This window comes from Uloborus diversus, chromosome 2 (genome assembly GCF_026930045.1).
Source record: "Uloborus diversus isolate 005 chromosome 2, Udiv.v.3.1, whole genome shotgun sequence".
NCBI classification, from domain to species: domain Eukaryota; kingdom Metazoa; phylum Arthropoda; class Arachnida; order Araneae; family Uloboridae; genus Uloborus; species Uloborus diversus.
In genome coordinates, this window is record NC_072732.1 from 196122183 (window position 1) to 196194271 (window position 72089).

Below are 72089 nucleotides of genomic sequence, written 5' to 3' on the forward strand. Positions count from 1 at the left end.
TAAATGTCAAAAAAAAAAGAGCATTTCAAAGAAAATTTAAGCTAAGAAAACAAAATACCGCTTCTTGCATTTCTCTCTCTCTCTCTCTCTCTCTCTTTCTTTCTCATTTCAAATGATAGTTTTTCTTCACTTTTCTTGAAGTAAAAATACCTTTTATTTTTTTCCATTTATTCAGCTGAAGTATTAAAACTTGTATTTCAATTTCATTATGAAATGTCATTTATTTATGAAAGGCACGATTTTCTTTTGAACACTTTCGGAGAAATATTTGTAGCGTGAAATATTTGCTTAATATTTTCTGCGACTTTCTTGTAATTAAGAACTACATTGGAACACAATGGCTGCATTTTTATTGATGTATTTCTTTTAAATTTTATACATTAGTATATATTTGAACGGTAAAAATCCGCATAAATATTTTTCTTGTTGTTTTTATCATGGTTTCAGAAAAAGAAAAAATAAAATATAGGTATGGAATAAAATATGAATAACAGAACTAGTTTCAAAATTTTTATTTCAGCATTAGTTGTTGAAGAGTTTTTCAGTCATGTTTTAAAAGTAAGTCCTACTTCATAAACTCCTGCTTATAAAAAAAAAAACACTTACTGATATGCTGGTTGCGCAAGTTTCTAAAAGATTTCCCAAGTGACTAAAATGGATTACGTTGTGCAACGAAAATTGGAATCGTAAGAGAAAATTAAGGTAGGCTACATATAAACTTTTAAAAGGAACGTAATGTAATTAGAATTAACAATTAAGCAAAGCTGTTATTGGATGTCTTGTCACTGAAAGCTGGTGAAACTTCCTTAAATTTACCAGATAATTTCGTTATGTTACCCTATTTTGAATTGGGTTTTGTACCTCTAAGGATATAAAATCCATGCAAAGATATTAAAATCTCATTTTTAATAAACACAGCTCCATGAAACAAAGCACAAAGAATGTAACATGCAAAAACTAATGCTAATTCGACATAGTTTGCTGCTAACCTTTCAGCATTACGCATAAAAATGTGACGGACAAATTTCAATTCATATTGCAACTCATTCCATTCAATGTGGTGTTTCTGCCAAAATGCTTCTTGAAAATAATATAAAACCATATTTTAAATGTTCTGTTCTTTTCTGGTCAATTCTTCATTGCTTTCGCTTACTTTTTTCAGCTTTATTATCAACTGTATGCCATCACAGCAAAAGTCTTAAGATTTATGCATCGATTTGTTGGTTTGTAAACTGTTGGTAAAACAGTTCCAGAAGTGAATGAGAAAATAATCCTACAAAATGCATGAGATTATGTCCAAAACCATCATGAAATTTGCGGAATTCCAACCTTGTGATCAGTTTCATTCAATGAAAAAATGAATTTACTTGATACATTTTATCATGCAAAACTTGAGAGGTCGAACAAATCTGCGAGTTTTAGGAAAATTATCTAAAATCACTGAAATTTATGAAGGCAGCCAGCCATTAATAATCTTGCTGAATGGAATTTATATGTTATGAAAGAGTTTAATGAAAAAAATAATAACGATTGAAAATCAATTTCAATTCTTGTTGCTGACTGTCGGAAAACATTGCTGCGGTTATACCGATAGCAAAATATAGTTTCGTAGGTACTAGCTCAATCACATCCATGGTGGTTTTAATATAATTGTTGTATTAAAACTTTCAACGTACAATAGGCTAAAGATTTAAATTAAAGAAAGTTGTATTGCTTTCCTAGCCTTCTTCTTTCATTTCGCATTTATTGCGTATACGTCTATTTTTTCCGAACCTTGAGGTTGTTGAGCTACCTCTAAAAGTTAAAATTATGAGCTCAAAATTCACAATAATTATTTTTAAAACAAATGTAACCAAATAGGAAGGTAAGATCAGTAAAAATCAGAAATTTTTAAAAAAGGGTGCACCATCCTAGTATGTATGTATGTTTATATGTTCCCTATACAAATCCAGTTTCCGTCGGATCTCGATGAAATTTTCAGGGTCTCCCGAGAAGGAACGTAGAGAGGTTTTCGAACGCTAAAAAATTACCGAACCGTTCGAATTGTAATTGATTTGAATTGTAATTGTCCCTGATTTTTCCGCATCAGATAAATTTTTTTCCAATGTTCCAAGGTAATTAGAACGTGAATTATAATTGTTTTTTAAAAATTTCATGCTTAAATATAGGTATGCCTTCAATTAGAAATCCATTGTTGATCACAGTCATTATTGAACAATGCTTTCAGCAAAATTTGCAGCGTGAAGAAAATCATTGAGGAGAAAGATCTGTTGCCCTTTTGTTTCTCGAATGTAAACAAATTAAATTCTGACTTTTTTTTTTTTTTTTTTTTTGAAGCTTTTCTGTAATTGAAGGATTTAAAATTTTTACTTTTCAGGGGCTTTTTTCGTGATATGTAGGAGAATTTCACAGATTTTTTTTTTGATTTATTTACTGTTATTTTTGTTGTTGTTGTTGTTCAAGCCTGATTGTTGAACACGCGTCACTCGACATAACTTTTCATTTTCGAGGTAGATCGTGCAAAGTCGGGCGATGCAGCAAGCAAATGCAAAATGTTCATGTACTTGTTACGTATAATTCAGTATACTGATTAGGTGCAATCGAGAGAGTGGCAGACTCTTTACGGCAAATAAAGCAAATGAAACATAAAAAACTGAATAGTTCTAGTGATAAAAGTGCCAGGTAATTTCAAAAAAATAAATAAATAAAATGAAATAAAGAGGAAGAATAAAATTTCGAAAATATGCCACTATTTTTTAAGTTTCGTTAGCCATTTTGCAGAGCCCTGCGGGTTAAATGTGTATCAAAGAAAATTGTAAAAGATTTTTTTCAAATATTCTTGACAAATATTCAAAAGGAACGTTAAACGGATTTTGTATCTGTAAAGCAGAATTAATCTATCCCTTTTTAAGTAACTTTTGAAAGAATTGAAAATAACCAATTTAAGAACATGTTGCTCATTAAATCCTGAATAAAACAAATATTTCATTTTCTAAAAAATAAATATTACGCGTTGAAACACGAGCTCAAATTCTTTTTAAAAGGGAAAAAAGCTGCATTGTTTTATAAACAGCTTAGTGTAAAAACGTAATTAGTTTGTAAGCTCCTTAAATAGAAAACTAAACCCAAAACCTCCACAGCATTGATTGTCAAAAACGTCTCACTCATAAATAACGGGCAAAAAACCCAACAAATTTGTCTTTCTCATTAATTACACTGCTTATTAAAATAAAACTATATCTGCGTTGTATCTAAAGTCATTATTTACTGGAGGCATTTGGTAGTTAGACGGAGCTGCCCATAAAAAGTTTGGAGCAAACAGTAAAGATTTTCGACATGGAAGTACTAAACAACTGCTTTTATTAATATTTTTTAAAATTAATTCAATTATCACGAAGGATTTTTACTGAAATCGGTAATTAAGTTAAAGATTTTGTTTCGAAATTATTATCTTTAACGTTTTTTTATGTTTCTTTACGCGCGTATGTTTTCATCTGTTTACATGATGATGCGCTTTTCATCTGTTTTTCTCATTGCACCTCCTTTCTTGATTTTTAATAGGTTATCCTTTTTTTTCCGTTGTTCCATTAAAATTTGGTGTCCCCCAGTTTCGCCTACACGAAATTTCCTTTTTTCTTGTTTCAGTTACACTCCTACCTTTTGACAAATTTGGGCGGGGGGGGGGAAGAAATTTAAGTTGTTGGTGAAACTGGAAGTTAACTTAAATTTTGAATCAATGAGAACGCTATTATTACTTACTGTTTAAATAAAGTAAATAGTTTTCAATATTTTAAAAATATAATTTTTTTTTCTTGTCATACGTTATAAAGCTCGACTCAAAAAGTATTTATCTTTACCAAAGAGAAAGGACTTTACCAGGCATGCTTAAGTATGTCATAAATGCTGAAATTCTAAATACTGAAACCTCTTAAAACAATTTTTTTTTTTTTTTTTGTAATTAAAAATAAAAAATAATATTTGCAGTTCATCTTTCAAAACTAATGGGAATATTTACAAACTCAGTACTTAAAAGAATTTACTGTTTCTATTTCAATTTATTTCGAGCAGTCACTGCGAAACGTTTAGTTACGTATAATTAATTCAATGTACATAGAATCGGAAAGGAATTTCAATGTTTTAAATGGTAATAATAATTCTATAGCATTTGCTCAAACAGTACAGTTTCTCGTTATCCTCCATTGTCTTAAATTTGAACTTGTCTCAAAACGATGAAGCTATGAACAAAACAAACCATAAAATGAACCCTGTTATTTTATGTTTTTTGGAAGATTTACCACTCCTAAGTGCCAAATAACTTAAAAATGAATCAATGCTTTGTGAAAAGTAATTATATAACAATTAGGAATTTTCAATTATGTTTTCACTAATTATAAATGCTCCCTTTTCCGAGTGAAAATAATAGGCATTTTTGCTATTGCCGTCTTAATGAATCTGAAATATTTGCGATTTTAAGTTTAAGAAGTTTTTCAGTTTAAAACTGTTGAAATTACTATCCATTGCAACATTAAAGAATTGATTATTTCGGAATTCCCGAGAATATATTTAAGGAAACCAAGGGAACCTTTAATCAACTTTTAATTGATAAAAATTGTACTATTTTTACAATTTTTTTTATCGTTTCTTAGCATCATCTGCTCCTTGATCTTGGCAACACTGGCAAAAAGAATTTTAATTTATATATATATATATATATATATATATATATATATATATATGAGAAGGGAGAGGCAGTGGTATGTTTTTTATTGCTGATATCTGATTGTGATCAATATACGTGTTTTAAAAAAAATGAAAAATGGATGAAAATTGAGATTTTGTTTTACCTAATAAAAATGTCGTTTTCAACATTTTTCCATGCGTAACTTGTAAATATTACCACATACAGTTTTGGTATGAAAATAGAAAGTATGATAATTATTTTTTTCTTAATTCTATTTTTCCTGGGACACAAAAAAATGTTTAGCGCAACTATTTGCGATTTTAATGAAAAATGTTACACTCAAAAGAAAAAAATGGTTTTGAAGGGCTGATTTTTAAAGGCATCAACAACCGGATAGAGTCCATTTTAATAAAAATAAACTGTTTTTTCCCCAAAACAAAGAACTATTCTTTAAAACAAAATCATTATATATTTTAATTTGAAATTTTAAGAAACAGAATAGGTCACATTTTCCTTCGTTTTCATAAACATTAACAATATGACACTGATAAACAAACTTTCAGACGGAATTCAAGAAATTATTTTGATCAAAGACGTACAGATATAAAAACTTCGATAGAATTCTGAATTAAATTACATTCAGCGTAAGGCACAGTAGATAAAAAACAAATCTGATACATTCGTTATTAAATTTACACATTAAATGGCTACCTTTTTATTTAAATCCAGAATCGAAAATCCTTTTTTCACCAGGATTCAGGACAAAGCAAATTGAAATAAATTGCTGTTTGGAGGGAAAAGAATGTTTCAAAGAAGTATATTTGCTTTCTGATTACGAAAAATAATTGAATTTAGCATTGCGTCTATTTCAAACTTGCCGAAGCATTTTAATTCCCTTAATTCTTTGAAGAATTTTTGCGCGTGGTTCTTTTTGTGTTTTAGAGTCTTGTGATACATAACAATTGTTTTCTTTTGTTTCTTAATTTTTATTTAGTTTGAAGCACTTATTATTCTGCATTAGAAAAGGAATGTTTTCCTTTAATTTTAGGGACATATTTTTTTCTTTTTTGCTCGTAGCAATGTAATTCACGGCAATGACACTGCATCAAACCTTTTTTCAGCATAGATGTGTCTAGCGTTAAATAAGGAAAATAATGATTCAGTTTCAACTTAAAAGTTGTTGATTGTTCGCATTAAACTGGATTATGCTATGTTGTAATTATTGGGTGTTGCTTTTTAAAGAGGGCAACATATCTATTTATTTAATGCAATAACTTGACATGCTGCCCTCGTTATTTAATAGTTATTTAATCAGTACTAGTTGTTTAATATGCAAATGAAATAAATTATTTTAAAAAATAATACTTAAGTTATCACATTTTCACATACACTCTCACTCTAATTTTTAAAACTCAGTCAAGACAAAGTATTGTAGCATAATTAAAGTAATTTAACTGAAGCAATTAAGATGTAAATGTTTCAGTTTATTTGAAACATATAGAACACCCATAATTTTTGTGTTTTTTGGTTTCTGACAATATTTCGCAGAAATAGCTGTCACATAAACGATGCATACAACTTTTATAACTAAAAAAAATTTTTTTTATTCAATCCGGCTAGGGAAATTGCATCTGAGGTATCTTGCGCAATGAAAATAGAGGAAAAACACGACTCATTTCAATATTACTTGAAAAGTTCAGAACTTACTTGAAAAGTTCAGAATTTCTTTTGCTTCGGGCTAACTTGGCGCAGTGTTGATGAACCCACTGATGGCATTTTATACACTAAATCATGCTTTGCACTTCATCTCCATGGCAAATATTGTCACTCCAGTTGTTTTGTGCGATTTTTTGCTCCTTCTTTTGCGACCTTTTTTGCTCTGCGTCCTTTTTCTGTGGCGATGACGTTAAAACGTTTGCCGAAATAGGTTTCCTTCTTCTGCCTTCCATTTTTTATGCAAAGGTAATATGTGTGCCACCTTAACAAAATCATCAGTTGAACCGACGATCCTAACTTGACGAGAAATAACCAGTGATTCATCGGAAATTTGTGTTAGTTTTATCCGTACATTGTTCTTGTGCATGTTGAACAGCTAGCACCGAACATGTAACATGTTTACTTTGGTAGTGTCATCTGTACCTCAAACATCTGACTCGGTTGCTGCAAAGTCGCTGTTTCGCTGTTCTAGAGAATCCATTCACAAAATATTGGTCACGCTTGCAGTTTGTTCATAAGAGTCACCTAAGAGTCCTCTTATTTCATATTGGGTAATGGACCTCATTGGCTGTTCTCGCATCCACGTATCAAAGGTTCGATCGAAATATGTGGAGAGAGGCTTGAAAAAGGCCACGTCTAAGGGCTGTAAACGATGCTTGGTGTGTGCTGGAAGTTGAAGTATTATTACACCGTTACGTAAGCCAAGTTTATAGCATAGCCCCATATCATCATTCCTACAAACAGTTAACAGTCTTTCCAGTATTTTTCCGCCTAAGATCCACATTTCCCCTTTTAGACATCTAAAACCAAGAATGATAGAAGTTAACGTAGCTTGTAATTAATAAAGAAATTAGCTTAAAAAAGGTTGACGAGCACAAATTTTAGTCAAATTATAAAAAAGGGGGGAATTTCATCTACCAAAACTGAAGTTGAAGCTTCTGGCTAAAAAGAAAAGAAGAAAAAAAACTATTTTATGAGGTTGAAGCTTCTAAGCAACTTGCTTAATAAAAACCAGTGTGAATGCTTTAATAAGTCTTATAATTTATATATTTTAAGTAATCCTAAATGCGCATTTAAATACCCTCATTAAATTATTTTCTATAAAAAAATTAAAAATCCAGTTTAAGAACATGAAATTGTTTGAATTTCATGTTCTCAAACTGGATTACCCGTCCAGTAATTAATAAAATAAATAGTCAAAAAGTAACGTGAACAAGCAAAAATTTTAGTCAAATTGAAAAACTATATTTAACAAATCTGAAATGGAATCTTATTGGATAAACACCTAGTTTTATGGATGGCAACTTCTAGAAAGTGTGCTTAAAAAAAAGTCAAAATGAATTTCCTTAATTAGTGTTAAAATATGCTCAAAATAATCCTACCTATGTTATTAAGTAACACTAATCACATATTTTATATCGTGACAAGTAAAAAGGCTTACTTAATTACATATTCTTAAACTGGACCATCGGTCCAATGTAGGAAAAAAAATTTCTGTCCAATAAAGGAAAAAACTCCATTTTTTATTCTTTTATTTATTTCTTGTCAACAAGTTTCCCAATCGTGCATGTAAATACATTGCTGTAATCCCCATTAAATACTGTTTATAATACTATAAAAGCAATTTTCTCAGTTCACAAATTTTAGTATTATTCTACTAGACACAAGTTTTTAAAATAAGATCGAACAAGTTTTCAACACAAATCACATCGTAACTCAAACTATGCAGATCAAAATGTGACGAAACTTCATCCTCAAAGTTTTCAGACACACATCTTGGTATTTCCACCGGCAGAGTGTAGCAAAGAACTCTACGCTAGATTTTAAGCCCCCGGTCCAATATACGCGGTCTTACATTACCATATGATAACCACCTTATTCATTATTACTTCGAAGAAAACAATACTCCAATGGTCCAAACTAACTTATTAATCAATGTTCACAGTAATAGGTACTAAGGGATTCCTGAGCAAAGCAAAACGGCGGTTTTGTACGCTGAAAAGTCATTTTCAAATTCGTAGTTTCCCGTAACATTTTGCTCTTTATCTCTGGACTTGAACTGAGTTCAGTCTAGGACTTCTGTTAAAATAGAAACTCTTATATCTTCTGTTTAAATTAATTGTGAAGTGTTAAACAAACTTAATCTGATGCAGAAATAAAAAAAACTTTGTTTTACATATAATGTATAGGTTTGCAAAGTTTTCATCCCTTGAGTAGACACTTATGTGAAATTCTAGTTTTAAAAAAATATTTACTTAACAACTAATTCAAAGTTAAAAAAAAAAAAACCGCTTAGAAATGCAAAGTACCGAGGCTCTATGTGATTTGGTCCTAAAATTCAAGATTGTAGGTTCTGTGGGGCCTTCTGGGCGCAGGCACACCACTCATATCCTATTATAATTTCTTTACTTTTTTAAATATATATAGATTATTTAAAATGTATTAATACTATTGTTAGTATTATAATTGTTATTACATCCGCTGCTCTGAAATGAACCGATATAGAGACTTTGCAATGGAATGACCACAAAGAGGTGTTCATTATTATTATTATTTTTGAGCAATCACGATTTCTAATTGTTTTCATTTGACCGTCCTTGATGACCGGTTCCTTTTTCAACTCCACAATCCTCTGCCGGCACGGCTCCTCCCGGTAACCACTGCTCCTGGTCGGTGGCGTCCATGTCCTACACACACGCACGCTCATACACTCTTACACACATACAATACACACAGGTCAACGCACACACACAAGCTTACACATACACAACTATACACACGTAACCACCCAAGAGCAGGGACAGGAACCGTTTCTAGAAACAAGCGAATGGGGTAGTAATAAATGAGTAGGGTCCTGTCGCAACTCGTGATTGCGAAAAATATAATTTTAATTCAAAATTTCAGAATTCAAATTAATTTTGAAAATTTGTTTTTAACTACGCATTTTATGATCAAATATTTCACAAATATGACCTAAAACAGAACTATCAGAATGTACGAAATTAGTCCAAATGTAACAACCAGTTTCAATCAGATTATTTATTATTTATAGTCAAATGCGAACATATTTCTGATTAGCAAAAAGAAATCTCCCCCCCCCCTTCACATATGTGCAGTATTGCGTTGCAATTAGTAATATGAATACTTCCGTTTATTTACTAACTAGTGGCACCCGCACGGCTTTGCCAGTAGTATAAAATTAAAAGGTCTTTTGGTTCGCCTGTATATTTACAAATAATGTATGATGAATTTCTCGCCAATTCGCTTGCCTATGTTACCGGTTCCACGTTATGATAACTTGGTAATTTACTCGGTCCATCTTATGATAATTTTGCTCAAGAAAATGTTCTTAAAATTGGAATAGAAAAAGAACAAAATCGAATTTTCAAAAAATCGCTTCGGGGTGCACACTCTCATGCTACAAACTAGTTTTGTGCCAAATTTCATGAAAATCGGCTGAACGGTCTGGGCGCTTTGCGCGTCACAGAGATCTGGACAGAAATCCGGACAGAATTCCAGACAGAGAGACTTTCAGGTTTATTATTAGTAAAGATTGTTTCCATCTAACGAAAAGTCTTATTTCTTGCGGATCGCTTCAATTTAACAATGTTACATAAATTAACCAAGATTAAGAAAATATAATGTAGTGATAATATGTTATATAAAAAAAAATTTTTTTTAACTTATTATGATCACAGTTTATTTCTCATTTGTTTCTTTCTATTATGTTTCGGAAAAAAGGAACAGTTAATGTTGTACTAAACTATGGGACAAAATGAAAAGACTATACATGCTTCATTTTATATAATTTCACCGAAAGCATCTTTAGGATAAACGCATTTTACGAGTAAAACATATCATTTCTCCCATTTATGTTTCTCGGAGAGCGGTATTTTGTTCAAAACTTACTTATCAGGTCTTATTTTTTTAATGTTTTCGTGCTTAAGTCATTTTTTATTTTTTTGCTTTTGGTGCAAAAATTGTATATAATATTCAAGCGAATGCAGTAATACTAGGTAGAATTTAATTAAAGACTAAATGAGTTTAGAATTTGGCTCAACGAAAAAACTTCACGGAACGTCGCTTGGCGGACATTTTATCGTTCTGTGTAGAGGAAATTTACGCATTCTAATTTCAGATAAGAAAGAAAGAAAGATTACTTTTTGAAGCTATACGAAGGTTGTACTAAATCATGAGCTTCCCTTTTTCCTAACTGAGCTAGTTTTTTTTACTCGGAAAATAATTTAACTGCGATTCAAGCATTCTTCATCCATATAACTTTTTTTTTTCGTAGACGTGTTCTCATTTAGTTTATCTTCTGCTTTGATGTCTTTATGGTTAAAACTCTTGAATAGTTGCAAGCTTTTGTCACAAATTTTTTAATTTACAAAACTCTATTCTGAAGGTTTTTTTTTTCAACCACCGAGACGAAATTTGAGTTCTCTGCTTCACTTTTTCTAAGTAATTAGTAGAAACTATTCTACTTTATTGTTTACAAATGTAAACCAATAAAGGCGAAGATAGTGAAATATTTATTTTTTTACGGCTACAACTTATTATCAAAATGAACGTTTCATATTGCAATATACACACCAAAAATGCTTCATATTTGTCTTTTGAGCCTGTAAGAGGGGAACTCCATTATCTTTATCTTTACTAATAATAAAGCTGAAAGTCTGTATGTCTGTATGTCTGGATACGAGCAGATAGTGCCGAGACCGTTCGACCGATTTTCACAAAATTCAGCACAGAACTAGTTTGTAGCAGGGGAGTGTGCACCTCGAAGCGATTTTTCGAAAATTCGATTTTGTTCTTTTTCTACTCTAATTTAAAAAACATTTTACTGAGCAAACTACCACAACATGGGCGAGTAAATTACCAAATTATCATAACGTGGAACTGTAACATTGGCGAGCAAATGAACATAGCAAATTGGCTAGAAATTCATCATCCATTATTTGTAAATATACAGGCGAACAAAATGACCCTTTTATTTTCTACTACGGGCAAAGCCGTGCGGGTACCGCTAGTTAATACACACATAAAGTTTAAGGTCAGATAAATCGATGACAGCAACATCCGCATTTGCAACTGAACACTCGTGTTTGGCTTATTATTGTCCAACAATACCTATGCACGACTCGTATATATCGACACCCGTGTTTGACCACCGTATTTGAGTATCTACCTTTGAATTTGACTTGTATTTGTGCACCAACGCTGGCCTTTGTATCATACGTGTGAAACAATAAAAGCATCCATTTGCAATGTCTGTTTACTTACAGCTCTACGATTATTTCTGAACTAGTGGTACCCGCACGGGTTTGCCCGTTGTAGAAAATTAAAAGGCCATTTGGTTCGCCTGTTTGCAAATAATGGATGATAAATTTCTCGCTAATATGCTTTGCTATTTTGCTTGTCCATGTTGTGGTAATTTGCTCGACCATGCTATGATGATTCGCTCTGTGCAGAGAGATAAAGGTGGAAAAAATAAATAAACCAATGGTGGAAAAAATAAAATCATAGAATAAGATCAAGATCGATTTTTTTTTTTAAAAATAGCTTCGAGAAGCCCACCCTCATGCAACAAACTAGTTTTATGACAAATTTCATGAAAATCGACCGAACGGTCTAGGCGCTACGCGCGGCACAGAGATCCGGACAGAGATCCAGACAGAGAGACTTTCAGCTTTATCATTAGTAGAGATTTCATGAAATCAGAAGAACGGTGTAGCCGCTATGCGCGTCACAGAGATCCAGAGAGAGACTTTCAGTTTCATTATTAACTAGTAGTACCCGCACGGCTTTGCCCGTAGTAGAAAATTAAAAGGTCATTTGGCTCGCCTGCATATTTACAAATAATGGATTATGAACTTCTCGCTGATTTGCTCGCCCCTGTTATGGTTCCACGTCAGGAAAATTTGGTAATTTACTCGTCCATGTTGTGAGAAATTTGCTCAGTAAAATGTTCTTAAAATTGGAGTAGAAAAAGAACAAAATCGAAATTTCAAAAAACCGCTTCGAGGTGCACACACCCATGCTACAAACCACTTGTGTGCCAAATTTCATAAAAATAAGCTGAACGGTCTAGGTGCTATGCGCGTCAAAGAGATCCTGACAGAGAGATCCAGACTTTATTACTAGTATAGATAGAGAAGAGATAAAGAATATAAACCGTATCACACGATCAAGATGCGACAATTTACTACCAGACACTGCGAATGCTAATGTACATTTTGCTCCTTGCATCTAAACCAGCATTTCAGTACAGCTAAAATAAACTTAAAATTCATATTTTGCAGAGATATCTATTCAAAATGATACCCTTAAAATTGCGTTTTATATAGAAAACGTAACTTTTGAACGCAAATGTTTTACAATTTCGAAATCTTTTCTTTTTTTTTCATCCTTACATGAAAGTGTTACCTACTAGAAGTAACCATAAACAATGGCCCAGCAAAGTTCCAATTATGTTACTCAAAAATAAAATAAATTAAAAAATGCCTTTTTCACGGAAAAAAATAAATAAATAAACTTTTAATGTTTAAAAATCGAGGCCAATTTAATATCTAAGTAGTAAATTTGTTAATTAAGCAAACAATCAGCTTTTTTGATGATCAGTGGGAGTATAATATTAAGCTCTCTCAATTAAAGTACGGATTAATTAGTAGTTTCCAATAAATGTTAAAAAATAGTGTTTACTAAATTTAAGGATATATTAGCAATTTATAATATGGTAGAATGCATATTATTGATGTATTCCCCCTCCACCATTTATTTTCACCTTAGAAATAATGACACTGATAAGGTCTGTCACGGAGGTGAGATTCACGTAGGTGATGAATTTTCCATTCATATAGGCCTAATACATAAATTTTTCAGGGATTTTTTTTCTTCGTTGTTACAATCTGCACATGTTAAGCATATGAAAACATGTTCACTTCTTTTGTTTGCATTAATTTACATTCCTGAAACCCAAGTTCTTGGAGGTGAGAAGTCGTAGTAACCACACTCAGTTTTTAAAGCAAAACCTATCTTTTTCTTTTTCGACAAAAATCTCACAACTTTAACTATGGCTAAAAGTAAACAAGGAGGCTCTTTTTTATTATGGGAAATAAAATTTGATATTATTACTGCCACTTGTTAATGAGGAATGGCATTTTGCGTTTAGGTAACGGAGGTGAGAATGTATTGTGTGAATGACTCTTTGTCCTACTAAAACACAATATTAAAAAAAAATATATACTTAAACAGTTAGTATTTGAGACACTTGTGGAAAGAATAATCAATAAATAAGTATATACTTTTAATTAAACAAGTTATCAAGCATTCTAAACAGTCACACCAGGTGTGTGACATGTTCTCACGTAGGTGAGAATTCACATGTTGTAAACTAAAACTATTCTAAAATAAAAATTATTTAAAAAAAAATTGTTGGCAGGTTGAAATAAATATATTTTTGATGAAATTAAAAATCATTGTTAAATGAATTGTTCTTCAATGGTTTTACTGTAAAAAAGCCGTGTGACAGAAAAGTTAAACTTTTTGAAGAATGTCCCACATACACTTTTAAGCATCTGCCCCCAACCCCAAGATTACATGAATCGATGGAGAAATAATACTCACTGAAAATTCAATGCTTATAAAAACTAATAGAAATTTTTAAAATGAAGGAAAATATGAGACTTTTTTTTTACTAAGCAAAAATATTTCCTTGCAACGTCGATGTTTCTTAATTAACACTTAACGAGTAATTTGAAACACATGGGTTGTGAAAAAATACGTCTCCCTCGTTAAGACAGTAAAAGCAATGTAATTGACAAGAAAATTTTTTTCGCTTTCCTTTTGAAAATAATAATCATAACTAAGGTGAAAAAAATGTAATTAAAAGAGGATTAAAAGCTGCTACAGACAAAAACTGGAACTTTTTTGCCAAGTGGGAAAAAATACGGATTAAAATAATCTGCTTAAGATATCCAATGAATAAACACTTTGTGCGCAAAAATATTTTTACCAATTCAGAAAGGAGACAAATATTTTTATTTATTTATTTATTTATTTTTTCATTTATTTTTTTTTTCATTTTTTTGTATAATTTTCAATATTTTTCGCTTTCTTCTTTTCTTTATTTGTCCAAATTTATTTCGAAACTTTATCTAGTTATTTTTTATGAAATGGTACTGGTTCAAAATACCTAAAAACATAACCTTAATATAATTATGAAAGCTTTCAAATTATATTGTTACATGATGTAACTTATAGGGTAAGATCACCAGTAACGGACAAATGTCCAGTAACAGACAGCCATAAGTTTGGATTTAATTAGAAAGAATTTTAGGCGGGTGAAACTGATATTGATATAGCCCATGAATACGCTGCAACCCTCTAGTGTTACCAGAGTGAATTTTGTGAGCCAGTTGGTATTTACAAGGCATTGGTGAAGATCATTGACAGCCACCACGAGGTCAGCTGGTGTTTCATATTCATTGGAATATATTAAGGTTTAAGTTCTAAAAATAAAGAACTTTTGCACAATTTGAAAAGAAAAAGGGGAATTTTGTCTATTACTCATTCTTTCCTCATCTTGTCTGTTTCTGGGTATCATCTGATTTTTCGGTGTCTGTTACTAAAGGTCGGACCTCTTTTCAAAATTGAGCAAATAAAAATAGGATTAACTAAATCGGAGGATCCAGAAGCTGTCAAAAGTTAGATGAGGTGTAGTTGCAAGAGAGAAAAATAGTTTAAGAAGTCACAATATATGAAAAAGCTCAGAAAATTGAGTTAACTTGAGAGCGACGTCTAAAGCATGTCTGTGACTGGTGCCACTACATTTTGCGTTGATTTTTTTTTTTTCAAAGTTTTTCAAAGAATGTAATAAAGAGGGACAGGCAATATAATCGAATTTACTTAGGATATGTTGGGGTATAGGGGAGCACAATTTCAATGTTTTAACTTGATGTTCTTCCCTTTCTTTTGAATGAATTGCGAAAGAAAAGAGATGAAATTTTTGACTTCTAGAGTACAGAATTTTAGGCTTAAATAGAAATATATAAAGAATAGTTTGAAAGGGGAAATTTATAAAAAAAAAATGTTTTAAGGGAAGTTGTTACTTTAAAACCATAAAAATTACTTTTTTCCAGTTTTTATGTACTCGAAATATTCAAATCAAGAGCTTTCAAGTGACCATGAATTCATGTTTATGTGGAAAGTTAAAATAACTTTTAAAATGTTAATGGGGCAGGAATTCATCAAAATGTACGCACAATTTAGTTTTCGAATGCGGTTCACAACGCGTCAAGTTTAAAAACTCATGTTCCTTTTTCTAGAAAGCTACTTTACATATTACTTTGAAATGTTCACAAGATTTAATTTATGCATTCATAATCATACCGAAGTGAAATTTTTGCTTTAGGACTCACACTTTTTCCTAAACAAATGTTTCTACAATCAAAAACGATCCTTTTCGTAGCCGACTTTCCGTAAGAGTCAAAGAAAAAAAAAGCATAAAAGAAGGCTTAATGCGTCTTTAAAATATAGCTAAAAACAATAAAAGGTCAGAAATGAAAAAAAAATATTTAAAAAATATTAAAAATTTAAAATTGGAAAATATGGTATTAAGAAAGGAAAATGTGTGTCGGTCTGTCTGCCCCCCCCCCCCCCGCGAATTTCCTTAAAATTTGACGCACAAGTTTCATGACAATCTGTATTTAATAATACACTAGAAAATCGCGTATCAAGGTATGACGAGTGAAAATTGCTTCTCCGATTAAACGAAGCAATAGCCTGTTTGATAATAATATTTCAATAGTTGAACTGTTAGCCCTAACTTCAGCGGATTAACCTTGAACTCCAATATATAGCGTTAATTTTTGATCACTTTTTTCGTTTCTTTATTTTCCTAAAATGACCCAGTCTTACCACTAAAACAGTTCAGTTATCGGATCCAGTTCAGCATTGTCTAAATAAAGCATTTCCTTGCATGTCGAACGTTGCCAAAAAGTATTATCATATTATTAACAATTTACTGAATTTTTGGTGCTTCCAAAATTAAATAATGCCGTCCCGCATGCGAGTTTCATTGTTGATGACGTCAGAGTGCTACTCGATCAGTGAATCCGCTATGATGTATATCAGGACTGTCCTTGCTTCGAAAATCTTGCTCCAAGAGAGCATGTTTGAATTTTGCTGAAAAGGAAATTTTAATTAACTTGGAATGAGAATGAGGTTTTTGTTCTGTTGCTACATTAATAGTAGAACCTGCACAGGTAGCTTTATAAAATCCATGTCCCGTTGAACATCTGCTTGTTGACTTCACCACTTGCTGAGATCGCCATTCAGTATGCAGAAAATTCTCAGCATTGTCTTTTTAATTCCTTTTACAAAAACGGAAGTATTGTATTCGCGAGAAAATTTTCACTCAAAAATCGACCTTAATTTCCGTTTTACTCACCCCCGAATGAATGATGATTTTTTTCTTTTTCGACTCGACCTCACGTGAATAAGTGCCCAAGAACGTATAGACACGCGAAATATTCATTTTGACGATTCCAGAGTTAATTACAACGAGTTTTCTCGTGACGTCTGTATGTACGTATGTGCGATGTGCGGATGTATGTCTCGCAACTCAAGAATGGTATGTCCTTAGAATGTTGAAACTTGGTACGTAGACTCCTGTTGGGGTCTAGTTGTGCACCTCCCCTTTTGGTTGCATTCGGGTGTTTCTAAAAGGGTCTTTTGCTCCTTTTTGGGGGAAAGTATTGTTAATTTAGATGTAAACTCATGTGGTGTTATAATTTGGCGGACAATTGGCGATATATCGTCAGTCTTTTGGTCACCACGTTTTGTCACCAACTTGGCGACAAATTTGGCGATTTTTTTTTTAATCTGTTTTAATTTGGAAACTGTTGGTGATATTTAGAGAGTATACTATTGAATCACATTAAAATTGCCAGTAATGGGGAAATGACATTAAATTGGAGTAAAAGGAAGTCATGTGATGCACACATCAGCTCGTTTTGTCATTTATTTTCCATCTAAGCAATTTATTCGTCTATGCAAACTCTATGCGCACGTTGAGGTTTGTTTAGTTATAATAAAACACCTTATTGGGTAGGATTTTTTGTTCATTTACACATTTACAGTAAACTTCCGACTATTCGCGAGCGGATTATCCTCTGGGCGGATTAACTGCGAGTCAATCAACAATCAGAACCATGTATTTTCGCAAGAAAATGCAAATACAAATGGCTGCTTTGTGTCGAAAAATTGTAAATTTAAACTCAGTTTTTTTGTTTGATTTATTTTTTGTACTTTCTTCACCGTACATACACTTGTTCTTTATTGATGCCAAGATCTGTTGTGTAAAAATAAAAAACGTTTTTACTGCACTATATATTTTCACTGTTTGAAGAAAGTATTATGTATCAATGTCGCTTTCCTCAAGTTTTTGAGGAAAGACAATTTTCACCTTATTTGTCTTTCATTTTAACCTTTCTGCGGCTTAACCGCGATTCTTTTTTATCCACGGCACTTGTGCCACCCAATTCTGCGGGTAATTGGGAGTTCAGTGCATTTACTTAGTTTTTAAACACAATGCTTAGTTTTCAGACATTCAAATAATTGACTACCATTTTCAAGTTCTAGACACTAAATTTTGCTCTGAAAAATAACTAAAAACCCTTCATTATCTTTACTAATAATAAAGCTGAAAGTCTGAATCTATGTCTGTTAGGATGTCTGGATCTCTATGACGCGCATGCCTTCTAGAACGTTCGGTCGATTTTCATGAAATTTGTCATAAAGTTAGTTTGTAGCATGGGGGTGTGCATCTCGAAGCGGTTTTTCAAAAATACGATTTTGTTCTTTTTCTATTCCAATTTTAAGAACATTTTCCAGAGCAAAATTATCATAAGATGGACGAGGAAATTACCAAGTTATCATAACGTGGAACCGTAACATAGTCAAGCCAATTGGCGAGAAATTCACCATACCTTATTTGCAAATTTACAGGCGAACCAAAAGACCTTTTAATGTTCTACTACAGGCAAAACCGTGCGGGTACCACTAGTTTACAAATAAACTTGCAACTTTACCCCTAAATGCACTAAACTAACTAGCTAAAACGTTACTTCTTTTGTTGCCAAGTATTTTCACTCAATTAGCAGTTAACTTATTCAGAAAGCGAGTCATATGAACATTTAAATAGCAAGTGCCATAGTTTTTTGTACGCAGTAATATTCACATTTACAGTTGAATAATCTCCCTAAAATTACTTTTCAAACAACTCACTCTGATTACGTTCCCTTACAACTATCACATATCATTAGGAAAACATCAGATTAACTGATTGTAATTTTTCATCTCGTTAAAATTTTTCAGTCTAAAGAGCACAAGTAAAAGGAAAGAAATCCCTTAATTAGAGAAGTATTTCTCTCGCATGCACCTAAAAATTTGTTCCAAAAGATATTTGGTAATTGAACCTTTCACTGGTTAGTTAGCTTAAAGGATTTAATTTCAGAATTAATTGGGATGTGTTTAATTAACCCAAAATTCAGTTTTCATTAGCGAAACTTTTCTTTGCAAAAAAGCATCCGAATATATTTGCACGGATAAAATTTGACTTTGTGAAAGTAAAATTGTTTTAGTTCTTAATTTATTCTGAGCAAATAAATGTATTCTCTTTATTGATTTTAGAAGTATCACAAGTGAAATAAACCTACCGGGTATTTTGAGTAACAAACAATGAGATATCCAAACAAAATTGGATTAGCTCGACAATTTACTTTCGTTTCTAAAAAAGCTGGCACTACTAATGATATATTCAGTAAGTTACCGCCCTGTAGCCGGGGTACATGAAAGCCCAAATACATGAAATACACCGCCAGCTCAGTCAATTCCAGCCGAGGACTGCAGTGTCGTGCTTATTAGCACTCATCAGCCCGGCATAGGAAGTGAATGAGCTGGAGGTGGAAAACCTCTTAAAACGTTTTGTGATTTCGTCTAGCCATAATTAATAAAATAGCTCACTTGCATTTTCAGCAAATATCCTTCATTTGGCCTTTATCCTTCCTTTTATTATCATCTTAAGCTGAGTGTGCCAACCGCGAGCGTTTTGCGTACGCTTGCGTCACCTGTGAGGCTTTGTTCTTGACATTTGCATACGCATCATCCTTTTCCTGAATGGCGATTTCATTCTACTGATCGCAAGAACCCATTTTCTGCAATGTCATGGCTCTCTGCTTAAAATTGGCAATATTGTTTAATCTTTGGGCACCGGTGTAGTAGTGAAAATGTAGATGGAATGATAATGGTGTAAATTAAGGTTACAAATCTCGTACAAAGATGCAGACTAACAATGGCGTAAGTTATTTCAAGTTACTTTCAAACAAATTACAACTCTTTTTTTTTTGATAAACGGAGATATATACTTTTAAAACAGCACGCATCTGTAAATAAAAATCTCGCTCTCAAAGTTGATATTTGCACAGCACCATCTTGATTTTTCTGCAAATGTTTAAAAAAAAAAAAAAAACTTCCTTTCATAGAACATATATTAGAATAAACTTACACCATTTTGATTAGAACCTTTTGAAATTGAACGTTTGTTTAAATGCACACCAATAAATTTAAAATCTAGCAATGGAATTTGTCCTGTCTTCTAATGTTTCAATTGTTTTACAAGAGTAAAACTTTTTTGACCTACTTTGATCAAACATGCTTAACTGTCATTGTTTATTGAAATTGATTCATTAAGAAGAGTTTTTCTCTAAAAGTAACATTAAAATGCTTCATTTTTTATAAAGAAGCAGAAAAGAAGAGCGTAAAACTGCTCCGTTTAACATTTCATACATAATGATGAGAACAAAACTGATAAAAGAGATAGCTTTTAAAAATGACTTTTAGAAATGAAACAGTAATAAATCGATATCAAAACCCGTGTTTTTGTTAAAGTTTTCAGTTACAGGTGATTAACTCTGGAGTATCTTTCAAAATGTGTTTCTAATATAAAAACGGATGAATAAAAGAAATTAAGGATTTTCAGATTCAAGAGGAATACGTAATGTGTGTGACTTGGATGAAAAAAGGGGAATAGAGTTGTGTGGTTTTTCAATTAGCTGCTCATCAACTGTGGATGAAAGAAAGCTGTATCAGAGTGGATTTAAAATAAAGGTAGCTCGTCTTTGCTCAAACCTTCTGATAGAAAAAAAGTTTTGCTGAATGATTAATCTTATGTTTTCTCCTCTTGGTATTTTTATACAAAATGTAGCATTGTTATCTTAAGGGTAAAAATGCATCCGGCAAAAAAAGAGGTTTTTTTTGTATTATTGCTGCACTTTATGGTTTGTTTTAATGTGTTTATTTTTCATTTTAATTTATTTAGTAACTAAACGACAAACACCAGAAGTGGAACTCCGTTCTCGAAAGAGGTGTAACTTCTGTCTTCGGTCTCCCCTTTAAGAATGTTAAAATAAATCTCCCCTCCCCCCCCCCTCCAAAAAAAATAATAATTTCCTAATGTAGCGTCCACAGATATAACTCTCTAAAATGTCGACTCTATAAATCATAACTGAAAATTAATGACATGAATTCCAAACTATAAGCCTTAAACACTAATACCTTAAAAACAAAAAATATCACATTACTATCATAACCAAATATAGTATTTATGATGAAAAAACGTATCAATGGAGGTAGATCAAGAGTGTCCACTTTTAAAAGAAAAATTGTCAAAATTTCCCAGACTCACTTGATTCTTGAAACTTAGAAACCATGACAAGGAAGAAAAAAGGGATAAAACTACTTCTATTGTTCTGAAAGAGACTGGACTTTCTTTTCCTCTGGCACTTTGTAACCTGTCCCATCGAAAGAGCAACATCAGCGGAAATGTAACTCGGTTAACGAAAATCCCAACTGCTGTGAAGAGGTCATACAATAAATATTTTTCTTTTCCTGTCGTTCCTACCTTTCTTTTTGGGTCTCGGTAAAGATATTAATCGTGTTTCTGAATGTCTTATCGTCTATTTCCATGTTTAAAGAAATCCTTTTTTTTTAATGATATGAATTTCTTCGACATATATTTATATAATTTCAAATGTATTTGCGAAATTCTTACTTATTGAACACCAATGCTGTGTCGGTTATAATATTGATCTTTCAAAAGAAGTTACTAATACAACACAGGGGATTCCCGAAACTAAATTTTTGAGAGAGAAAACATTTTTGTTTACATTAAAACATCATTGTGTTGTTCATGTTAATAAAAACATTTTTGTTTGTGTAATATCAGTCAAATTATTTTTTTTTCTTTCTAAACTTTGTAAAGGAAGAATTTGGTATAACCAAAGTTAATGCGGTATTTTTTTAATGTCTTACTTTTGTTGGGATGGAGGCAAATGAGTCAAATCTGTTGTCAAAACACTGCCAGCATTCATAGCAAGATATTGATATCAATAATATACAAAAAAATAAAAAAACAGTATTCTAACTTGATAAGTCATGCTGATTTTTTTCTTTTTTTCTTTGAAGCTATCTTTCCTGTGGGATGTTGTGAGACGGAATGAACTCGAAAAATATAACATGAAAAAGCGGTTCACCTGCTACCTTCGACGCGCATGCGCAGAGATGTTTTTACATAAAAAAGTTCAACAATTCATCTGATGGGAAGTCTCAGTGGCGCTATCAGCAACCGCTTTCGGCTGCTAACCGAAAGGTTCGTGGTAGGAAAGAGTGAGAGACCCACCGGAGAGTAATATGTTTAATTTAATTTAAAAATATATATATATATTGGCAGGGCTGGGCTGTCCCACAAAGGCTATGCTTTTTTTGACTCCTATGAACTTTTAATATTGAAGGTATATTGAAGCAACAAATCGAATTGAGTTTCAGTTAGATTTATCAATTCAACATTATCAATTTCAACATTTTAGCGAATGTTATTCAATAAAAGCATAGTTTTTATTGCCAAGTTTCACGACTGCCTATTTTTTTTTTCAAACTTATTTATTTATTTATTTATTATTATTTTATATGGACAGTCGATCTCGCTTAAAGTAATAACCAACTTTCCACCAAAACATATTCTGAAAAGGGGACATTTGATTAAGCGGAATCAAAATAATGTTTACATCAATGGTTTAGCGAATTGAAATCGTATTACATTCAGCGGGATTTTCTTGTAACCGATTTTCCAATAAGCGGACTTGATTGTATATATTTTTAGTAGCTTTGATAATACTCGATTTAAAATAGTTCTGATATTCGTCACCTGTTATAGAGCAAAACAATGTCATTTATCTAATTACTCTTTTTACATTTAAAAGATGATAAAATATAGGAATAACTTACTTGAACTCGTGCGTTTTACATGTAGAAGATTAAAAAACATAAAGCGCAGACTTCAAAGTCTATAATGTCTGTCTTTCAACTTAAATTCTCTAGAATTGAAAACTTACATGGCGCTTGCTCATTTATCATTCTGAGTTACAGTGGTGTTAAAAAAATTTCATCGCCCGCGCCGCAAAGGAGAGGCATATCATCTCGACTGCATTCAACACACAGTCAAGCATCCCGTATCCCAGATGATTTGGGGATGTATTTCTGATCAAGGAATTGGTGAGCTTGACTTTGTGCAAAGAACAGTAAACGCTCAGGTGTATATTGGCATTTTGGAGGAGAAATCGCTTCCTACTATCCGGGATCACTTTACTTCAGTTCCAAACGTTATTTTCCAGGATGATTCTGCTCCGTGCTATAGGGAAAAACTGGTACCAAACAATTTAAAAACCTTTATCCTGCCATTACACTTAAATTGACATGAGGTTTAGCATTTTTTTTCTCACGTGCAGGTTCAGAAATGAAAAAAAATAGCATAAGGTCAGCAGTTTACCTTGGCCCGGAAACAGCCCCGATCTACGTAAACCATTATCGGATTCCTGATGTTAAATGATTATTTCATAAATTTTGCAGAATTTCATATACATTCATCGTTAATCGGTCGACCAAAGCTTCTCAAATAATCCTCCTGTTGTGAAAATGCGAGGCTGATGCAATTTTTTTTACCAGTACTGTATTACATTGAGCGGGATATTTTTGTAACCGATTTTCCATTAAGCGGGCTTGACTGTATATATTTTTAGTAGCTTCGGTAATACTACATTTGAAATAGTTTTGATATTCGTCACAGAATAAAACATTGTCAGCTATCTAATTTATCTTTTTACACTAAAAGGATATTAAAATATAGAAATAATTTACCTAAACTCATGCGTTTTACATGCAGAAGATAAAAGAACATAAAGCGCAGACTTTAAAGTCTATAATGTCTATCTTTCAACTTAAATTCCTTAGAATTGAAAACTTGCATGGCACTTGCTCATTTATCATTCTGAGTTAAGTTTCGATTTTTATATCCATCTCATCCATCTTTCTCAGCATTGCACTTTTCCTTCTATGTTGAATATTCAACATAGGAGGAATGCTACAATGCTAAGAAATATATTACTGAGAAATACTATACCTTATCTATATGGAATATTAGATATTTTTAATTCTTTCATTTTGACAATATTGAGTACGGATTCCCCCCCCCCCATATGGCTTTCATTTTAATTCACTGAATACTGGAAATGCTCTTAAATGTGAAATAGAAATTATTGCAAAGGACAAAAAAATATATCCTTGCAAAAAAAGATATGTTTACTATAGCAAATTTTAAAAATTTTATCAGATTCTTACGGGCTCATTGAAAATAAAATTCAAGTGATAAAATTTTGATGTTTTTTGCAAATAGTCAGTCGATAATATGTATAAAAGAAACATCATTGCCTATGATATCTGTAAGGGGTCGTCAACAAAGGACATCATGCTCTGAGACGGATGAGGGTTCTTGAAATCGTGACAAGGGCGATAACAAAAAGTGTGACGACACATATTTTGATTGAAATAAAAAACTATTTTTATAAAATATGAAAATTTAACACTGCAAGAAGTGTGACATTACACATTTTGGTTAAACTCTATATATATATATATATATATATATATATATATAGAGAGAGAGAGAGAGAGAGAGAGAGAAGTATGTTTATAATATAGCGTGACGTGTTAAAAGGGGTAAGGTGAAAGGTGACGCTTCCTGACAAGATGAAAAGGGGGGGGGGGAATAACCAAAAGTATGACATCACACATTTTGGTTGAAATAAAAAAAAGGTACAATTTTTGAAAATACATTCTTGTGATACGCGTGGCGTGCTACAAGAGGTAAAGTAAAGTTTGACACTTCATGACAAGAGGGGAGGAAGGAGATCACAAGAAGTTGAGTCTTCACACACTTTGGTTAAATGAATACATTATTTTGATGAAAATAGGTTTATGTAATACAGCATGACAAGTGACAAAAGGTAAAGTGAAATGTGACACTTCAAAACAAGAGAAGGAGGGTGTCAAAAGAGTCGAAAAAAAGTTTTACATCATTATGACTGCCTCTTAAGCAGGTGTTCTCAACCATTTAGGCTCTGCTCCCCCATTTGAACACTGACACGGGTTCACGCCCCCCCCCCCCCGCCCCCCGTCATTACGAGGGCACGTCAAAGTTTTAGACTGAAGCTAGTTGGGATAGCTGAAGCAGGTTATTGAATAAAAATATTGATAATTTCAAAAACAAATGTAATATTGCTACGCATAACTTTGTTTTGAGCATAGTCTTTTTAGAACATATAAAATTAAAGAACTGACTTCAAACAAATTGGTAGCAATCTAGGACCTAGATGAGATTGATTATCAACCTCTAACATGTACTAAAATTTACAAAGCTGAAGAAGAACATGTAAAAATTGTTTTTGTAACCATTGAAAAACATTTCGATTTGCTGGCAAAGACTTTTAAAAAGTATTTTCTTTGCTAACGACAAACTGACCAAGGAAATCACTAATAATCACGAAATTTCTTTCTAACTTGGTATGTTTTTAATGAGTAACTTTTGATTCAGAAGTTGTTTACTTTAATAAGATAATTATTAAATGCGTAAAAATGCATTTTCTTTTCTGTTTGTACGTCCGCTTTTCCTTTCAGTCAGTTAATCATTTCGATTAATAATATTTTCTCTTGGAAATTTTCGTGAATCACTGCTCTAAAGAATTTCTTTGAAGTGAAAAGTAGCAACGGAATTTGAATTTGAGTTTTTGTTCAATCAACTTAAACTGCCATATTGCATTATTTACCTATAAATTACTGAAACTTACATTAAATTCAAAGAAACAACTCTTTTTTTATCAAACGAAAGTTTTTTAAATCTTGGATATGCTGTGCTTATGGGATCTGGCATTCAGAGCAGCAAGTCTTCGGTTTATTTACCTTTACATCCCTTCAGCCGATGAAGATCCACAGTGCTGACTATGGATTGCAATACCGGTATACTGAATACCGGCATTTCGAGTAATTTTGCAATTTCGTAATACCGGTATTTGCTAAAGAAAATACCGGTATTTTCGGTATTAACTAAAAATAATAAATAGTTTTAGTTCAAAAATTTTCAATCTAACTTATTAAATATCTACTTTTACTTTAATTGTACATTTATTTTCCCATGATACAGAACCGAAATCAATCTATTGATGTAAAGATTTAGCTTCAAAAGCATGAAGTAATAGAATATCATTAAACAAAAGTATTTTGTGCACCATGTCTTTATGTTTTTCATTTCCCTGATCGCTCATTTTCTCTTTTTGGGAAAGTCAATTTCGAGTGTAATTTCATTGCACCCCCCCCCCCCCACTTTGTCCGATGAACAATTTATTCAAACAATGAATTGCAGGAATGCTTTATGATTTTTTTTCTTAAATATTTGTCTCAACTGCTCTAAATTTTGATAAAAACTGTTTCTTGTTAGCATTACAAATGGCAATTTGTTGGCACCAGTATTGGTTTGTTGTGCCGTCTCGCTATTTGGATTCATACTTGGCAAAATAATATTTTTAAATTATATATTGCCTTGAAAATTTGCATAGAGGAAAAGCATAAATATGTTCACAAATTCAAAGATATTTTGAGATATTTACATAATTATAATTGCAAAGAATTTTGAAAAGAAAGCTAAAACGAATAAGAGAAACCAACAAGATTCGTGAAGTTTATCGTAAATTTCAAACCAAAGGGTTAATAAAAAGTAAACACAAACCCCTCTTGTTCAAGAGAAAATGATGTTAATATTGGAAAAGTGTCGTCTGTCGAGAAAGAAATTTCAACCAGCTTTAAATTTAAAAAATAATAGAAATACACACACAGATACACAAAAGGGTTTATCCCAAAAATGACATGGAACAGAGCGATTTTTTTTTTTTTTTTTTTTTGAAGGTAAAATACTTTTAGGCAATATTAAATTAGAGGAGGTGTATCACGCATTGTTAACAGTACCACCGATCTGCGTGAATTCAGAAAGAGTAATTTCAACTGGAGGAAAGTTGAGTACTAAAATGAGTTCCAGGCTGAGAGACAATTGAAGACATGCATTATGTTTTTTTACTAATATTGACTTTTTATTCTGACATTTGTTCCTTCATTTTATATTTGTTCACAGTACGTTTTCATAATAATACAATTTTTATACAAAATTTATGAAAAGTGGCAAAGAAACAATAGATTTTCAAGCATGTTTTAAGAAATTTCAAATACCGGTATTAATACCGGTATTCCGGTATAACGTTTTAAAAATACCGAATACCGGTATTGAATTTTTTGTCCAGTATTGAAATCCCTAGTGCTGACGAAGTTAAAGTAGTGGAATGTGGGGCAAAGCGAAATGGTCAAAACTCTTCTTTTAGCGCCACCTACACTGATGTCCAAAAGTTAAGCATAATTGTTATTTATGTGAGTAATGTGAGAAACATACATAGAAATAGGGGGAAACGTGATATGCGAGTGCAACACGGTTACAAAATAAGGAAACTACTAAAAAAACGGTAATATTTCCTTTTATCATCCCAAAAAATAGTTTAAATTAAAATTAGGCGTATGAGGAGTTCATTCTTTGCACAAAATTTTTCTTTAAAAGATGATGCTGAAGGTCAACAGTGTGTATGGCCACCTCTGACTGCCAGGCACGCTGCACAACGATTACTCATACTTTCTCTGAGGTGGTGGATGAGTTGTGAGCTTAAACAGTTCTAAGCTTGCTGGAGAGTTCTTTTTAGCTCCGGAGCGGAGCTTGGCGGGGGCGAACGGGCTGCAAGTTGGGTTCCCAGACACGCTCGATAGGGTTCAGATCATGGGAGTTCGCAGGCCACGTCATTCGCTGGATATTTTCTGATTCGAGGAAGTCATCGACCACAGCTGTTCGGTGACATGGCGCGTTATCGTCCATGAATATGAACTCAGGACCAACAGCCCCTCGAAACAAGCGAACATAAGGCTCAAGAACCTCGTCTCTGTATCTTTGACCAGTGACTGAGACTGTCTCAAAAATATGGAGGTCGATGTGGCCATCCAACATAATGCCCGCCCACACCATTTCTCCTGCTGACGCAAAGTGATGTCTTTCTCTTATGTTTTACGGTTTGAAACAAGTCCCCTTTTCTCTCCAGATTGTTACCTGACGAGAATCACTCTGTAGAGTAAAGCGGGACTCATCACTGAACATCACATTAGCCCACTGTCCCAGACTCCAATGCCGATGTTGCTAGCTTCAGTTTAAACGAGCGCGTTTATGCGCTGATGTGAAAGGAATGCAAACTGCTGGTCTTCTGGTATACACACCGACATGATTGAGTCTCCTGTAAACAGTTTGCCTCGAAATTGTTATTCCTGTGACGGCACTGAGCGCCGAACCCAGTTCTCTGGCACAGCTGTCCCTATGACGTCCCGCAGAAATTGCCAGAAAACGATCTTGGCTTGCGGTTGTGACTCTTGATCGACTTGGTACTGGTCGGCGGGTAACATCTCCCGTATTTAAAAACCTCTGCCAAATCTCGAGATTACACACTGAGGCACATTAAGAATACGAGACACTTCAGTTTGTGATCGTCCAGATTCTAGCATTCCAACGATTCTTCCTTTCGCAAACATGTCCAATTGGCGTCTTTGTGCCATTATTTCACTTGTGTCTGTGACTTCACTTGTGTTGTCACTTGTGTTCACATTGTGCCTGTTTCACCAGATCCAATGTTTCTTGATACAGCAATTGCATGAAACGCGCCTGAACTCTCTAAAGCGTGCGAGCTGTTTTATCCACATTCCGAAACGCGCACCTAATTCGCGCATGACACCATCGACTATACTATTATGCATAAACATATTGTTTCTTCTTCAACCAATGAATCTCCATAAGTAACTTTATATAATCTTACGAAAATTTACAAATTTTTCTCGCATTTTATGAATTATGCTTAACTTTTGGACACCAGTGTATCTTGAAATATTTTAACTATGTTGTCGCACATGTAGTTGCGAGAATTTCTGTCAAGAATAAAATACTGCCGAAGATTAAAGCATATAATGATGCAGGCAATTTTCAAAAATTGATATTCATATTTTGCTGTATGTCAAAAATTTTTTGTTATTCTAAAATGATATAGTTCTTGTTATTAACATTTTAAAAATTATCATTAAAAAAAGCATTGGTCATTGAAATAAATTAACTTCAAGCCTGTTGCACTAATAAAATTAATTTTGTAATCAAAAAAAAAAAATTAATAAATAAATAATAAATAATAATTTATTAAAATACTTTTTTCATTAATGCAGCTAAAAACTTCAATTTTAAATGTCTATTTTTAACACAGACATATCTGTTGATTTTTAGCAAATGGTTTTTGAAATCTACTTCTTAAACAAAATGAATTCATACTCTTTTTTTACTTAATTTTACGAAAAAGGAAGTATTGCACTCGCGAAAAAAAATTCACTCTGAAATCGGCCTTAACTTACATTTTGCTCACCCCCGAAAGAATGCTGAGGTTTTTTTTTTTTTTTTTTCAATCCGAACACACGTGGATAACAACCTAAGAACGTATAGACACCCGAAATATCCATTATGACGATCCCTGAGTGAATTACAACGTGATTTCTCGTGACGTCCGTATGTACGTATGTATGTATATGCGAATGTGCGTATGTATGTAGCATAACTCAAGATTGGTGCGTCCCAGAAAGTTGAAATTTGGTACGTAGACTCCTGGTGGGTTCTAATTGTGCATCTCCCGTTTGATTCAATTAGGACGTTCCAAATGGGACTCTTTTACACCTTTTTGAGGGGAAATCATTGCTAATTTCAATGCAAACTCAAGTGGTGTTATAATTTGGCAAACACTTGGCGGTATATCGACAAGCAATTGGTCGCCGACTTGTCGCCAACTTGGCGATAAATTTGGCATTTTTTTTCAAAAATCTGGTTTTATTTCGGCCATTATTGGCGATATTTAGAGAGTTAACTATTGAATCACATTAAAACTGGCAATAATGGGGGAAAAAACATTAAATTGGTGTAAAAGGAAGTCATATGATGCACACATCAGCTCGTTTTTTTTCATGTATTAGCGTGAGATACGAAAAAGTTTAATATTCAGGAGAAATTTATCTCGAGACAACGTAAGTAAAAAATAATAATAACAAGTTAAGATGCGTGATTCGGAAGAAAATAAATTAAAAAAAAAAAAACGATATCACATGCATAAATAGTAAATAAATTGAACAAAAAAGTACTTATCTTAAACAAAATTAAATGTTCTTGCTAAACTTTTATAAGAGTGCAACAAAGAAAGTTTATCATTTAGCTCACGCAATTAATGAATTAATTGTTTCTTTATTTTCAATAATATGATAATTCAACGCTTTTTAATTCCTGTTTTGTTAATTGAGGGGAAAAAATCCTCTCTAAAAGATTAAGTAAGTATAACATTTCGATAAAACTTGGAGTTTTTTAGAATATTTAAGACTCTTCGTGCTTGCCATGTTATAAATAGGTTTATTTATGGCGCCCGATTTTCTCTTACTGTTTTGTTTTCCGTGCTTAGTAAATTAAAATATTGTAATATTACATTTTTAAAGTAAAAATTTATGCCCTTTTTTAATTGAATGTAGTTTGCTTTTTAGCATTTTTTACTTCCATTTACAAAAAAGGAAGTATTGTATTCGCGAAAAAATTTTCATTTTACTCACCCCCAAATGAATGTTGAGTTTTTTTTAACGGTCCAACCAAACGTACATACGTACCTAAAAACGTAGAGACGTCCGAAATATCCATTTTGACGTTTCCCGAGTTAATTACAAAGAGTTTTCTTGTGACATCTGTATGTATATATGTATGTGCGTATGTACGTATGTGCGTACGTACGTATGTGCGTACGTACGTATGTGCGTACGTACGTATGTGCGTACGTACTTATGTGCGTACGTGCGTATGTGCATACGTACGTATGTGCGTACGTACGTATGAGCGTAAGTACGTATGTGCGTATGTATGTCGCATAACTGAAGAACGGTATGTCCTATAAAGTTGCAATTTGGTACGTAGACTCCTAGTAGAGTCCAGTTGTGCACCTCCTGTTTTGGTTGCATTCAGGTGTTTCTAAAGTGGTCTTTCGCACCTTTTTTGGGGGGGGGAATCATTGTTAATTATGATGCGAGCTCAAGTGATGTTATAAATTGGCGGACATTTGGCGATATATCATCAGTCTTTTGGTTGCCAAGTTTTATCACCAATTTGGCGATACATTTGGTGATTTTTTTTTAAATCTAGTTTCAATTTGACCATTGTTGGTGATATTTAGAGAGTTAACTATTGAATCACATTAAAATTGCAATAATGGGGAATACACACATCAGCTCGTTTTTTTTTTTTTTTTTTTTTTAAATTTTTATTTTATTTATTTATTTTTTAATGCTCAAACTTTTCATCCTCAAATGTATAAAAAGAATAAAATAAATATGAAAGTAGTTTTTATTTTTATTTTTTCACGTTGCTGTCATTTTTGGTGTTGCTATTATCTAGTAAGAAAAAAATCCTGTTATAAGTTTGCATTACTTCTTTGTTAGTTTATGTAACTAATTAGTTTTTGCAACCAGCTGAAGTTTTCGCTAAATATTATTACTGGAATCTGCACCTGCTGCGCGCTTGTGGTATATAGTTCAGTAGAGTAATACTTGCGGCTCTTACTGTCGAAATTAATAGTATCGACGAATTAGCTTCAATATTGCCATTAACAAAACAAATTTGAGTAATCCCAAAAAAACGCATCAAATTATGCTGCAGATCATGTGCATGCACTGTTTGATCCCATAGATGTTGTATAACAGTGTACAAAAATCCGTAGCGGCAGCCATTACTTGCGTGAATGTTGAAAAGTGTGGGAACAAGCGTAGCCTAGGAGGATAAGTAACGAAGATGGTTAAAGCAAAAAAAAAAATTGTGCGCATGCTCACTAAGCCGTGCGCATGCTCTTTTCGGACGCTTGCCCGTCCAAATGTTTAGCTTTGACTAAAACAAATTGGTGTCAAGCAGACGGAGAATGCAAATATACATTTGATTTACTTTTTTTTTTTTTTTTTTTTTTGTAATTTCAGCAAAAATTCCTAAAAGTGGCAACACGTTTAGCAACCTGTTTATGTATCTGCAACTTTCGGTCTATCTTTTTCGTGAATGAAGTATAATTGGTAATTATTAGCAATGCAGAAAAGAACAAATTCTTTAATACATTTTCGGTACGATGACAATTTTTAGGATCTACTTACGGATCTACTACAATTACAGTAAGCTTTTAATCATCAGCTAAATTTGACAGTAATATTACATGTTATGATTTTTAAATGTAATTTATATTTTAAGCTAAGTTATACAACCTATTGAAATTAAGTTTTATTATTAAGTTTTAGTTTTCGCTAAAAGTTTTAACTGTAGGAAATAATAACACTTAATAAATAAAGTATAAAGAAAGTTTTTTAACAGCTACATAAAAGAATATAACTTAATCTTGAATACTTAGCATTTTTTACTACTGTTATAACACTTAAGATGTTCTTGACAATGACATACAAGTGTGAAAATATATTTTAAAAACTTGCGTATTAATAAATGATGCATACTACACATAAATCATTTTTTGGCCAATGGAGGCTTATGAGGAGCGAAAGGATGTAAGTGGACATTTTCAAGTTTTAAGTAAAACACGTTTAAAATTGTGGTCCCAGGTAGGCTTTCATTGAAATGGTTTTCTAAATCAGGCTGTATAGCAGCATCTACCTGGGCTACTAGTACTGTATCTAGCCCAAAGACAAAGGAGAGGTTCACCTACCATTTTTACTAGTTATCTCCATTTTTTTAATTTTGCCAGTTACATCCCTTTGCTTTTCACTACCTTAATTGTACCTTTAGAAACAAGAACCCCCAATATGCGCTATTGGGTAAATTAACAACAAATTTAAGTTTGATAAAACAGAAATGTATTTGAACACACGTTATTAAATTCTTGCCTCAAATTACACACAAAAAACTTGTGTTTACTATCTAGTTTAGAGATAATGCATCATCAGAGCTTACAAATATGTAATATTTTGCTAGAACTGAGTTTTCTTTCTCAGTTAATTAAATGCGAATGTCGGTACTTTTCTTTCATCTCTCCCTCTCTCTTCTGATAGGAAATTTTTTTTTCATGATCTTTTAATTTGCCATAAAAAAAGTATTCGATAGTGTGATGCAAGTTGAATAATACATGAAATATGTTCGCGAAGTATTGCATTTTGGAGAAAAACGTCCCCCGCATACTAAAGAGTTTCTCTTTAACAGTTGCGCAAAAAAGGTAGCCTCTTAAAAAATGCTAGGAAAATTCTTCTGATGTTAAAATAATTTCCTTATGTACCTAAATGTATTTTGGATTCATCACAGCCGCATATAGAATCTATACATATTAAAGCAGTTGGAAATTGAAGCATATTTCTGGAAACATCTTATCATCACGCTTTAGTGCACAGCTGCTTCAACCATTGAAGATATCTTTACCTTTTGTTTGTTAATGCAATTTCTTGAAGTCAATGAGCTGAAAGTTAAGTTTCACAAAAAGTAAGTTAGATATCTTCATGAATTTCCCATCATGCTCAAAACACGCATAGTAAGAGTTTTCTTTTTTCGCGAGGTGAACGAGAAAGTTTACTTAATAACGATTGTGAATTATTTATAGGTATAGAATGAATATAGATGTAGAATTTAAATTGCTTATTGTGCTTTCATTGTGAAAGTGAACGTTGAAAATATCCAGATTCGGGTCTACTATTTTGTAACTCAAATGAAGCTTTGCATTCTGTGATAAATTTAAAGAGTTATCTAAAAAATAATTAAGCCACAAATGAACTGAAGTAATATGAAAACAAAATGCAGATCCGTGCTTTGGGGTTAAATTGAGCAATCACATAGCTTATTGTTCTCATTGACTGTTTTGAATTCCTATAATTTTATTTTCCTCTGCAGTACCACCGTCGACCAGCCCCTCCCGATGCTGCTTCTCTTGCGAGCATCGTCTCCAGGTTGCGTCCATTTCCTACACGCACGCATACATACACACGCGCCTACATAAATACACGCACGCCTACACACTGAACGCCTACACACGCGCACGTACATACTCACACACGTACATACTCACACACGTACATACTCACACACGTACATACTCACACACGTACATACACACACACACACAGACATGAACGCTTACACATACGCGCGCGTACATACACACAAACGCGGACCTACATACGCACACACGCTCGTGATTACGAAAAACATAATTTAAAGTCAAGATGTCAAAAATTCAAATCTCAACTTTGTTTTTGTAAATGCGTGCATTTAAATGAAAAAAATAAATGCCCTTTTAAGATTTCAAGGGGATTTATTGGCCAAAGCAATCATCTTGTCTCTCGAGGCTATTAGTCCATGATCTTCGAGCCTTGTTTGACAAAAAGAAAGAAAATTTCCGTACGACTGTAACTGAGCTCCACTCTAATTATTTGTGCTCCGCAGCTTACCCACCATTGACAAACAGCCTCCTTGTAAGCCCAACACAAGTGTACGTTTGTTTTCCAACTTATTCTAGAAATAGGTTGTTTTCTTTTCTAACTGTTTTCAGAAAAAGTTAATAATTTATTCCGTAGAAAGTGTTTCAGAATTACAAATGTAGTCATAATATGCAAGACAAAACCACAAATATGTTTCTGACAAATAAATTCAGTAACAAATTTAATCATTAAATTTTCAAATTTAGTCTTTAATTGTTGTTTTGGATTATTGAAAAGAAAAATATGAACAAATTGTTTTGAAAACAAATCGCTGTACAGCAAAATGAAAAGGCTAAGTTTGCTTAACTGTGTGCAGTTTTAACCAATACAAGTTGAGATGAAGGCGCTTTACGAGACAACTGGATTATTTGCCATTTAATTTATGTTGTTTTTCTTATTTGAAAAAAAAATTTTAATGCTTTTGTGGTTAATATTTCATTCTCACTTTTTACTTTTGACGTAAAAAGTGTATATTACATGAAAGCGAGTGTTGCTTGACTAGTCGGAATTTAATTAAATGAGTTCAGAATCTAGCCCAACGAAAAAAATCTGGCAAAAAGTTGCTTGGCGGAAATTTTATCGTTTTGTGCGGGGAAATTTACGCGTTCTGATTTCAGGTAAGAAAGAAAGAAACATTGCTTTTCAGAGTGATACGAAAGCTATACTAAATGATGACTTTTCACTTTTTTTTCTAACTAAACTAATTTTTCGCGTGGGAAATCATTTTTACTGTGATTCAAGTAGTTCTTTACCTAGTAAAATAATGTTTTGCAAAAAATGTTTTCGTTTCGCTTATTTTCCATTCCGGTATCTTTATAGAAACTACTGGACAGTTGTTTGGATCTGGCAAAGTTTTTTCGCTTAAAAAACCCTACTTTTTTTTTTTTTTTTGAAATTATTTCTTCTTATTTCAAGTGCAGAATCAAAAATTTTAGCTTTCTCTTGGCGAGCTAGGGTGTACTCGGAAACAAGGATCGGTCGCCTCGGTGCCACCGCATGCGTTCGGAAATGCTTGTGGTGGAACCGATGACGTCACTCAATCGCGTTCGGAAACGCTGCTGTCGCTTTCTAGAGGTCGACCTGGTAGCAACCTGTCGCACCTCTGTCTTAACGCGGTTAGTGAGATCACTAACGCCACAAAGCCTGTGTTGGCCAATCCGATCGTGTGTCATGTGTTGATCGTAACGCACGTGACTTTCCCATTACGAAAGTTGCGCTTTGATTGAAGCGACGTTTACTGCTGCACTAGAACTACCGCGGTGTAACCACGAGCGTTCGGGAACACAGCTGTGCCATCTGGCTCCCCAGAGAAATTCCACATTCGTCATAACCACTCCGGACTAACCACGCGGTGTAACTGGTGGAACATTTTCGAACGCAGCCCTTATAAAAAAAACAATGATAATAAAAATAAGTTTATTTGCACATGTTTGGGTTTCGAGGAGCAGTTTTATTTATCCATAACATTGTGGATTTCAGATCGAACTAGTCCTTGTTTTAGCACTAATAGTCGCATGTCACTCATATTTGTGAACCAGCTCTCACATATTTCTCCGTATTTGTGTATCAAATCATCTATGAGTCTTATTCATACGTCAACATTCGTCTATGACTCGCGTTAACGATTCAGGAAAACCACCCGCTTGCGATATTTATTTAAGAAAGAATCTCTTGGTCCAGAGAAACAAGAGGTGTTGGAAGAAATGATCCTTTTTTTTTTCATTCTTTCTATTCTTTCTTTTTCGTTACATTTTTTTTCAGCAATCACGATTGCTTCTTGTTCTCACTTGACATTTGAATGGCGTTCTTATTTTCCCCCCGCCTCCCTCTGCAGCACCACCGTCGACCGGCCCCTCCCCATGCTGCTCCTCCAGAGAAAACCGTCTCCAGGTTGCGTCCATATCCTACACACACATACATACACGCACGCATACATACACGCACGCATACATACACACACGCATGCCTTCACACATGAATGCCTACACACTGTCGCATACATATACGCACACGCCTACATTCACAAGCACACACACACACGAACGCCTACACACACACCCACATACTCACACACAAACGCGTATATAAACATAAACACGCGCGTGCATACATACACGCACACGCCTACACAACGACACTAATGCCTACACACACACACGCTCGTGATTGCGAAAAATATAATTTGAATTTAAAATGTCAAAAATTTAAAATATTTTCTTTCTTTCATTTTTTTTCTTTTCTTAGCCTTTTTTAAAATCATTTTTTCGTTCAATATTGTTAAAATAAACAAACAAAAATAGTTTTAAAGACAAAGACATACTTCCAATCTTTTCAGGAAATATATTTTTGAGTGAAATGGTATCTCTGAATAGCATGATATTTTTTAATGAAATAGACTGATCGAAAAGGACATGCATAAAACATGTACCGGCATAGGAATAGCCTTTGCGAGAATCTTAACATAACAGCGAATAAAGTGTTTTCATCCAAATTTTAATTTGTACAACTGGTTTTGTTTCCACTAATTTCTTCCAAACCTTGTACAGTTAGATGTACTCCGTCATGATTTATGATGACTTAAAATATGATGAATTTACAAAAATATTGACATTAATGTATAGTCATTCTGTCACAACACATGCATTTTAATTACTTTAATCCAATACTTGAAAAATTATTCAAATTTTGTTCCTTATTGTTATTTTTGAATCTTAAAAGTAAAGATCAGTTTTTAAAAAAATGAACGCAGACAACAATTTAGTTTTGTGCTTAGCCAAAAAGTTTGACGGACAAAAATGTCACAAAGCAAAATAGAGCATAAAAACTGGGAAAAAAAGCAATTAAAATTATTCTTCTGTAATGTTGTCATATTTTAAATGCTTATGATTAAATGCAAGGAAAAAATGCGAGTTTTGATGAAAATAATTTCCCTGTAATTACTTAAACTTTTTTTTAAATCAAAACTATCAGTATGTTACATATTGAATTGCCGATATACAAATTGTTCCCATAAAAACTTGAAACAGTTTTTATTGGAACGAAATCGAATTCATTCTATACGAAGGAAAATCGGTATCACTTGACGTTGTAACTTGACGGATAATATCTACTGGTATTGTTTCAGTGTTCTCGTTTTTACAAAGCGTATTTGAAGTATCACTTTAAAATTTTGCACCAAGAAGTTAATTATCGAAATCATCAATATGAAGCTAATTTCTTCAGGAATGTTTTCCTGAGAAAAAGTAAATCATGCTACACTATAAAGAAGAATTATGCAAGAATTGTTTTGCTTCCTCGAAAATGTTTAACTAAAATGTACAGTAAAAATCTGAAAACACTGACCTCTGTTTTATTTTTGCGAAATCTATAACATTTCACGACAAAATAATAAGATAACCTCATATTGCATCCCGGTTAAAAAAAAAAAACAACGACGCAGCTTAAACATTTTAGAAAAATGTTAATAATTGTTTTAAATCTCAATTAACTGCTCTTTCTTGCCCCAAAACTCGCAAAAAGGTAGCTTAACTAGTACGCGGTGGCGTAAAAATTATACGATTAAAAGTGGGAAATCATTGAAGTTTGATAGTTTAGAGGAAAATTGTTCCAACTTTAAGAGTGCATTAGTAATAAAGACAGCAAAAACTAACCAGTAAACATCACATCATAACGGTTTTGAGCTTATTTTAATATTTAAGATTTATTCGCTTAAAATTAGTAATGCGTAAAACCTTGATTTTCTTCAATGATTTTTATTTTGACTCGTGTCACCTTCCTTGCCGAAGTGCGCTATGTCGGTAAATCAATAGTTTTCCGGGATACAAATTAAAGCAACAATAGTTTTTCGGAAAATTAGATTATATATAAGCATATTTTAGATGGTTGTCAGTTGATTTACTTCTCAGTTTCCTGCATTGTTTGCGGGCTGTGACGATTTCACGAAGTAGCAAGTCCATAATGATTTCGACTGTTTATGCATTAGTCTATCAGTTTTTATCAAGAAGTCAGTTACTGTGTGACCACAAAATTTGCTTTGAGTTTGAAATTTCCAAACATTAGCACATTGTTGAATACAGATCCAACGGTTTAACTTCTTAACTTCAAGTTGCTGCTACGTACTTTACTCATATTTATAGAATATTAATATTGTAATATATTTCAAGTATCATACAACGTGTGCTTGAAACGAACGAGGAGACATTTCCAAAACTTCATTAATTTCTATTTGTGCAACAGTCAATTCAGCGTCACAGTTTATGTTTTTGAAAATTGACATATTTTGTTTTGAAAAATGCTTCATAATTTGGAGAAATTCCAGGCAAAAAAAAAAAAAAAATCAAGCAAGCTCCGATTACGTTCACGTAATCGTTTTATTTTTTAAACTAAGTTGTCAATCAATTTTCCTTTCAAGCAAAAGCAATCAGTTTCCTTTCTATGTCCGCTGTTTTCACTTCTTGAAATTTTCATAAGTACGGCAAATATAAAAATGCATTTTCAGAATTTAATGTTTTAAAGCCTTTTCTCAAAGTTGTTTTGAGATAAGTTTGTTTCTCAACTCATTTTGACTATGAGCAAAAATGACCCGAATAAGAACATGATATACGCTATTAGATATTATTCGAAAGCTTCTGCATACATTTTCTTTCTTTTCAAATATTATGAGGCATTTTTGGCGCGCGGTGTTGCTTCCAATTGTACACTTCAAGAAATTTTTGCCGTTGCAAACATCAATTCACCAAGATCAAATAAAAAGTCATAGACAAAAACGTGCATTGATTTTGGTTTATTGACAACATACATTTCGAGTTCGTGTACTTGGTCACACGGAACCCGTTTATGAACTCACGTCCAATACGACAGATAGCACAATACAGGCACATAGTGTAGGACAAAATTAACAGCACAGAGAAGGAAGTTACAACCAGGGCAACGGGCGGAAATCGAACCCACCACCTCAGGATTACTACAATGACGCGCCAACCAACTGCGCTACCGAGGCCCCGAAAAAAAAAACGTGTAAATTCAACTATTAGCATTTAACTATTTTCAAATACGGTCGCAGTGAATCATTTAAACTGTTGTTACGACGAATAAGGGTGCATTCGGAAACAAGGATCTATCGGCTCAGTGCAACCGCAAGCGTTCGGAAACGCTTGCGGTGGAACCGGTGACGTCACTTAACCGCGTTCGAAAACGCTGCGGTCGTTTTCTGGCGGTCGACTTGGTAGCAACTTGTCGCAACGCTGTCTGGAAGCGGTTAGCGAGATCACAAGCGTCACAAAGTCTGTGTTGGCCAATCCGGTCGTGTTTCATGTTTTGATCGTAACGCCCGTGACTTTCCTATCACGAAAGTTACGCTTTGCTTGAAGTGTCGTTTGCTGCTAAACTAGAACTACCGCGGTTTAACCACGAGCGTTCGGAAACACAGCTGTTCTACCGGAATTCCTAGAGAAATTCCAAATACGTCATAACCACACCGGGCTAACCACGTGGTGTAACCGGTGGATCATTTCCGAACGCAGCCTTAAAGTTACGTAGAAGAAAATGAAAAGCAGAATATACTGTTGAAGAAAAGTCATGAACAATCCCATTTTCATGTTTGAGAAAAATAGGCGTGGCAATGTCTACTTAAACGTTATTTTTGTAGTAAAACTAAAGTTCACTTTTTAATAACTGTTCGTTAACCTAAAAACAAAGGAATAGCATTCTTGTTTTAGTAATATATAACTAAATAGGGGAAGATATGTATAATATATCGATATTTAGGTACTAAAAGATTACTCTCCCTCCCTCCCCTAAACAAAGGCATGGTCAGAAGCAAAATTAGATATTTTCAATAACGTAAATGCTAAGATGAATTTCTTTTTTAAACAAATCTTAATCAAAAAAAAAAACTTTTAATGAAGTACAAAAACTAGCTTTTTGAAGAAAGAGTAAAACAGTGGTAGTGTAACTTGATAAAACTAATTACTTATTTGTAATAAATTTTATGTAAGGACTGTAAGGGCGAAGAAGTTAAAACAGCAGTACTCGAGTCTATGTTTTTTAACTGAGAAAGCTAAGATGGCGAACTGAGGAATTATCAGTAACACCAGCAAACAACTCCATCAGTTCTGCTTATGACATTCCTGTCTCACAAACGAGAAAATATCGAATCGAAAAAAACTCGTTTAGAAAGATAGAACGGAACACATAACCGGAACCGATAACTAAACCTATCAGTAACTAATGCCATCAGAAAAGCAAGTTCAGCGGAAACATTACTTACAAAGTTAGGCCGTGAAGACCAAAAAAATTGGAGATATTCTTTGGTTTCCTTTTATTTTTCTCCCGATCTAGATTGCTTATGACAATAAAAAGCTCTTGACAACTTGTGTCGCGCTTGTCTGACTATATCGGTGGACATTTTTTTTCTGTCTATTTGTTTGTCTTTTATGAGATTTGAAAAGTAAAAGCTGACAACGAAATCACTGAAAGTAATGGATTTATGATTTTGGGGAAGTTTATCCAGTTATATTCCGTCAGATTACTAACTTGATGTCTGGAAACGGTTTAGAGCCAATAAAATTTGCTGTCAGAAACAAATATTGTTAAACTAAATCTGGTTTCAATGTACAAATAAGAAGTAAACGCAAAAGGTTTACAATGGCTAAATGGACTAAAATTAAAAACAATAAATGTTTATGTTATTCGTTATTTAAAAAATATCATTTTGAAATATCTATTAAAATAACGTTCAATTTAAGCAATTCGGACAACCTTGTGTGGTATGATTTATGACTGCAAGCTTAAAGGTAAATTTGGGTCAATAAAGGAGAAAATTGTTAACATATTTTTTCGAATGTCTACTTTGGTATAAAAGAATTAAATTCGCTCTAATCTATTAATAAGGTGCCACTGTTAAGAGTATTCAGTTAATCATTGCATGAAATTGTGTTCCACCAGTGCTCTTAAGTACAAAAAGGTTGGGTACCGCTGGTGTAAATCATGGCATATCAAGTTTGGAAATTGTAGACAAGTACGCACAGGCAAATGTAAAAAATCTACCTTTTTACTAAAATATTTAAAAGAAAAAAATAAACTGTTACAAGTGCAACAAATATTGCACTTACGTGCAACTAACAACGGATTTTGATTTTGAAACGTGCAAAAGCTCTAAAATATCATTTGCTGTTCTTAGTTTTATCTGTTTTTTTTTTTTTTTTTTTGCGTACAATATTATTTTTTTTCTTAACATAATAAGTTTACAACATTATTCTGTGTTAATTAACGCAACTAAGGTTTGTGTTTCAGATACAGGAGAGGAAAAGTACTTTCCAGATTCAGGTATTCAAAACGGTTTGCGAATCTTTGAACTACTCCCCAAAATATTGAAACAAAGAATAACTGATATTTGCTTTCAAATCTCGTCTTACATTACTTTATAATGCATAAAAGTCAGCATCAAAACGTCACAAGTACGATGAATTTTATAAATTCTTCCCAACACGGATGTTTATGGTAAAATAAGAATTCCCTCATTTTTTGAAACAAAACGTGTTGTGATAAACAATGATTTTTCATGAATTATTTATTCAAGAACATACTATAGTGTTCTAAAATTTAGCATAACTCAAAGTTTTTTTTCCTTCTCAAACTATAATATGAGTTTTCCTAGAAAATAACTAGTTCAATGTTATTCCTTTTACCCGGTTTCTATTAACTTAGTATTCCCTTTATTCGACATGATCTTTATGAGAATACGTTATGTTTCTTTGTGCGTAACAATCTGTCTTCAAAATCTAAACTTTAAAGGATATTTTTCTTCACAAAACAGCAGCCACTCAGCCTATAAAATACAAGGTGAAGATACATTACAAATACATTTCTTGAACAACCCAATTAGATCATCCACAACATGCTCATATCGAAAAAAATGTATAGGGGAGGAAGGGGCACACACAGTGAGACAAAGCAATTTTTTTTGAGCAATCACGATTGCTAATTGTTTTCACTCGACCATCCTTGGCGTCTGGTTCCTTTTTCAACGCCACCGCCCTCTACAAGCGTAACTCCTCCGATCCTGAGCAGTGTACCCCAGAATCCGCTTCTCTGGTCGAGGACGTCCACGTCCAACACACACGCACACTCATACACTATACACATTCACACACACACTCACACACATACACACTCACACGCCTTTACACACATACACGCCAACGTGCATTCCACACAGGTCTACGCACGCACTCAAACCTACACATACACAACTATACTATACACACGTAACCGTCCAAGAGGCGGGGCAGGCTTGAGGGGACATAGCCATTTCTAGAAACAATTCCTGTCACAACTCGTGATTGCGAAAAACATAATTTGAATTCAAAATTTCAGAATTCAAATTTAATTTTCTATGTTTTTTTATTTTTAATCATAATCTGTAAAGGATGCTAGGTACCAATAAATCTGCAGCGATTGGCCAGATGGATTCTGGGACATGAAATTGCTGCTTGCGTTTGCAATCAAATGATCGTTATTTTTCAGATTTCACGCAATCAATGTTTTGTTTATTTATTTTTTTTTTAACTATCGCATACATGGATTTATATACATGGACTTTCATTTATGAATAAAAATTAGTCGTTTGATCACTTACATTGTTCTATCAATTTAGCTATTTATACCATTCAAAACATTTAGGATTGACTTTAAACGAACTCCTTAAGATGTTGAATTAGAAAAAAAAAGGTGAAGTGGGGTACAGTCCCATTGTGTCCGATGTTGAATTCTGATTCGAAAGAAATGTTTTTTTTTTTTTAAATTCATTTTATAATCTAAGAGTTTTTAATTTTCTGTTTATATTGTTGTTGTTGCTTATCCTCCAGTAGTTTGACAAAGTCAGAGGAGATCCAGTTGCATCATAGTTGGATGAAATTTAATACACAGTTGAGTAGTAATGGTACAAATAAATGATCACATTTTCAAACCAAACAAACAATAAAAAGAGATTCGTCCATAATATGCTATGGCACCCCAGACCATAACTTCGGGTGTTCGTCCACTGTGGCGTTCGATAATGCACTCCGGAATGTGCCGTTCACTGGCATAGCGCCTGACACGAATTCGGCCATCATGGTGCCACAAATTGAAGCGGAATCCGTCAGAAACGACCACCTGCTGCCAATCAGCACGCCAGCTCCTATGCACATTGGCCCATTGTATAGACGCAGGCGGCGATGGTTTTGCGTGAGAGGAATCCTGTATAAAGGAATCCTTGTGCGCAGCCCACGCTGCAGCAGAGGTCTCCGAATTGATGAAGCACATAATGAAACACCTGTAGCTGTAGACCACTGTGCTATCAATTGTCTAGAAGAAGCTCTGAGGTTCGTCAGCACCATACACATCAGGTGTCTGTAATCGCGAGCTGACGTCACATTTCGGGGACCACTCCCGGATTTCCGAGCTGTCCGACCCTCGTCCGTCCACTGCTTCCAAACACGCATGATTGTGCTGCTGTTACGCTGTACACGAGCGGCTACTGCACGATAAGACAATCATCTTTACGAAGGCCGGCGATTCGGCCCGGTTCAAACTCCGAAATTTGCTCAAATTTCGCTTTCTTTCGTCGGAGAGACATAGTAAAAATTCAGTTAACGTTTACTCTAGCATATAACCAGCGATAATCATACACACCTCGATACAGCCGTCGATTTTATATTCGGTTGAATCCGCGGTTCAGAGGGCGCTGCTCAGCAGATGCATGTGCTACCGGTCTGCAATTCTAATCATTTGCATATCATGCCCTACTTTACATTTCCTGCAATTTTCAGCTCACTCACGTAAGTCCTTCTTGGTGTTGCAATTTTCACAAACAGGAGTCTATGTCCAAGTTTCTTCTCCCGAACGACAGAGGACTGACCATCGAACCAGGTATCGATGGATTCGTTATCTTTCCGTCTTCATCTTTCGCTATTTAACATAATCCTCCGACAATAATTAGCGGAGATATCAATCAAAAACTGTATATAATTATTAGGACACTTAGATTTCGACATAAAATCCCTATTTTTCGAAGGCTTTCCTCCATTCAAATTATTATTCAGTGCTTCATCTCAACTTTCCACAACAATGCTTTTATTAAAATTTGTAGCGATAAAGAAAATCATTGAGATGAAAAATCTGTTGCCATTTTTTGCCTCGAATATGAGCAAATACAATTGTGTTTTTTTTTTTTTTTTTTTCAAGGCTTCTCCTGTAATCGGGAGATTTAAAATGTTAACTTTTTGGTTATTTTTTCGAAATCTTTTGCAGAATTTTACTGACTTTTTTTTTGTTCAAACCTAATTGTTGAATACGCGTCACTTGATGAAACTTTTATTTTCGAGGTGCACCGAGCAAAGCCGGACGACGTAGCTAGTACTCTTAAAAATGTGTATCAGAAATCTGTTTTAGTGATTGTCTCAAACACCATAGGTCATTTGAATCATCAGAGACATAATGCTTAATAAATATTGCATCCTCCTGAGAACTAACAGAAATAAAACAAAATGAAGGGGAAACATATGAGTTTTTTTTCTTTTATTATTAAGCACAAAACTACTATTTCTTTGCAATCCCGATATTTCTTAATTAACACTTAACGAGCAATTTGAAATACATAAGGTGTGAAAAAAGAAACGTCTCCCTCGTTAAGACAATAAAAGCAATGAAACAGACAAGAAAGTTTTTAGCTTCCTTCAAAAAATAAGAATCATTTACTTGGAGGAAAGATGTAATTGAAAGAGTTTTAAAAACTGTTACAGACAAAATCTGGAACGTTTTTGTCAAGAGGAAAAAAGTTGGATTTAAAAAATTCTGGTGAAGATAGCAAATGAATAAAGAGTTTACGTAAAAAATGTAAGTGAAAACTCAAAACGATAAAAAAAAAAAAAAGCCACGGGGCGATTCTCGAAAAAATGTCCCGTGCGTTACGCGAAGTTTTTTCGTTTTTCCAGCTAACCAAAGCCTTCAAAAAATAATGCTGTAGGGGAATAATACATGCTTTAATATACTATCAAGGCGTAATAGTTAATCCCATATTTAATTAATAATTACTTGAATAAAATTAAAAACTTAGCCTTACGCACGGGACATTTTTTCGAGAATCGCCCCACGAGTAAATTTTTTTTTCATCATATTTAATACATCCTTTGTTTTCTTTTTTTTAATTCCTAGAATGTTACTTTGTGTGTGCGTTAAATGTCACACATAAATAAAATAATACGTATGTAAAATGTTAAAAACACACACTGCTGTGAGTGTGTGTGTTAAATGGCAATGGTATTTTCACAATGCTCGAAAAAATGACCTGATTCTAGTTATGAAAGTTTTGAAAAGAATTGATACTAATGTGAATATTCTATACGTGTTTTTCAACAAAAAAAAAAATGTAATGTGATAAGGCATGTGATAAAGAATTAGTGTATGTCTTTCTTTATCTCTATTTCTCTCCCCCTTTTTTGTGTGTGTGTGAGAAATATGAATGTAAAATTTATTTTGGAAAAACGAAACAGTTGATTAATGCAATCATGCAGGACACAACAGTTGAAAAATTAATTTTCATTGATGGATTTGCATTTTAGTTTAAAACGTTATTACCTCGGGCATAAGCTGGAACTTTTAATCAACAAATTTTTGGAATGATAATCTCTAATGATCCAATTTTCCGACCTTCAATTTCAATTTAAAATCCATAGATTCTTAGCACCACTTTCAGAAAGTCCAAGCTTACTTCTAAAAGTAGAATCTACTTATCCCCCTTTTAGGAAGTCCAATCTCGGGCGAAGCACGTTTTGGAAGCAGAAGATAGAGAAACTCACATTTGAAAAGATAAATTTTGAGACAATTATCTCATGTAAACCAAATCAAAAGCGTAACACATATTTCAGAAGCTCAGTCTACAGAAGTCAGCATTTTAGAAACCGAATCTTGAGTGAGTCACTTTCAGAAGAACCCAGACTACAGAAGCTAACATTTTAGAATCCAAATCTAGAGTAGACCTCTTCGAGAAGCCTGATCCCCAACGGTGTTGAAGCAACCCTATCCAGAGAAGCTGACGTTTCATAGAGTCATTGTAGAGATACAGTCGAACTCGCTTATAACGAACGTGATAAAACCACGATATTTGCTCGTTATAACTCAGTGCTCGTAATAAATGGGCTCGAGAAAAAAATCATGAAATTTATCTAACACTCATTTTGTTGGATTTTTTTTTTTTTTTGTAAGGTACCAAAAAAGTTTGAACGTGCTTTGAGCTGTCTTTTTCGTCTCTTTCTTGTGTTATTGTTTGTCAAGAAATACTTATGGCAAGAGGAAAAACATGTCACTTACACTCCAACTACTGTTTTTCCGCGTATCAAAAAAGCCTTTGACATTGTTGAAGGTGGTTCGACTTGAAATTCTTCACATTTGTCGTTATCGTGGCCGCTTTCGATATTTTCTAATCTGCTTAGCTTGAATTTGAGCTACAGAATATATCGGAAGAGGTAACATTGTCGTCAAAAAATGCATAATTTCCAAATGCTTCTTTACTCACCATTAAAAATTTAAAAAAGAGAAAGTCATCATATCTTCCCAGGATTTATCGATCATCACAAACTTTCAGTTGACATCGGAATGTTAGAGGAATTTTTCCTAGAGAACATAAGCTGAGCTGGAAGTCAACAAAAGTTTTATGAATCCCGAAGTATTTATCGCTTTAATCAGGTACTGCTCAATAAAAGAGAGTTTCGCTCCCACGAAGTAAACTCTGTAATAACCAAGTATTTTTGCTTGACTCATTACATCCGGGCTCACGTTAAATCAGGGTTCTTTGTAAGCGAGTTTGACTGTACCTATTTGTATTAACCTAATCTATAACAACCCAATTTTTTTCAGTGGCATTGTAACTTTTCAGACATTTGGTAATATGCAGTTACGTGATTATAAGAATGTTTAAAGAAGAACTACATGAAATTTGTTTTTGTGATCTTTGGCTAGGTAAATTATTTAAACTGTTTTTTCTTTCTTTCTTTCAGGTAACTATAATGTATTTTCAACCATATCTACATACACACGCGCCTGTACACACATTTACACACAAGCGACTACACACACATACCTACATACACACACACACACACATACACTCGTAATTGCAAGAAAAATAATTTTAATTCAAGATTCCAAAATTTCAAAATTTCCTTTTTTTTTTTCTAGTAATTGAATTATTCATCACTAGTAATTCATGATATTTCACACACACAAAAAAAAAAAAAAGATTTATAAAGATAATCCAATTTCATAAGGATTTCCAACTGTTTGTTGTTTTAAGATTTAATATTTAGAATAGGCATCAGCTTTACTTCTTCCTTGAGATTCCTTTGTAATAAATGAAGACAATGGATTTATTTGTGCTGATTGAATTAAGAGACTAATATCACTTGAATTCCTCCAAGTCAAAACTTGCTTAAGCAAATATATATTCAAATGATTTTTTTCAGAGGAAATGTTTCACTGATGAAAACTGAACTTAAAGTTAATTAAGCACATCTGAATAAATTCTTAAATTAAACCGTTTAAGCTAACTTACAGGTGAAAGAACCAATTATCAAATGACTTTTAGAACAAATTTTTGGATGCAGGTCTTAGAAAGACTTCTGTGAATAAGGGACTTCTTTTCTTGTAATTGTGCTTTTCGGAGTGAAAAAAATTAACGAAGTGAAAAATTATAATCAGTTAATCTATTGGTTCATTAATTGTATGCAACATTTGCAAGGAATATAATTATAGTGAACAGTTTGGAAAGGCATTTTTAGGGACATTTTTCAACTGTAAATATGAGTATTATTACATTTTAAAATATCATGGCGTATTTTCTTCAAATGTTGTCAGAGTAGCTTTCTGAATAAATTAACAGTTAATTGAGAAAAAATGCTGTGCATTAATAGGAGTATTTTTTTATATAATTATTTTAGTGAATGCGTGGATAAAGATGTGAGTATCTCTAAATATTGAAAATGATTGCATGTCATTTTTAGACTGGAAATAAGTGTCTAGAACTTGAAAGATGAGATTATTATTTGATGTTCGTAAAATTATGCAATATGTTGCAAAATAAGTAATATAATCACAATAAAAGTACATACTGTAAAGTTTTGTTATGACCATAAAGCTCAGCTCATGTTCATAGAGCTCGCATAGATGAACACGTGATAATAGATTTGAAAAAAAAAATATATATATATATATATAAGCATTTTTCGACTATTTTGAACATAACGAATGTTGATTTCAGTAGACTCTAAAGCCTCCTTAAACTTCTAAATAAACCAATAGCCAGTTGGACATGGATTTTATTTAGCTATCTGTGTCTCATTACTGTGTATATTTTACCGTAAGTGTAGTAAAAAAACAACTAACTCACAAGTATTTTAAGTTGACTAATGTTTCCTTTTCGACATGATCCGAACATGCTGCATTCTAGCAGGAATACTGAAGCGAAGACAGTATCTGGATCCAAACATTTTTCACTTTAGAGCAGGATTTAAAATGGAGGGAGCATGTCCAATCATGGGCTTAGCAAAAGCTGACTCAAAGAACTCAGTTCACGTGACTCAACAACGACGAACGGCTGGCACGTTTTGCGCGAAACAAGTGACAAAACAGCTGATTTTTTTCACTGCTTTGTTTTAAAATATATCACGTGACTTGGGCTCTTGTTTTCATGAATGAAAATCTTCACTCCCTCCATTTTATTTCTTCTCAATGTGTTTAACGATATAGGATAGGGTGGTGTAAAATTGGTCATTTTTGAACTATTCTCGCATTATCACGTTTTATAGCAGGGAAATCTATTTTTTTTCATTCTGATATTGGACTAATCTTAAACATAGTCATGATATTTCAAGAAACATTTTTAAACTTTAAACTTACAAGCAATAACCACAATATTTTTCACTGCTTTTAACCCATGACTAGCTAAAATGGAACATCGTGAGAAAATGATGTCAATTCAGAGCATTCTGTAACCTGTTTATTAAGAAAGTAAATATTTACAATATACAGACACGAAAATGTAACCTTAAGTAATTCTCTTTTCATATTTCAAGATAGTGCTGTTGACGCCAAATGAAAATAGAAACTTCTAATAATTTTAAGCCAACTAGGCCTTTTCTACAATATCAATCCTTTCACTTTTTGGGTAGTCGATAACAATTTTGAGATTTTTGATTTTTTTTAATACTTTTTTTTATTTTTCTTTACTATGAGCATGGCGTCGTCCCTCTTATTTATCAAAACATTAAGGCAAAGTCTGCTGAGCCTAACTATGACGCATTTTACCCCATCCAAAATAAATGAAACAAAAAGAAAAATATTCAATGTTTTCTTATTTGATGCTTTCATTTGATGTAATAATCTTCTGAAACCTTTATATTGCCCTGTAATTTAATGAAATATAAAATGTTTTCGGAAGTTTGTCAACCGCATGTTTTACAAAGCAACATCAGATACTGACAAAATGTAGAAGAGTGGGCACAGTGGGACAGGGGAAACTATGAAACAATAGCATTTTATTTTCTGCTTCAATATTTCCAGCCAGGTAAAGTTTTTGAAAAGTCAAGTCGGCATACAGTGAAAAATAGTATAGAAAAAATATTGCTTTCAAGTATCATGTAAGAAAAATCACTATGCCATCACAGTTTGAACCCATCGATGTAAACTACTCTTTCGTTAGCTGCAGTTTTTAAACTGTTAGATAAGCTTTACAGACTGGAGTTACTAATCTTACATTTGCCAACTATCTAAAGCTCATTTTAGCAGTGGAATGATGTTGTTAATTTTATTTGTATAGAGAATGGATGCAATTGAGTTTATATTTTGTAATGAGGAAACAGAGGGACACCATCAGTTCATTGCTCACTGCTCCTATGGCACTTTTATATTAAAAGTGAAGAACTTATGCATTGAATTAAATTTAGTTACAACTAGCCTGTTGTTGCAAATAATAATAGAATACGTTCGAAAGCCTGTACCAACAAAATAAAGATGCTTAAATAGAATTATGACTTTTATAGCTATATCACATCAATACTTTCATTTCGTAATTATTTAGCTTAAATTATTTTTATTGTTACATTGCAATGTGCTAACTATTTTAGCATTTATACACATTTTAAAATTTCAACATACCTGAGAAAAAGGAAGTCATATAAGTAAGCATTTTGGAAATTTTCGGAAAGAAGCTGTTGTACTGATGATAGACAAAAGGTTACGTCCTTATTAAATGCTACATCTGAATATGACACTTAAAGTTAATTTACTAACACGTAATCATTTACATCTTTCTATCTCAGTCCCAAACAAATACGAGGTAGATGTCACAACTGCATGTCAAGACGACATGAAATTTACCTCGACAAAGTCAATCGTTCATAATAAAAATAAGCAGCAACAATCATTCATATTTTTTTAATTAAATTTAGATTATTTCAAAGTTCCCACTTACTGTTCCCACTTACTGGGAGAACAATGAAACAAACTGTCTGAAAGTCTGTCAAAAGTTTGGGAAAAATCGCGAAAATTTAGCAAGTATCGGTGAGAAATGGAAGATAAATTTGATACATTTTGCAGATGGCTCTCCTGCCACGTGCAGACGATGGTATAGTGTGCTATCTTCCATTTCTCGCCAAGACTGAAAATTTGGCGACTTTTCCTAAAATTTCTGCAGTTTTCAAGACTTTATATCGATAAAGGAGAGACCAGTGTAATTAACTTATGTATCAGAAAAATGTTTCACTATGGACTTTCGATTGCTCTTTATTTATATTATTTTTTCATTGGTACACAACACATGTGATTCTCTGGTGAGAATAACATTGGCATGATAATTCCAAAAAATAAATAAATTGAATGAAAATGTTTCTTCAGTTTCAAAAAAGTTTTCGTCTAAACCGTGAAATTTTAACATGCTTGATAGTTCTGTTCTAGCAGTGTAAGGGGAAAATGTTCATTTTATCTGTTGAAATGAAATAAATATTAAACTAACGCAATACAAAATAAAGTCGTAAAAGAGGTAAGGTGATAAAAATAATCAAGACAACATAAACTGAAAAGAAAGATAAATAAATGTAAATGCAAGTACGAAAAAGAGAGAAAAAGTTAATAAAGACGCAACTGAAATTGTTTCATTTAAACTCTTATTAAAAATGCATCAAAGCATTCTCTTCACAAAAGAATTCAAAGGATTTAAAAGAAATTTTAACACCTAAAAACAATTAAGCGTCAAGGAATTTTTAAAAGCAATTTTCAGGTAACATGTTCTGCCTAGAATGAAATTAAAGTGGCATCCTAAAATGTTGGCAGATTCTTCTGTTCTGAAAAAAAGAGCTGTTTGCAGATTGCAAACCATCGAGATTTACTAATTACGTAAGTGTTTCAACAAAACTAATTTTTAAGTTGCAACTATATTGAGTTTTACATTTATATCTTTAAAACGGGAAAATATTTCTTAAGAAGTTTCATAATTGAAGATCCAATTAAAATGCAAATTTATGTTGAAATTGTGAACATTTGTGTAAAAGTGTTTTGTTTCTTTTTTTTTTGTGAAACTTCAGCAAATTTAATTTCTTTGACATGGTTCCATCTTCGGTGAAATTGTAAAACTCTGAGCGATAACCTTTTAGTTTTGTGTTTAAAATATCTGGGAACGTGCGAATGAAAGAAAAAAAGTTACGGTTAATCAGACGTTTATTGTCCAAACCAGACTCAATTGACTGTAATGTGTCATATCTTTTCCTTTTATCTGCACTTTGGCATGTTACAGGAAATGGGATTTCCTCCAAAAATTGCTTAAAAATGTTTTAAAAATAACCGCCAAAAAATAAATTATGGCGTCAAGCTGAAATCCATTTTATTTAACTTGTATAGAGAATTATTGTAATTCATCATTTTTACATACGTTAATCTTTTCTTGGAATAACTTTACTAATAACAAAGCTGAAAGTCTGCGTCACTGGATCTCTATAAGCCTGTTGCGCGCATAGCGCCTAGACCGTTCATCCGATTTTCATGAAATTTGGCACAAAATTAGTTCGTAGCATAGGGGTAAGCTCTTCGAAACGATTTTTCGATTTTTTTTTCTATTCCAATTGTAAGAACATTTTACCGAGCAAATTAACGTAACGTGAACGAGCAAATTATCATAACGTGGGTGAGAAAATTACCATAACATGGGTGAGTAAATGAACATAGCAAATCGGAGAGAAACTCATCATCCATTATTTGTAAATATACAGGCGAACCAAATGACCTTTTAGTTTTATATTACGGGCAAAGCCGTGTGGGTATCGCTAGTTGTAGAATAAACTAATAAATTTTTCCATCAAACGATAATAAAAAAAAGTAAGGGTTGCCACAAAAGAAAGTGGAGCTGAAAAAAAATTTCCAATTAATTTTAAGCAATCACTGCTGCAGACAAACATTAGTTGGTTCCTATGAAGTCTATTCTAATGTCTATTCTGAAATTCAAAATTTTAAATATATATGAAAAGGTAAACTAAAATTTATGCAAAAATACAACTTTTAGAAACATAGAGTAAACATCTGGCTGCCATTGTTGACTGCAAAAATTCCTAATTTTACACATAATGAAGTTTCCTACAAACGATTTTTTTTATTCATAATTTGGTTTTTCTTGGTGAATCCCATCACGCAACAATTTGGAGCATATCCAACTCGATCAGGTTGAAAACTGCTGTCAAAATTCGGTTTTCTATTGTAAAAAAGCCGAATCCGTGAATCCCTAATGTACCAAATCCCTATATTTTTTTTTTTACATTTAAAAAAAAGCTAGTTTTGTGCTAAATCTCATTAAGCATGCGCGTGTAAAATGTACAAATTTGCGAAACATGCACGGGTTTCAGGGTTACAACGAACCCTTTTTTCAATGCAAGAGAAGTGAGCTCATTGATGCAAAAAGGGCATTCTAAAACGGTCTAGAGACTTGACTATATTGTTGTAACTCAAGTCATTAAGCTTTTCGTGAACATACAATTGCCTACCAGCTATATATGCAAAAGGGTTTTTCACAAATGATGTCACATTTTGTGGGGAAAGGGAATGGGCTCGTGAAATTGTGACAGTTTGTGACAAGGGTGGGAGAGGGAGTAACTTAATGTATGACATCTCACCTTTTTATGACCATATGCTTTTGAAATAAAATCTGACTTGTGGCAAAAGGGGGTAAGGTGAAATGTGAGACTTTTTAACAAGGAGAAGGGGGTTCAACTATAATTTGAAAAATGGTAGCATCATTTATGGACAACCCCAAAGCCGAACACAAAGTGCTTGAATTACGAATATTAGATTTAATTTTTCAGGTAGAAAAATAAAACTTTAAGGAAATTAAATCATAGTTTAAAATGTGATGAAAATAGAACTTGATAAATGAAAAATAATAAATAGCATATTTGGATAAAATATAAAGAATGAAGCATAAGTTTGTCTTCTTGACTTTTGAAAGAAACAAAACAGAAAAATAAAATTCTTCAATAGCTGAACGAATCGAAAATGTCAAGTTCAACAGATAAATTGACAAAGAAATGCTAAATTGAGTTCATTTTTCGTAATCAAAAAGTACACATACGTTATTGAAAATTCATTCTTCTTTACCATAGCACACATGTATTTCAGTCTCATTTGCGCTGAGCTCTGATGAAAACAAAAAAATGAAATGCTGAATTTAAATGAGAAAATGGTTATCAGAGTTGCATTTGCTTTTTGAACCTGAGATGCGGGACGTTGAATGTAATTAAATTTCCGAAATTCGAATGGATGTATAGAACGATTTTTCTGCGTCGTGAAATCTGATCAGTATATTTTTGTGAGTTAAGATTGAAAGTTTGCTTAGCAGATAAGATAACATGTAACAAGAATTAGAGTTATATACTTTTTGTGAAAATCAAAAAGAATGCACAATTCTTTTTCACTAGTTATACACAGTGGTGGTCAGAATTCTAAGGACACACAGAAAATTGCACAGTAAAAAAATATTTCTGAAATAATTCAGTGAAATTTATTCACAAAATAAGTTTTTATGTTAGAAATCATTGTAAAAAGCAGAACATTTGAAAATATCACTGCAAAATGAAGCATCAGAAGGGTTGAGAATTTTTAAGCTATGCTCCTTCCAAGTGTAATGTACCGTAAGGTGACCCAAACTCGTACCACTTTTTTCAAACACACCTTTTTTCTTTATGGAGAGAGAAAGTTGACAATTTCACCAAACATAAAAAAATGAATATCTAATGATTGCAATAATATGCAGCAGAAAAATTCATATAGTACAGGAGGGAAGATTTACTTGGGGAGGAGGGGGTTGGCTATGGTGCTACAACTTCGTGCCACCCACTTTTCATATCATAAACTCATATTAAATTCGCTCTGGCCCAATGCTGTAGCTCATCGTTCCCATGCTATGCACATAAGAAAAAAAATATTTAAAAACATTTGCAACATTTCTTGGGGAGGAGGTATGAAAAAAAGTTTATTTTTTTTAAGAAAGCGCTAAATTGTATACTTTTATTTTCAAAAACAAAACATTTACAAAATGCCTAAGCCAACTTGAACACTTTAATAATGTAAAATACTTTTAAAAGCTCCTATGAGAACAATACCTACTGCAACAACGATTTCAAATTAGATCGGAATAAACTGTCTTGTTTAGTAGGTGTCAAGGCACACAAGGTTGGGTAACCTTGTGGTAAAACTGGAAGCATTCGAAATATGATTTTTTAATAAATCGCGTATCGAAAAACTAGATAATATCATGCGCCTCCACTACTTATTTGATGAAAAACGATTTGCACACCGAATCTAACACACTGTCCCTACAGTATTGTCCGATTTCCAAGAGAAGGCACTTGACTCCGCCTTCGTGACGTGGTATCCGATGATTCTATTTCGCTGTTTTCGGCAGAATTCATATTCGGATCACAGTATTTTTTAGTAAAAGCAGCAGTTTTCAAAATGCAAGAATAGCGTAAGTAGCAACAGACAAGTGAAGCAAGTGATGTAAAGGAAACAAAGACTTTTTTGCACATTAAAATGCACGCCCAAGTTAAGATTTTCTAGTTGTCTCATTTGCAAGTACGAGAATATGTTTACCGATCACCCCCTCGTAAAATTGAACTCTGCGTTCGAGAAGGAGGAGCGCAGGGCCTTCTCGTGGAAAGCAGACATTTTCTGGGCGGTTACAGCCAAGATTGGAGCAGAGAAAATAAATGGCTCTGGCTCTGATTCTTTCATCTCAAAATCAATTCCACTGCTACTCAAACTCGTTAGCCCTCGCAAAGTTGTGAACAAAATGACGAAGACTCTTGGAATTTATAGCTTTCGAGCCCTGACTCCAACTTTTTTACCTAAAATCAGTCCGAGTCTGACTCTACTACTCTGATTCCGCAGCCTTGGTAAAAACTAGCAGACCAAGTAATGATCAAGAGGTAAATAATGAAAGTAGTCTATGAAGTCTACAAATTTGAACCTTTTTTAGAACAACAAACTACTAATTTTCGTAATTTTGGACTTGGAACAATCATTGTTGCGTTGGTGATTACATTCGCATTTACTAAACAACTAGAAAATCGCCCGTCAAGGTATGACGGGTGAAAATGGCTTCAATATTTGAACGAAGCCATTGCCTGTTTGGTCATATTTCGACAGTTGAAATTTTAGCTCTAACTCCACTGGATGAACCCTAAACTTCATTAAATAGCGTTCATTGTTGAACACTTTTTCGTTTCTTCAGTCTCCTAAAATGACAGTCGTACCAGTAAAACAGTTAAGATACCGGATCCAGTTCAGTCTCGTCAAAATAAAGCATTTCCCTGCATGTCACACGTTACCGAAAAATATTATCAAATTATCATGCCGTATTTTTGGTGACGTCAGGAGCGTTACTCGATCATTCGCTATTATATATATGAGTAAAACATAATTGAGACAGTAAGAAGCAAAATAATGCAAGTGGACTTTCATTAAGCTCTGAATTAAAGAAATGTTAAGTTCAAACTCTAGGATTTTTTTGGTTGCTTATTTGGTTAAATGTTTATTTCATAAGTTTCGCAGAATTTCACATACATTCATCGTTGATCGGACGACCAAAACTTCTCACATAATCCCATTGCTGTGAAAATGCGAGAGTGATGCATTTTTTTTACCACTATACTGTAATTAGCCATTCGCAGTAATTGGTTCAAGAACTGTCTCATAAATTAATGTCATAAATGAATGTCAAAAAGGAATGTCATAAATGAATGTTATAAATGAATGTCATAAATGAAAAATATGTAAGGAGTTGCAATTACTTGTAAGTAGGAAACATGTTTTAAAAAAACGAAACTAATATGTGAGACTCAAAACAAAACCTAGTTTTAATCTTTAGTTTTAAAAAAGACTCCATAAGTAATCACCCATTAATAGCTTTAAAATTACTTTTCGATAAAATCAAGAAACACGTGATGCCTCAAAACAAACAAATTTAAAAGTTTTTCAATAATTAAATATTAATTAGACCTTATCATAAGATGAATTATAATGAATCTCAAAGTAATTAATTTTTTGATGTTGCACTGTTTAATACTTTCAACAGCTTTCAATCGAATGAAAGTAAACCATTAAAATTTATAAACACAAAAGTAGCAAAACTTCCAGACTGTTTTAGTCGAAGAGAATATTGAAAATTTATCATTACCGAAAATGTAATTTAAATTTTCTAATTGTCTTGTATTCGGTAATGAAACAATTATTTTTTAGAGTTAATTATCTTAGAAGAAGGGTAAAACTTTAAGATCAGAAAATATTCTAAATTCGTTCAAAAGAAGCGAGAAACAAAAAACACTTATGGAATGTTATTGATTTTTCGAAATTCTTTAAAATGTTTCCAGAACTGAATAAAAGTTTTGATATTATCATTCATTTGATGAGTTTGCAGTTTAATAGAAGCTTTAATTCTGATTGTTCTACTACTATGAACTGACATACTTATTGTTATTATTAGTTTATGAATTTATTTTTATCTATTCATTTTTTTTCCTTTTTTTAACTTTTTTTTAAATTTTATGTATAGAGTGTCAAACTGACATCAGTTGGTAGACTTCGTGCCTTTATATGCAGCTTTGGGGAAAAAAGGACGAAAAGTAATTAAAATGGAAAATATAAAAGCTACCACAGATTTTTGTAGCAGAAACTTTGCCAATATTTTCCCCCGTAAAGTAATTGAATTTTGAATCCAAATATTATCCAAATTTTACAAGAAGTTTTAATTTGTATAGGTTTAAGGTGCATAAGACTTCTAGTCGTATGGATATTCAATGTTTTTTTCCCCTTTTTAGGCTTGAAATTACATTTGTTTTAAAATGTAAATAAATTATCTACGTTGCTTAACATCACACGGTCTGCCTCGAAAATAAAAGCTGTGTCAGATGACGTAGGCTTGAATAGAAGGAAAAAAATAGTGGTATATTTCCCGTCAACGTGCAGAAAAGAGAAATTTTATGACACAAAATTTAAATTCATACCTCTGTGGGTTTTTGTTTTTTTTACTCCAAAAATTTTGTCATTGTTGTTTACAGGCCGATTTTCTATGTGGAGGCAATTCCTAATGTAACCCTGCACAAAAATGAGTGATACTTTCATACATAGTAAGATTACTATGGTGTAAACTTCCCAAAGCGATGCGTTACTTTACACCAGTTATACCAGCTAAATTACAACAGAACATTGGAGGCAGCAATGCGGCCACTTACTTCATAGTATAAAAACACACTAAACTTTGTACAATGTAAGGTGGTAGTACAGTGTTTTTCTATCCACCCCTAATGACTTTTCATATTTTACTGGAATAAACATATTCCAGTAACATGCACATATACATGCTCTATACAGGGTGTTCCGTTTTAACCTGCAAGACCTTTATTTTCGCAACCATTAGTCCTAGATGTATGCTTCCTACTGCAAAAATGTTCAAAATCAGATGCAGAGTTAAGATATTGAAAGTTTGAAGCAAAAACAAAAATCAGCCAAAAAAATACAAAATTTAACTTTTTATACGGGCCTCAGGTTTTTTAACTAATATTTAGAGAAATAATCTCCATTGAAAACTATTACTGACACAAAAAAATTGACATTTGTGTGACTAAAACTCCAGGAGATATTCGAGTTTAAAGTTTTAAGGTACCATACAAAAGATGAGATTTTAACTTATCGCCCTTTCAGAGGAATGTCAGGTTGTCGAAGTAAATAAAATAAGTATTTATATTTTTTATTGCTATTCCAAAATAAATGCAAATGTTATGCCATGATGCGCAAAGGCATACTGCAAAACCTAGAAAAATTTGAAAAATCACACTATATGTGTACATATAATTTTAAGCCCTTGTTAAACCGCTATATTTTCCCCCAAAAGGTGTTATTGACGGCGAGTGCAAAGTGGTGTAAGTCACAAAACGCTGCGTTTCAGAGCTAGATGAATATTGGTCGTACTAATGTCAAACTTTTTCTGTTGGAATGAGTTTTCAATTTGGCAAATTTCTCTAAATATAAGTAAGGGGACCTGAGGACCGTAAAAAAAAGTTACATTTTGTATTTTTTGACTTATTTTTATACTTACTTCAAACTTTCAATATCTTAAATCTACATCTGATTTTGAACTCTTTTGTAACTGGAGGTATACCACTAAGACTAACGGTTGCGAAATTAAAGGTCTTGCAGGTAAAAACGGAACACCCTGTATATATATATATACTGAAGTGTATAATACGCTGGTATTCGTTAAAATCGTCAATCTGAAAGAGAAGCATTACACAGAATTTTAATGGAACAACGAATCAAGTATTCTATAGGAGTTATTGAAAAATGATGATATTTATTAATCCGGTAATGAGTACACTGAAATGATCATTCTCTTATAGGAAGTTCCAGACGCCTATAAGCAATCAAGTTGCTATTTATTTTTAATTCCAAATTAATTGCTGCCTGTATTCATTTTTTTTTCTCGTGTAAATACCATTTGAAACCGTAATTTTCTCATTTTTAAGAAAAGCAAACAAGTTTAGACAGTTGTCAATAACAAACTTTTAGGAACAGTATCATTCCAAGTTCGAAAACTGATGACCGAAAAAATTGACAAAAACATTTTTTTTTCTTTGCTGTTTTGTAGTTATTTATTTAAAAGAACGAAAAAGCTTGTTTACTCAAATACGCTTCTTCTAAATGGTTTACTTTAAAATGCGTATTCACACTTCAAAGTTTCGATTAATATATGGATGCCCCACTTGCCAACTTGACTAACTCCATAAAACAAAACGTAGAGAATAGTCATGAAGAAAATAGTGTTGTGTCCATAGGAATAAATAGTCCCTGGTGTTAAATTTTCTGCCATCACAATGTCAGAAATGTCCTGAACCGAAACTTTAATATAAATTCCCACGTTAAGCATTGAGAAAGCACTATTAAAGCAGAAATGAGGATTTTTTTTTTTTTTTAAGTGGAGTAACTCGATTTGGCGACTGAAGCATTCATATAAGAATGATTATGGAACAATAAGCAAGTACCGTGAAAACAATGAAAAATTCATTTACAACTTTATTTCAACTATTCGGAAGATAAAAACTGATAACTTGAATTAATATATGCTGTTTAATGAATTGTTATAAAACTAATAGCAAAAACCGGAATAAGTTAAAAACCAATGCAGCATTGTTCATCTAATAATTTATGATTCATTTTTTAGTATCTGCGAAAAATACTACGAATCCACGCAAACAAACATAATTAAATGAGCAACGACATTAGTTATAGTTTTTGAAGAAAAAATGCGTATCGTAATGAAAAGAGTAAACTGAAATCTATAACTGAGATCTTTCTTGAAGCATAATTTAAATGAAAAGTCCAAAACATAGGCTAACGATAACTTAGTTATAGTCCAAGTAAAAATCCTAACTGATGGAAAAAACTCTCCTTTACTCAGTTTTCCGTGTCTCTTGTTTCGATTTGATTCAATCAAAAAAGTAATAAATCTTGCACTTTTACTACATTAAAATCTTTCTAAAACGAATTGCTTCATTAGAAATATTGACATACATTTGCAGTTTAATTAAAGATTGAATTGGGTAGGAAGTTTTTTTTATTATTATTTGTTCAGGCTGATTTTAATTAATTTACCAAATTGAGTAAACTGTCGAAAGATATCAAGCAATAAAACCTAAATAATAACTTTTTCTCATACTAATCATAGCTCAAGGATATCATTTAGGCCAGTGCCAATAATGTTTGAGACCAAAAAAATTTAGAACAGGATAAAACCAGTTCGAAAGGTAAGAAAATCTAATAACATTAATAGGAAAAAAAAATTACGGGCGAGCAGAGTTCGGGAAGGGGGGTGTAGGGGGTTTAAGGGGGGGGAAACGGTTTATCACGATTTCCGGAAAAACTAAGAGTCCTATCGAAAAAAACTAAATTGCAAAGTTGTTGGTAATAAAAAGATCTACATGCATCTTTTGCATTTGCACTTTTTTTCTATAACCTCAAAATATATGCGAAAAATTCAAAAAACCGACTTTTTGGTTTTTTATTTTTATCTCCCACAAAAAAAAAATTTTTTTCACTAAATTTAATCAAAAGTTACCTTATTATGTCCCAAATACACTGTAATTTTTTGGATTTAAAATATTTATTTTTTCTCCTTATTTTGGTTCAGTAGTAAAAAAGCATCAGAATTTTCAATCAAAAATTCTCACGTCAAAATATCTGATTTTTTTTAAAAATCGGAGCAAGTTTTTTTCGTTGGAATCTCTACTTTTTGATGGTATAAAAAACAATATACAATGCTATGGAAACCTTTTGCAAAAAATGAAGAAAATAAAAAAAACTCGAATTTGGAAAAAAAAATCATCACTATGTAAAATTTTAAGCTATTTATTAAATTAACAGCAAACACAATTGGAAAACTGATTATTTTTCATAATATTCAAGGTTACACAGTTCGAAATTGCAGGAATTACTCCTTTATCCCATCCTACAGTGTAGCTTGCTATTCGTAACTCCAAAAAACTATAGGGGGCACTGCAGTCACCGTCTAATGGTGGATGAGAAGGGTAGGGTCTGGTGGGGGAAAGTGGTCAATGGGGTAAAGTGGTCATAATTCAAATAAATGCCTATAGCTTGGAAATTAATGTTCGAATGAATGTGAAAATTTTATTTTAGGGTAGTGCATTTAGAAACTATATTTGGAATACAAAATTTTACAACTGGCAAAAATTTTATTTGGTAAAAAAAAAATATTTTGTGTAAATATGAAAATTCTTAAAATCTAAACACCTTTTTTAACTTCCTTGGGAAATTTTGTTTCTTAGAATTATGAGCAGATTGACTGCACAGGAAGTTTCCTACATGTCTCAAGAACTCTTACTCATTAGCAGTTAGCTGAATCTATTTTGAATAATTTTTTAGAACAATTTAAGTAAGATGGGGTAAAGTGGTCATAATATTAGGCTTAACGAATATTGTTTCCCTAAAGCCACTTAATCTTTAAGTATAAGTGACATATGAGCAGATATAAATTAAATATTAATTTCATTTAATATGTATTGTTTTTACAATAAACAGGGTTAAGTATACGAGTATATGCGTATGCATACGCATCTACTCGTGTAGGCAAGTATACATACGTTTTCGCATAAATGCACCAATAAACAGGTATTTGGGAACCTGCAAGTATTTTTTATCTATACAGATATACATTCGACTATACACGCATATTCCCGCTTACACTCGTATATATACGAACAAATATATACTCAGGGAGACACATATATATGCGTACGTACTCGAGTAGACAATTGCATACAAGCATATGATATACATGTATACAGGGTGAGTCTAAACTCTTGAGCAATTTATTAAAAGTGTTAGATGGGAGGATAAGAAGCAAGAATATGGAATCAAACTCAAGGCTGACGCGCTACATGCACATAAAGCCAGAAACTGATGGATGCAAAACAGGTCACAAATTTATTACACAAAGACAATTTTACACAACATTTTAGGTTTTAAGAAAGTTTTAAAGTTATTGATGAAATTTGCGGCCGGCAGCTGTAATACATGCATCGCAACCACTCTGTTGCAATTACGAGGCTTTTGAAAAACTTCCATCAGTTGCTGTGCTTTTGTTGCAATGCGTCTATTAGAGCTACTAAAGGCCGTAACTTTTAACAACTGCTCTAAATATTTCTTAAAAACTAAAATGTCGGGTAAAATCATCTTTGTATAACAAATTTGTGAACTGTTTTGCTAACATCAGTTTCTGACCTTTTGTGCATGTAGCGCGTCAGCGAAAATAAGTTCCTTATGATTATTTGCTTCTTATCCTCCCCTTTCACACCACTTAGATTTTGTAAAAGATCCTGGATTCACTCTAAGCATACATGTATATTAGTGGATACACTCGTGGATATGCGTGGATACATGTACTAGTGTATGCACGTAAATGCACGTATATACGTCTAACAGGTATATAATCGTGTTTACACGTAAACATACGTATATACTCGTGCTTCCATATATATTTACGTGAGTAGACACGAACAAACACGCACTGGATACATTCACGAATTAACTCGTGTATATCCGTATAAGTATGTATGTACACTTATATATGCGTATATACGTCGACTATGCACGTATATACTCAGGTATGCACGCATATACTCGAGATACAAGTGCAAAACACGCATATGATATTCGTTTATACGCGTATATACTCGCATATACACGTGACACGTTTATACTCGTGTAGACACGTATACACTCCTGTTGGTAATCACGTGTACATGCTTATATACTCGCGTATACACGTATATACTTGAGTAGGCATGTGCATGCATCTGATGTATACATGTATCGATACAAAAATGAACATGTTTACTCATGCTACACGACGCGTATAGTATACTCGTGTATACCCGTATACTCGTACATGTACTTGTAACTATAAAATAACCGAAATATACAAAAATTAGGATTATTTGTAACGGTTTTGCAGTTCTTTTAAAACTATGACCACTTTCCCCCATGCTATGACCACTTTCCCCCATCCCATGGGGTAAAGTGGTCATAAAAACAAAGGGAAATGAAAGTGTTATAAAACTACTTTAATCAATATTTTTTTCCTGAAATTCAATGCGCCGTGTTCTTTAATAATGCAATGTAAAATAACAACAAAAAAAGTTGAAGTGTTTAAAGAATTTATTGTGTTTATTATCCACCTAAGTTGAAAACCTACGATTTTATGACCACTTTACCCCACCAGACCCTATAAAACAAATGCATGCTGTAGCTTGATTTTTAATTATTTTAATATATTTTTATTTTCAGTTTGTGACAATTTAATATGGAAAATTTCATTTTTAGAGTAATTAAAGTGTACATTTTTAATAAGGAGCTTAAAATTTTTACATAATTATGACTTTTTTTTTTTTTTTTTTTCAAATTTGAGTTTTTTGATTTTCTTCATTTTTTGCGAAAAATTTCTATAGTATTGTATTTTGTATTTTATACCATCAAAAAGTAGAGATTCCAACGAAAAAAACTTGCTCCGATTTTTTAAAAAAATCAGATATTTTGACGTGAGATTTTTTGATTGAAAATTCTGATGATTTTTTACTACTGAATCAAAATAAGGAGAAAAAATAAATATTTTAAATCCAAAAAATTACAGTGTATTTCGGACAAAATAAGGTAACTTTTCATTAAATTTAGTGAAAAAAATTTTTTTTTTGTGGGAGATAAAAATAAAAAACCAAAAAGTCGGTTTTTTGAATTTTTCGCATATATTTTGAGGTTATAGAAAAAAAGTGCAAATGCAAAAGTTGTAGATCTTTTTAATACCAACAACTTTACAATTTTGTTTTTTTCGATAGGACTCTTAGTTTTTCCGGAAATCGTGATAAACCGTTTTCCCCCCCTTAAACCCCCCTACACCCCCCTTCCCGAACTCAGCTCGCCCGTAATTTATTTTTCCTATTAATGTTATTAGATTTTCTTACTTTTCTAACTGGTTTTATCCTGTTCTAAATTTTTTCGACTTTTTACCATTTTCAAAGCTATTGGCACTGGTCTAATTGTGAAACTCTCAAGATAAAATAAAATATGAACGTATAACTAAATTAAAGTTACATTTAATTTTCACACCGGAGGGAAAAAAAGTTTTTGTAACTCCATTTTTGCCTAAATTATGTTTTATAGACTCCTACCTTAGTAATATTTTTCTGGTGAAATGTTGACTTCTCCGCAAAACGGTTTCTAATCTACTCAAATAGCTATTGTAATAAAAAGTGGGGAAAGGAGTTTGTAAAACCCAAAGAAAACGAGCTGATGTGTGCATCACATGACTTCCTTTTACGCCAATTGAATGATAACAGTTATAGATGCCTTAGAGTGAGCAAAGAAACACTTTAAATATTGTTGTCCCAATTTTCTTGCGTACTGAAGCAAAAAAATGTTTAATACAGGTTAATTTTCCCAATATTAACATTTTAATATGATTCAATGGTTAACTCTCTAAATATCGCCAATATTGGCCAAAATGAGACAAATTTCATTTTAAAAAAAAACGGCAAAAAAACTTGGCGACCAAAAGCTTTGCGATATGTCGCCAAGTGTTTGCCAAATTATTACACTACTTGAGTTTGCATTGATATTAACAATGATTTCCCCCAAAAAAAGTGTAAAAGACCCCCTCAGGAACATCCGAAAACAACCAAATAGGGATGTGCACAATTAGACACCACTAGGAGTCTATGTACCAAATTTCAAATTTTTAGGACATACCGATTTTCAGTTATGCGAGATACATACGCACAGTTTCTGAGCTATGCGAGATGCATACGCACATACGTACATACATACTTACGTACAGACGTCACGTGAAAACTCGTTGCAATTAATTCGGGGATCGTCAAAATGGATATTTCGGGTTTAGATGTTCTTAGACATATATCCACGTGTGGTGGGGTTGGAAAAAAAATCAACATTCATTCGGGTGCGAGCAAAATGGAAATTAAGGTCTATTTTTGGGTCAAATTTTTTTCCTGAATACAATACTTCCTTTACTTTTTAAAAGGAAGTAAAAAAGATACTAAAACTTCCTACTCCTAAATAAATGCCGGTTGTGTCTCTGTTTATTGCTAATATTTTTACTAAGCTTTATTTTCCTGGAACCACGGTAGTCTAAATCCCCATCGAAGCAAGTTGCTCCGGTACGAAAACACCTTGAATGTTTAAAGAGTTTCTCATACTTAGTGCAAGTTCAACTGTTGTGCCTACAAATCTTTTATTCCTTAAATATTCTAAAGACGTAAGCATTTGAGGCTGCTTATTACTTATTCAACCTCACGTGCTGAAACAGCAGTTCAAAATGTTACAAAGAAAGAAGACTACATTATTATAGAAACAACTTAACAGAAAAAAGTAATTAGTTAGTAAGTTCCTAATAACAGAAATCTAATACCCAAGCAAAAAAAAAACCGCAACATTAATTATTTAAAAAAATATTTCACTCATAAATATCACGCAAAAAACGCATCAAATTTCCCCCTCTCATTATCTAAAGAATACAATGCTTATTAAAATAGAACCCATATCCTCTTCGCATCCTAAATCATTTTTCTGGGAGGCATTTAATATGGAAGCAGAGCTACTTATAAAAAGTTCGGGGCAAACAAGGAAAATTTTTAGCATGAAAGTTTTAAACAACTGCTTTAATTAAATTTTTTTAGTAATTAATTCAGTTATCTCTGAGGATTATTTTGTTGAAATTTTTAATTAAGCTATCGATTGGCCTTTTTTGGTGTCTTTACCATAATATATTTCATGATTGCATGATTAATCTATGGGATGATTGCCTTTTGTTGGCTCATTTTTACGCTGTTTTAATTTTTATGCATAATTTTCTTCAAGAAAGTGATACTTGTATTACGTGTCATTAGAAAAAGTATGAGAAGATGCTAAACATTAATGCAAAGTTATGAAATATTTTGAAAAATCTTGCTTTCAAGTTAGTTTTTGTAACTTTTTAAAAGAATTGTTGTCTGAAAAACATTTAACTCGCTAGTAACGTGTTTTGGCGACATAATCATGCATTTACTGATATCAATATATATGTTTAATGACATTACTGACTAATTTTGGTGAATAAAAAAATATATAATTTGGCGGACAAAATATGTGACAATCACGGAAATGTTTCCTGGCGTCATCTCTTACATTATTTGTTGAAATGTCAGTATAATATTGGAAACAGCATTACCCAAAACTTATGTCACGGCTATGCAATTTTTAGCCATCACTAAACATTTTTCTGACACCGCTCTACAAATTTGTAACGTCGGAATAATCAATAGGTAGTTTGTGACTTCATCTCCATTCATAAATGAAAATATAAGCAAGTTCAATAGACTTACAGCATCCCCAAACGATGTCACTAAACCTGTGTTTACATTAATTTTATAAGCAACTTTTAATACTTTTCCTAATGACTCGTAACAGCATCATCAACATATGTCACTAAACGTGTGTGGAAAATCCAAGGCAATGTCACCAAAAATGTATGTTTGTGTCACTAGAAAGTGCAATAAAGTCACTAGAAATACATAATACCTTTATCCATATTGTAACGTCGGAATACAATATGTTGATGATGCTGTTACGAGTCATTAAGAAAAGTATTAAAAGTTACTTATAAAATTAACGTAAACACAGGTTTAGTGACATCGTTTGGGGATGCAGTAAGTCTATTGACCTTGCTTATATTTTCATTTATGATTGGAGATGAAGTCACAAACTACCTATTGTTTATTCTATTATAAATTTTCCGAACCATAAAAAAGTACATCAACAGAAGAATCGAAGCGAGTCACATCAGTGGCACACTCATTTTTAGACGGTACTCATGACATTGTTGAAGCCAAGAAAAGTTTGTCGGTTGACACTGCTTATTAGTTTTTTTGTCCACTTTAATTCCAATGGTAACATATTGGACATTTTTTCACTTGTTAATCAGCAAATAAATTAAGTTACTGAACGCTAAAAAAAAACTTGGCACCAGTTGGGGTAAAATGAAACATGGGGTAAACGGAAAAAAAACCTCTAATACCATACTTGTCGTAATTTTTGAAACTAAACTGTTGATGAGTAAAATTTACTATGTGAAAACGGAGTAGCTGCTCCGTGGACTTATGCATGGTACAGGGCCTTGAGCGTGTCATTTTCTACTAACCAAATAGGTACTAAAAAAGGGCATTACTAACTGCCAAATGCTAAATGGACTAGGAAAATATTTTTCGATCTAAATGTTCTACAATATAGTTAGATATTTTGGGTAAAAATGGAAAACTGCTAAGTTGATATAATTGAGTTATTGTAAATTAAATAACAAATTTGTTTATGAAATCCGCAACATTAATTATTAAAAAAATATTTCACTCATAAATATCACGCAAAAAACACATCAAATTTCCCCCTCTCATTAGCTAAAGAATACAATGCTTATTAAAATAGAACCCATATCCTCTTCGCATCCTAAATCATTTTTCTGGGAGGCATTTAATGGGGAAGCAGAGCTACTTATAAAAAGTTCGGGGCAAACAAGGAAAATTTTTAGCATGAAAGTTTTAAACAACTGCTTTAATTAAATTTTTTTAGTAATTAATTCAGTTATCTCTGAGGATTATTTTGTTGAAATTTTTAATTAAACTATCGATTGGCCTTTTTTGGTGTCTTTACCATAATATATTTCATGATTGCATGATTAATCTATGGGATGATTGCCTTGTATTGGCTCATTTTTACGTTGTTTTAATTTTTATGCATAATTTTCTTCAAGAAAGTGATACTTGTATTACGTGTCATTAGAAAAAGTATGAGAAGATGCTAAACATTAATGCAAAGTTATGAAATATTTTGCAAAATCTTGCTTTCAAGTTAGTTTTTGTAACTTTTTAAAAGAATTGTTGTCTGAAAAACATTTAACTCGCTAGTAACGAGTTTTGGCGAGATAATCATGCATTTACTGATATCAATATAGGGTAAACCTACCCAATTTCGTGATACTAAGGATTCAAACAGTATAATCGATAATTTTTTCTGAATTTATTGACTTGATATTTTTTCCATAGACATAGTAAACTTTATTCTTAATTATTAAAAAAACCGAACAGAATTAATACATGATAATATAATGTAATTTAATTATTTTCCAAAAAAGTATCACATGTACCTAAATTCGTGATAGTGTACCTTATTCCGTGAGTCAGTGTACCTAACTTCGTGGTAATGACTTAATCACTGTCACTGTCATTTTCTTCATTACGTGCACATACACTACACATGAACACTGTTGGTGGATTTTTTGAGTCAACTGCCTGGCAACTTTCATGATACCAATTTAAACAAAAACAACATTGGATCCATGGACTCTTGTTATGTCCTTTGTAGTAACTTTCATTACAGTTGGGGCAGAACCATTCATTTTCAGCTTCACCTTTGCTCTTATTGGTGTTCTTTTTGGCTTTAACCAAACTGCTGGTACTGGCACTGACACAGGATTTGGTAGTGTCACTAGTACTGGAACTGGTACTGTCGGTGGAAGTATTACCAAATGATTTCTCCCCTGGAAGATGAACTGCAGCTGATGGATCACGCCTCTTCCTTGCAGGTTTTGGAGCACGTGCTGTAAAATCAGGTAGTTTTAACACATCATCGATGCCTTCCTTTGTAGCAGGTGCATTGCTGACTGACAGGGAATTTTCATCCATACACCTGTTATCCACGTTTGTTGTCAGGGCTTCATCAGGAATTTTCATCTTGTTTAGTGGGAAAACACCAGCCTTGCAGAATGCAGAAATGATATTTTCTCTGCTGAATGCTTCCAGAAAAGCGGGTCTGAACATCCCATGGAAATCGAATCTTCCTGGTCTTCTCAGCGGATTACCTTCTTGAAACTGCCTCAGGTGTTTCTGCCAAGCCAATTTCAAAGGCCGGTATACTGCTACATCCAAAGGCTGTAGCAAATGACTTGTGTGGCTTGGAAATGTTACAATTATGATATCATTCTCTGAAGCCATTGCAATGACTTCAGGAGTTATGTGACTCGCATGTGAATCCATTAATAGCACCACAGGCCTTGCTGAGGAAATCCCCTGGACAAATTTTTGAAACCACATCAGAAATAACTCTGAGTTTATCCAGCCACTCTGAGACACTGCAACTGTTACATTGGAAGCGCCCCTATTTTCAAACCATCAATCATTCTAGCGCCTTTGAAGATCAGTAGAGTAGGTCCAAATTCACCTGCGGCATTGATGCAAGGTAAAACGGTGTGAGTTTCAGCCTTGTCAGCAATTACTCGATTATAGACGAACCTCTTGCCTATTCTTGTAACAACTCGTCCAGACTTCACAACGTAGCACAGCCCCGTTTCGTCGCAGTTCCAAATTTGTTGAGGTTTGATGCCTTCTGGAAACTTTCCATAAACCTCAGAGAGTTTGTCGTAGAAACCATTGAGTAACACCCTATTAGAATTGTTTGCCCGATATTGGGACAAATTTTCGGGTGTTCTTAGGCCTAAATATTATCTGCGACGAAACTCACGCCACCACTTCCAACTGGCACATTTTTTCTTGTCGCTGAATGGAAACGGTTTGTTGGTTGAAGCACACTCCTTCTCAGCAAGGGAGTATGCTATGTGCCTGATTCGACTGACCGTCAAACCAAACCCAAGCTCCTGCATATTAATGACAAATTTCACTAACGAAGTTTCAGTTGCTGGGCCTAGAGCAAACGGTCTCCCCACTTTTCTCACATCCACACTGTCACTGTCACCTTCACAGCGTGTTATGTAGTCTTTCAAGGTGCTCCATGGGATGAAAAAAATTTTTGCAGACTTGTACACTGACCAATTTTCATCCACTACCTTCCTCACTGCGAGTTGAAGTGTTTCCTTTGAGTATTTCTTCCGTTTGTTCCCACCTTTCTCTTTTTTCCCACCGGCTAGCTTGCTGTAAATAGGCGCCATCTGTCTGAAAGTAGCAAAATTTCATAAGAAATAACTGTGTTTTTGTAAGCCTCCGTTACGATTATTGCACACAAAAACAAGAAACTAATATAAATACCACATTCATTATAGTATTAATTTAAATATTAGTGTAAGAAATATTAATTTTCTTAAGAGATTACATATAAAAACTTACATTAATTATTGCAAGGAGTCACACCACGTGCACACTGTTCTCTTCTAACTGACAAAATGGCTACACAATAAACCAGTTGCCGGAGACCTCCAAAGCTTTGCCTGGGTTTGGACAACACCCTGCCATCTATGAGGAACATGTCAAATTAAGTGTACACAACCTACCTAACTCCGTGGTAAAATAAATAAATCACAGAGTAAGGTATGTCACGAAATAAGGTAGGTTCACCTTATATGTTTAATGACATTACTGAATACTTTTGGTGATTAAAAAAATATATAATTTGGCGGACAAAATATATGACAATCACAGAAATGTTTCCTGGCGTCATCTCTTACATTATTTGTTGAAATTACAGTATAATATTGGAAACAGCATTACCGAAAACTTATGTCACGGCTATTCAATTTTAAAGGCATCACTAAATATTTTTCTGCCACCGCTCTACAAATTTGTAACGTCGGATTACAATATGGATAAAGGTATTATGTATTTCTAGTGACTTTATTGCACTTTCTAGTGACACAAACATACATTTTTGGTGACACTGCCTTGGATTTTCCACACAGGTTTAGTGACATATGTTGATGATGCTGGTACTAGTCAATAGGAAAAGTATTAAAAGTTGCTTATAAAATTAACGTAAACAGAGGTTTAGTGACATCGTTTGGGGATGCAGTAAGTCTATTGACCTTGCTTATATTTTCATTTATGATTGGAGATGAAGTCACAAACTACCTATTGGTTATTCTATTATAAATTTTCCGAACCATAAAAAAGTACATACACAGAAGAATCGAAGCGAGTCACATCAGTGGCACACTCATTTTTAGACGGTACCCATGACATTGTTGAAGCCAAGAAAAGTTTGTCGGTTGACACTGCTTATTAGTTTTTTTGTCCACTTTAATTCAAATGGTAACATATTGGACACTTTTCCACTTGTTAATCAGTAACTAACTAAATAAAATAAGTTACTCAACGCTAAAAAAAAAAACTTGGCACAAGTTGGGGTAAAATTAAACATGGGGTAAACGGAAAAAAAACCTCTAATACCATACTTGTTGTAATTTTTGAAACTAAATTTCATTTCATTTCTTATTTGGTTATCGATTTAACTTTTTTGTATCTTTTTCACTAATTCGCTTCAAGTTTTATTTGAGTTCTTTTTTTTCATTTGATAGTATATACAATGGATTACTTATTTAAAATAATTAAAAGCAAAAGAGAGAGAAAAATTAATCAAATTCATACATAAAAAGTTATCATAATTTTTATTTCTACAAAGTTTACATAGTTAATTTGAAAGATCCCAGTAGAGCAGAAAAAATTAAGTTTAAATCGAAAACTTGCCC